Source organism: Ricinus communis, chromosome 3 (assembly GCF_019578655.1).
Source record: "Ricinus communis isolate WT05 ecotype wild-type chromosome 3, ASM1957865v1, whole genome shotgun sequence".
NCBI classification, from domain to species: Eukaryota; Viridiplantae; Streptophyta; class Magnoliopsida; order Malpighiales; family Euphorbiaceae; genus Ricinus; species Ricinus communis.
This window is the reverse complement of record NC_063258.1, coordinates 4,113,695-4,175,172: the sequence shown is the minus strand read 5'-3', so window position 1 is coordinate 4,175,172 and position 61,478 is coordinate 4,113,695. Positions and strand designations below refer to the sequence as shown.

The window sequence follows — 61,478 nt, the reverse complement described above, 5'->3', positions numbered from 1 at the left end:
TTGAGCTAAAAATTATTTTTTTAAAATCAAATTAGACTAAATTGATAAAAGAATTAAGTTTTGGGTCAAAATTAGATAAATTGCCAAGTATAGAAACTAAATTTAATAATTTTAGAACTTACTAACTAAAGAGCCGATCGGCTCTACACAATGTTAATTGGCCCAAAACTCATATTTTCACATGGTTTTCAATGTTTTTCGATTTTAAACATTGAAAATTATTAAATTATGCTTTCTAGAAGGTTTTAATGATAATTAGCTAGCTTCTAATTACTTTTATAATTAAAATAAATTTTTAATGATAATTATCCAATTTTTTTTAAATCTGTATCTATCGATCAAAAAGAATTTTGATAAATCTTTTTAATTATCAATAATTTTTTGAAATTATCGATAATTAAAGGATGATTATCCTGACCTCTAGAGTTTCCTCCACTTCTTTTATAAATAGAAAAGAAAACTCAATGTCAGGGATTTAGCAATTCTTGGAACAACTAGTAAATTTTGAACGTCTTAAGATTTTGAAGAGAAAACACTAACCCACCAAACACTCTGGATTATTACATAATCTTTGAATTAACCTCCTCTTTTACTCTTGAGACTCGAGGATTCGCATAATAAGGTGTCAACCTCATAGTTTTCTAAATCAATCATTTCATCATATATTCTTTCATTATATTATATGATCTTTGTGTTCTTAGTAACATATTTAGAGTTTATGTGATGAATGTTATTTGTTATATGTTTCACATGCTTAGATCTAGGTTTGCCATGATTGAGATCTATCGATATTGTTATTTTCTTTTTTGATGAAACTGTCATTTTAGGATAATTTTCTTATTTGGATTTGCCATGTGATAAAGTTTGTCTATTTTAGCTAATCCATTCTTTTAACTATCAATACGTTTAAGATTTGTTAGTTTCCTTATTATTATTATAAGTATTAATTGATTTGGCATGATAAATTGTTAAACTTTATCTCTATTTCAGTTTGGTTACAATTGCAGTCTATTTGCCTTATTACTATATATTCTCATATGTTAGGGTTTAGTCCTTCTATTTTGATTATTTCTTGCTTTATTTGATTTGATTTTAATATTCTGATAACTATTTTTATGTTCTTTTATGCACAATTACGACTCTGGGTGTTTCTGAAGCTTAAAAATGCTGAAAAATGGAAAACTACTGAAATTTATTACTTGGAATGCCATATAGTTGGCCGGTTAAGCTCTACGGTATTTGTACATACTGTTTGTTGTACATCGATCTCTGGATTACCCACTTTTGCTATTTTTCATCCGTTTTTATTGATTTTTGTCTACTTTAAATCAAGTAGTTGTAGAAAGGATGTATTTGTTATTTCCTTGCTTTTTCCTTTTCTTTTTCTTTATTTTTGTACTCTCTAATGATTAGTGAGCAAGTATATAGTTGATGAGTAATTGCTAATTAAAACGAACCCATATAGACTTAGGCGATTTTAGCATAAAACCCGTAGTCTATTAGGTTAATAAGATGGTAATTAGACCTAATTATAAAATCTAAATAGACCTAGATGGGATTTATCATGTCTAATTAATAAATTGAACTGTTTGGACTTAGGAAACTAAAATAGGCTTTTATATGCAAGAAGTAGCCTATTTAGGATTAAAAGCTAGTAAGCTTAGATTTCATAATAAAACTAGGCTAGAATAAGTGGCTTTGATGCATATAATTGAGTAGCTAATTAGAGTAAATAACATGTAAGGGTCGGGCCAGACTTAAATAAAATTAGGCTAGAACTAGTTGGACCCGTGCCATGCTGCATTGGTTATGGTTAGAAATATTTTATCGCATTTATAGGAAATGGTTATTAAATAATAAAACTAAAGGTAGGAACATAAAATTAAGAAAATTAATTTCCGAATCTATTTCTAGATGCGGTGATACTTTCTTAAGGAATCTAGTTATGCCACGTAGGTAGTAAAAGCGTCTTAGTGATTTACCCAAGTGGTGACTCTTTTTTCACTCTAGTTTCAGTCATTAGTTAGCGTATTTCAAATTAGGTTGAAAAGTCTTACAGTGTTGTAGTCGCTAATGACACTTGGGTGTGCACTTGAGACCATTGCCCACAGAGAATCACTTTATTTTCAACCTCAAGAACTCTAGAATCTAAAAAAAAAAAAATTCAGATTTTGACTTTCAACGTCCCTAATTCAAAAATTCATAACTTTTTATACATATATCGGTTTTGAGTGTTCTTTATGTCAAATTAAAGATCTCATTCCATATTTTAAATACATATCAATTATAAAATCTAATAAATATTAAATATAAATAAAAAATATGCCAAGTTTACCATGTTGATCATGAAATTAGAAATTCCGGAATTCGAATTTTAAACATCTAATTTTGCATACTCATATCTTTTAACATAGAGCTCTAAAAATTATATTCTATATATCGATTTAGAGCTCTCACATCCTATTTTAAGAATATGAAGTTTTTATGGCATAAATCATAGAAATTTCAAGAACAATACTATCTCAAAAGACTGTCCTAAACATGATTCCAAAGTTTTCAAAAATTTGATTTTGCATGCTATAAAAAAATAACTAAACACAACATGTGAATCATCATAAAGCTCTGATATCAATATTGATTATTGCAGAATTAAATAAGAATAATGTGAAGATCACTTACCTCTTGATGATCCCACAAGTGTGTTAATTAAAACTAAGTCACATACAATTCATAATGGATATATATGTTTAATTCACAACCCATATACTCTTAATATATAGCTGTAAATTTTTTAGAAAGATTTTCTCTTTACTATTGATGAAAAAAGGATAGTGTTCTTTATAGAGTTAACTTCCCACATATATCCACTTAACGTGAAATTTTTTTCTTTGATAACTATCTAGCAGTTACATAAAAATATTTGTTCTAAAATAAATATAATTAATGATAATGATAATATTAATTATAATTAGTATGAATAAGTTAAATGGGTTTAGGTCAATCCGTGATGGGTTACCCAACCCAAATTCCAATAAATACTAATCTATAAATCTCAAAGCTAAACAAAACACTAACAAAACATACACCGCTACTGCAACAAACATTACAATCTAGAAAATAAAAGCAATAACATATGCATTAAACACTTCCTTCTTCAACTTTTGTCTCTCCATCATATTAGAAATCTTCAAATGTCTCAATTCGTTCTATAACTTATTAATCTCCTTTGCCAAATTCTCATCTACAAGCTTCTCTCTTTCCAAATTCTTCAACTACCAATTTTCATATTGTAATAAGTTTCTCTCGACTTTAAGCTCATTGATCACATCTTTAGCTTTTTCACCCTCAAAAACACCGTCCCACTCAAAACCTATAGCTTTTAATATGAATCCATAAATCAAAATTACCACTCCATATTACTAATAGAAAATGTTGAACACACTTAGATCATAAAATTAATTTATACTTACCTTATAATTTAGGCAATCATAGAACCTTCTCTCTAGATTATCATTTGTCCATAAAGTCCATCTAGGAGCTTTCATCTTAACCCCTCTAGTTTAAAATGTACAATACTTACCAGGTCCATTATAAATCGATTTCTATACTGCTCCTTTCACCGATTTTGCAATAGATGATGAAATAGATGAAGGCATGAAGTCAATTCAAATTTATTCTATCTGTAATTTACTAATTCTGTTCTCAATTTTAGAGTTTTAGAATTGGAGATTTTTTATGAGAAACAAAGGTTAGTATAAGAAAATGAGGAGTTTTAATTACAAAAGGAGAATAAAAGAGAAAGAGAGAGAGAAAAAAAATAATAGTAGTTACCACTATATATAGATCCCATTAATGCTAAGTCAACTATGCTAAACAGTATTACACATCATTTCATTTTCAGTTTAATGGAGGGTTCCATATTAGTGAAAAGTATGCTTTTTTTAAAAGTTAAATTTTCTAAATTTTAGTTTAGGAGTTTATTTGTATCCGAGTGCTAACATTAGGGTTGAAAATTTACCTTCTCCCAATCTTGGTTTGTTCTTATTTTTCATTTTTTCGGAAAAGTAAAAAGTTACATTTAAACACTGGCTTTTTTATGTGGAAAATTTTGAACTAGTCTATGTGCATGTCTTCATCGATACACCAAGATGATTGACACATTCATTAGTTTTAAATAATAGAGTATATATCAATCATCCAACATCAAGGTGTAAAACACACACAGACACACTGGATGTAGGTAAGAAAATCTCTTTTTTGTCCATCTATGATGATTAAGGGCATGTTTAGTTTGGCTAACTACATAGCTGGTAATTGGTAGTTGATGACTGGTAGTTGAAAAATTAAACTGTTTAATAAGATCTTTTTTGTTGTTTTTATTAGTATGTTAAATGACCATTGAGGGTATAATTTATCTTTAAATGTATTTTATTTTATAATACTATTTCAAAGACACATTAATAAATATAACTTATAATAATTTAAAATATTATAATTATTTTTATTTAATTCAATTTTATTTATTATCAAAAATATTTATAGAAGTTATTCTAAAAGCAGGAATTAACACTTAAATTCCACTGATAAAAGTATTTTTGATTTGAAATGCCACAATTATAAATATCATAATTATAACTATTTAATATAATTTTAAAATAATAATTATCAGTCATGAATTATAAAAAAATAATTATATGATATCAACTTAAAGTAAGTTATTATTAATAAGTTTTAATAAGGATAATGTTATCTAAATAAACTTCCTTGTAATCAATTTCATACTTTTGCTCGTAAACTTCCGCTACCAGCTGAGCTTTATGCTTATCAATTTGCACCATTTTGTTTCAATTTTATCTTGTAAACCTATTTAACACAATGGTATTTGTCCTTTAGGCAGATCAGTCAACTCCCAAGGTGATTTTTCCAATGGATTTGATTTTCTTTTTGTCTATTGGTTGCCTTTATTTTCTATCTTTTACAATCTCATCATGTGATTAGATCATTGCTTACAAACAATACAAAATGAGTATCATCATTATCAAAACTTGAATAATTTAAACTGTAATCCACCATCCTTGTTGGCCTCTTTCTTGTGTTTTCATTCCTCAAACTATAGCCTATTTCTTCTTCTAATTATTGATAAATTTAAGTTGTAGGTTAAAATGATTACTGCTCTTAGATTTCAAAGCGAGATGATGATTTCTCTTAAATTTTCTATTGAAGTTACACTTGAATTTCAAGAACTTCTATTTATAATCTAAGACAACATTATCAAGTATCAAACTAACTTGTCGCTGGTCAAATTTCATTTTGAATGTTTTTAGAAAATTATATCTCTGCTTATTACCATCTTCTTTGTCATGGGATGAAATAATTTGTAAGCTTTTGAAGATTCACTTATCCCAAGAAACACACATTTTTCACTTCTGTCATCGGGATTTTTTTCTTCTTTTATTAGATATATATGCATATGCAATACATCCAAATACTTTGAAATGCTCAACTGAAGGCTTCTTTTCACTTCGTGCCTCTTAAGGTGTCTTATTATTTACTGTAAAGGTTGGAATTCTATTTAGAACAAGAATTGATCATAACACTGCTTCAGGCCATAATTGCTTTGGAATTTCTTCGGTAGCTAGGATGCTCTGAACTATTGAGAATAGTTTTGTTCTTTCTTTCACACACAAAAACTATTTTGTTGCGATGCGTATGAAGTAGTTAGCTAGTTCCTTGTGCCATTTGCTTCATAATATGCATCAAATTCATTGCCACATAATTCTCTTCTTCGATCTGTTTTAAGTATTTTAATCTTTTTATCGATATAATTTTCAACAAAAGGCTTGAAATTTTTAAATTTTTGAAAAAATTCTGATTTTTCCTTCAAAAATACACTGAGGTCTTTCTGTTGAAAGCATCTAAACTAACTCAATATAGTAGTAGTTGTAATAATAATTTGAAAAAAAAAATCCTACTTTTACTGATTAACAACATAAATATTTATTATCTTAAAAATAAATTCTAATTTTAGTGACAAATTAGCGATAAAATAATAATAACTAAAAAATCAGAATATACACCAACAAGAGCTTCACTAAATATATTTAGTCTAATAATGGTTTAAAGATAAATAATAAACAATAAAGAAATTACCCTTTGTTGTGTTTCAAACCCATAAGTGCTCGGATCGTGAATTGTAATATAAAGAGTTATAGTTCCTTCGAGGATTGTTATTGAGTACTAATATTCCTACTTATAACCTGCATTTTTCCTATATCCCATAGGATACTTGATCTAGAAATGAATTAATGGCATTTTTTGACTTTTCATTTTAGGTAGAATTTTGTTCTCTTTTGTAAGCGAAGAAATATATCATCTTAGTTAGCAAATCAAATAAAGGTGACTAAACAAATAAAATATAAACCTAAACAATTAAAACTATGAATAATTAAAGTCTAGAGCTTAGGCTTAGTTTCACTATTCCAATTTAATCATGAATACCAAAATTATTAAATACCACGACTTCAGTTAAGGGTAGTTGTTCTAAAATACCTAAAGACACTCTCGAGCTCAATTAAGCATGTTTAGATTAAGGTTTATCTCATGATTAAGAAGTTAATCAAAATTCATTAAGCTCCTTAACAATTATTTTATACTCGAAGAGCTCGTCTATTCTCGTGGTCAAGTGATCTAAGTTCTACGAATCTTAAACTGGTAAATTTTTCTAACTCTCGTTAGTTAATATATCCATAAACCTGCAATTAAACTGGCCAAGAATGAAAATATAAAATAAGACAATTCATAAAATTAATTGGAAATTAAATTAATAAAAAAATATGTTCAATCACATCATGGAATAGCTACCCCTATCTTAAATTCTAAAACAAGTTTAGCCAACACATAGTTGTGGCAATAAAAATAAAAATAATTAAAGAATGAAAATGAAGAAGATGAAACTCTTGAATCTTGCATGATCTCTCATTTAATCTCTGTTTAGAACTTATTTTATCATCTAGCAAGAATCCTTATAATGATTCTTTATGTCTCTTTATATAGGAAAGGCTTGAATAAAGCCTATATGTTCTTGAATTTAAAAATCCATTCAAAAAGCTAAAATAAATGATTTTTTAGCCCTTATAAAAGGAAAACTGATTCTTGAGAACCCTTGCACGCTCATATCATGTCGAGGTACTGCAGAAGAAAAAACTGCAATAGAAAATCTTCTCTCTTTCAACACGACCATGTTATGCTTGTATCATATAATTTCTTTTACAGCATATAACCTCAACATGGTCTTACTTCTAAAATCTCTTCTTCTAGCAGATGATACGGACACAAGCATGGTAATGTTACAACCATGTTGCTTAAATCCTTGATTCTTTAGAATTTTTAAACAAAAATACCTACAAAAAGAAAAACAGTAATTAGCACTTAAATTAAACTTCTAATTAGACTTGAGTTAAAAATAGTAAAATCTTAATTAAAACTCTAAACTAAAATCTTAAATAACTAATAATATTTATTTAATCAAAATTCATTAAAAGTCAACTCAAGTATACGTAATAATTACATACATCACGCTTTTATCAATAAATGTATATTATTATTAAACATATAATGACAACAGTTTTAACGATGGATGCCATCTACGCTGATTTTCACTAGTAACAAATAATGGTGAATTTTCTCTTTTTTACAACGAAAATTTGGATTGCTTAGTGTAATGATTTCTTAATAAATTGTGTCATATTATTTAATAATATATTATAATCTATTTATGTAAACATGAAAAATAGATTCATTACTTAATAAATATATCTCGACTCTTGACACAAATAATAAAAAGATTTAATTTATCATTTTATGTTATACCTACATATTTAACACCACCACACCAACATACCACCATATATGGACAACATCATAGCTTAAATTGCCAACCCTACATTTAATTAGTTCAAATGGGTTTAACTCATAATTAAGCTTGAAGTAATAGTTTTATTATTATTATTATTATTATTGTTGCCGTCGTCATCGTTGTTATCATATATATATATATATATATATATATGAGAATAATCTCTATATAATTATAAAAAATCTCAATCCCAATTTAGGTCAGTTGTAAATATGAATCAACTTTATATTATAATAAGTTATAAACATGTTCTAAAAATATTTTTTTATATAGTAAATTTATATATAATTTTAAACAATATATGTTATATTATATTTTGTCTTACTATATTACCATTTTATCTCATTAAATTTATTTATATAATATAATAAGATATTAACATTATCTTATCTTTAATTGCTATCATTTTATCCAACATAAGTAAGAATTAAGTCAAGAAAAAATTCTAATACTCAAACTTTTATTAAGTTATGATATCTATATATATATATATATATATATAATTTAGTAATTGTTTTAAAATTATTTTCATAAGGAGAAAGAGGACTGATTGTATAATACAAACTATTTGAATTTTTTCATTTCATATACCAGTTTAGTATAGCAATTAAAAGAACTGTTATAAATAAAAGTTTTTTTTTATTATGTCGAAAGTAGTAATAATATTAATAATAATAATAATAATAATAATATTATTATTATTATTATTATTATAAGTCAAGAAAAAAAATTCTAGTATTCAAACTGTTATATTATATGACATCTTCATATCATAAATTTTATTTGGTCCGAAGTGTATGACTGTAAAGACTTTTTACTCTCTCTTTATATATATATATATATGATTCTTTTAGATAGAAATAGAAAACGAAGTAACTAGAAATATTAAAAAACACCCACTTGTCTACTGCAGTAGTGTACTCCATTGCCTCTCTTTCCTGTAAAGTAGTCACTACCCGAGCCACAGAAGATACTTTTTGCCCAATAGCTACATAAACACATATTACATTTTGTTGTTGATTGAGAATTGTATCTGTGGCTACTTATATATGTATATATTTTTAGTAATTGTTTTAAAATTGTTTTCATAAAGAAAAAGAGGACTTCATGCTTTCATCGTGGGAACATAAGTGAATCTTCCTCATGTGGAGAAAATATTCATCCAATTTCAAGATAGAATGTGGCATTCAGTTGGTAGGGAAATGGTGACTTCTATTGTCAACGAAAACATTAATCTAACAACTTAGAACTAAACAACTGTGACTCAACAACTGCATATATAATAAAATCATTTCATCTAAATTTATTTAAAAAATATGACTTAAATATAATTCACTTCCTGTTTAATTAATTACCCAATCTTATTCCAAAATAAAGAAGAAAAATCCCCAAGAAACTAAAGAAATATGGATATGTTTCATGATGCAAACCTAAAAAAGAAAACACAAGAATCAACAAAGAGTACACACAAATTCATTTAATAGCCAAAAATTACATATAATTAACCTAAAGAACAAATTAATATAGAAAACTTTTTCTTAATGGTAATTGATTTAATAGTTTTCAATTCAAAAATAACTTTTTGAATGCCTATACATATTAGTACTACTAATACTTGGTCTAAGTAAATTTTATCAATATTTTACCCTTTGGTATTGGATGATTGACACATACTTCATCATTTAAAACTAATAAATATGTATCAATCATCTATTAGTTTGGTGTATAGGCGAGGACATACACCAAAACTATCCAAAAAATTTCTATTTTATAATATTTTTAAAAGATTTTTATCTAGGTTTGGTGTATACACCATAATTAATAAGAGAGTGATATGTATGTATGAATGCTTTACGTTTTGATATTAGATGATCGACACATACTAATTCATTTAAAACTAATGAATGTGTATCAATCATCTATCGGTTTGATGTATGAGCATAGGTAAAAAGAACATATATATTTTTATAATTTTATATCATTCATACTAATTATTATTTTTTTCTTTTTGTTAAAATTCCAGGAAATGTTCTATACACAATAATAAAAGTAACAATCTCTCTTATATGATTCTCACCATAAAAGTGATAAATCCAATTATATTAATAGATCGCCAATGAAATATTTAAACCCGAAATCTCCATTATTCTAAGAAATAAGAAAAAGCACCGATTGATGATTGGCAAAAGCAAACACACCTTTAATTTCCTAAATAGAAATTGGTACAGTATTTAACACAAACATCAACCGAAATTGATATAGTTTATTACCACAAAACATCATATAGTAACCCTAAATGTTGCCATCAGCTTGAGACAGCAATGGTAACCTCAGAATTTCATTGATATCAAAATCTAGGAGATAAAAGAACTCGCAAAGGATTCTTCATTGAAATAGTAATACCATATTTCTCAGTAAGATCAACATCTTCCCCATTAACTGGCCTCCACTCAAACTGCCATACCAAATTTGCCACAAGATACTCCAAATGAAGCATAGCCAATCCGTAACCAGGGCATATCCTCCTTCCTGCACCAAACGGCATCATTTTTATCTCTCTAATCCCTGTAACATCAAAATCCTGAGCTTCATTTCTGGAGAATCTTTCAGGCTTGAACTCCATAGGATCATCCCAGATGTTAGGGTCTCTGCCCATGTCAGCTATCAGGAAATTTGCTGCAGTACCTTTAGGTACTGTATAGCCACCCAACTCTATGTCTTCTGTCACTGCATGTGGGGTAGCCAGTGCATATCCTGGTGGGTGGCGCCTTAGACCTTCAAGAATGACTGCTTTTAGATAAGGCATCTTCTGTAAATCTTCTTCTTTGATGCATTCTCCTTCGTCTCCTGTAACAGCTTTTATTTCCTCCAGAATCCTGGCCTGAATGGTTGGATATTTGACCAGGTTCGCCATGATCCACTCTAAAGAAAGCATCGTTGTGTCTGTGCCAGCAGCAATGAATTCATTGCACAATCCGAGCACCTCTGCATCTGTAATTTTCCCTTCTTCTCCAGGAACTTGCAAGTTTAGCAATGTATCCACATAGAAAGTGCAGTCCTGATCTGTTCTTGAAATTTCCTGTTCTAAATCTTTCTTTCTCAGCCAGATTAGGGGTTTTATGCAATCATCGAAGCCTGTAACTATTTCATTTAGCTCTTTCCATAGCTTTTTGAATAAGAATTTTCCCAGTCTGGGCATCATGATGAACACCTTAAACCTGGGGAAACTCTTGAAAAGTTTCATCTGTGCATTTTCTATCTCTACAATCTGGTTCTCCTCGACATTTTCACCAAAACACAGGAGAACCAGCAAGGAAAAGATTGCATGGCGAAAATGTTTTTCCACGTAAACAACCTTGTTAACTTCAGAGTCGTCTCCAAGGCTGCGAATCAAATTACTGAGGACTCGCTTTCGGACACGCGAGAAAGATTTAAGTTGGGCAGGATGAAGAACACCTGAAGTAAGATTACGACGGAGAGCACGCCAGATAGGTCCATAAGGAGATTTACTGATGATCTTCTTAGAATTGCTGGCAATAAGGTTGTTAATGGAAGGAGGACGATCGGCAAAAACTGCACCGTTTTGGATAAGAGCCTGGTGAGCAAGAGAACTGTTGGTAATGAAAAGGGTAGGTTGGGAGCCAAGATGGACAGTGATGAGAGGGCCGTATTTCTTACGTAGGCTAGAAATAATAGGACCCAGTTCATAAAAAGATTTTCTACCCAGAAAGAATCTGGCTAAAAGGGAAATCTTAGAAGGTCCTGGCGGGAGGTTAGTAGCGGGATTTGATGGAGGAAGAAGAAGGTGAAAAAGTGGCTTGAGAAGGAGACACAGACATGAAAAGATGAAGATGAAGATGTAAAGCTCCATTGATATCTTAACTGTGCATGTACATTGTGTTTAATTGTGATTCAAAGAATACTGAAAGCATGCAATATTGATTTATACAAGTTTTTGGTGACAAGGGTTTTGGCCTTTTCTTATTCTTCTTCTGGTTGTTGTGCATGTTGCTTCTTTAATAGCTTTATTTGGTGATTCTTTGGAGATTTACAAGGAACAAGTCAATGCTGATGTTTTAGAATATTGTCGCATGAGCATTCATCCTTGGTTGATATTTTAATTATTATTATTTCATTCTTATTAAAATGTAAGGGTGTTTGGCTAAGTTGTGGTTGGTAGTTGATTAATAATTGTACATGATAAAGTAATTTATAAATATTGTTGTTTATATATTTAATTGTTAATATAAACATTAATTAGTTTCTTTTTAATTAAAGTGTAATATTTATTATTCATTTTTAAGAGTTTTATATACTTAAAAAATTTATATATATATAGAATCTATTATAAGTATATAATTATTTTAAATTTACTTTAATAGCATTATACCTAATTCATAGAGAAATGACAGTTTGAAAGATAACAGTGAGAATATATTGAGTTAAATATGAGAAGATACATATAATATAATTTATTTTAAAATATCTCAAGGTTAATCTTTTCTTACATTTTAAAATATTTTATACTAAAGGAAAATTAATTAACAGTTGTGTTTATCAATAATAATAATAATAATAATAATAAGTATGAGAAATGTATGAGAAAAACCAACAGAACAAACATCCTCGTAAAAGCTAATTTCCTATTCATAACAATTACCCACAAACATTGATACCAACTAATTGATTAGAGTAAAAGTTCATTTCTAGCATCTAACTAAATACTTTCGTAATGAGCTGCAAACTGTATAAAAAATAAAATAAAAGTTTATTTAATATAAAAAAATAACTTAAATTCAAATAATAAAGTAATATATTAATAGTTATAAATTAAAAATAATTAGTTGTTTACTATTACTGCACGATCATTATAATTATTATGAATATAAATAATAATATAAATGAGTTTATAGATAAAATTTAATAAAATTTCTAATATGTAATGATTATTCATAATATTTTAATAATAATAATAAATTAATTATCTTTCTTAGATTTTTTTAATATTTTTATTGGTTTCAAATATTATAAGATTAACTTATCAGTTGATAAAAAATTTAAAATATAATTTAAAATATTTTAACTTAGAATTTCTATTTAAAAAATTAATTTATTAGTTAATATAGTATTAAAAATATAATTAAAATATTATTTTTTAAAATTAGAGCAATTTTTAGTTAAAAACATAATTTATTAATTAATGAATTAATAGAATTACAAATAAGCTTTAATCTTATATTTCAAAAATAAGTATATTATGTGTCTTTAAATATTTAAATCTTTTGATTTCTTTCATTAAAAAAACTATCATCATTTATTAACTAGGAGAAGTTAATATGTAAAAATTTATTAAAATAAAGAAAAATCACCCATTAATAGAAGAAAAAACTAATCTGATAGTTTTTTAGAAAAAATATTATCACTTCTTTTTCATATTATCTTTCTTCATTAGATTATTATCATGTTGGATCAACATGAAAATAGTATAATTTCTCATTAATTATATATATATATATACATATAAAAGGATACATGTCATGTCATGATATTATTGGTTTGCAATCTAAATTCACCATGTGAATCGGGAATAGCCACTTTATAATATATTTTTTTACTTTATATATCAAAACTAATGCCAAGTAATATGGTTTAGCTAAGTGAATTAAAATGGAATAATCAATCAATTGAAAATAGGTTGATTTATGACTAAATTATTTCTTCCAGAAGAAATTGAAAAAGAAAAAAAGAAAAAAACTAATTCATGTGCATCTTGCATGATTAATTTATATACAAAAATAATTATTAATTTTTTAAATCTAATTAAAAACTATCCTCATTATGAATTATATAACCAACATTATACATCTACATGAATCCCACTAAACATAAACTATTTTAAGAGTATTTTTATGTATCAATATCATATGTTAACACTTAATTACTCAGAATATCTTATAGTAACTTATTAATTATATGATTTCAGACATTTGAGATATTATAATGATATTTTTAATAATTTTTATTTTATTTATTTGATTCGGTCCAATTAAATACAAGAAGCAATTTATTTTAAGCAACACATGATTCTCTTAGTACATTAATTAATGTACTCAACAACTGACCTTTAAAATTAATATCATAGTCAGTTCGAATGTTTGCTTGTCTGTCATATAATGTTGCCCTGTTCAGTTCTATTTATTTTACTCTTTTATATATATATATATATATATATATATATATATATATATATATATAGGGGATGTACTGTTAATGAAATGTCAAAAAATTATTATATAGTTAATAAATTCTTGATCACCTTATGTTTTTATTTATTTATTTATTTCTTCATTGTTATTGCTAATATTACTGTTATTATTAATTATTATTTTTCATTTTATTTAAGTTTATGGCACTATGAATAAAATTTTATTTTTGGAGAAAATCAACACTAGTAACAAGTTTAAGAATTTAAATTTAATTTTTTTATTAATGGAGTCTTTTAATCGAGTTAAATTATGAAAAAAATAGACTGAAAAAGATAATAATTAATAAAAATAAACATTACAGAGATTAATTTATTTTTAAAATTGTAGAATTAGAAAATTTTCGAGATATAATAATCCCTATATAAAATACGTTATATCAGAATAAAAATATATATCAAATAAAATAAAAGAGGTTAAATATTAGGTAAATTTAGGCTGTTGCAATTAAAATTGTTTTTCAATATTTTTATATATTTATTGAATAAAAATTATAAATTTAAATTAAATTTATATAAAATATTTTAATAATACATACTAAAATTTATATTTATAAATATTATTTTTGTATAAATTAATTTAAAATTTTATGATTTTTATTTAATAAATATATAAAAATGTTAAAAAATTATTAATTGATAACTCTTCTGACCCTCAATTAAACATGTCCCCAGTGAAGTATTCAAAAGAATTTATACAAATTTCACGATTTCTGTTATTTTTTGTTTTGTTTATTTAGATTATCTTTTGCTTTCTACTTTTCTATGCAAGACAAATGTAAGCAACTTATTGTCAATCCTTTAACTATACAAATCAGATTGCTCTAATTTAGAATAATTTTGTTAATATAATCAAAGAATATGAATATATATTTTTTACTTTTTCATTATATTTAATTTATTAGAAAATATATTTTTATATTTTATGATTAGCAGTTTTACAATTTAATTTATTTATATTTTTACTATTTATAATTAATTTTTTAAAAATTACCAAAATATTTATATTTATATTTTTAATAATAAAATTATCTTATATGTGATTTATTATTAAATTAATTATCAACATACTCTTAAAGTTATTATATTTATTTTTATTAAAATTAAAAAAATTATATTAAATTAATTTAACATAAATTGAATGTAATTAATCATGCATTAAATTACATAATAAATAGTTTTATTATTGAAAATAAATATCATACTAATATTAAATTATATTAATTTAGATATATTAATTTATTAAATTAAATTATAAAATACTTTTTGTTACAAAAGAATACCAAAATATCAAACCACATACTTTTTTTTCTCTATTTTTTTATCTTAAATGTCTTATGACAAATAAAAATCAATAATTTTATATTAAAATATAAAATAAATAAATATTATATATACATTGTCTCAATCTACAGTTGTCAGTCAACTTCTTTTAAATCAAGGAAGTGACTTGCTAAAATAAATAAATAAATAAATTGAGTCCTTGTCTCCTTGGGCTACGCATGTTTTAGTATTTATATATTTTTTATGAGTTACTTACAAAGAATGCTCTAATTGGATATCTTTTAAAAAAAAGGTGCAAATAAGCCCCTGATGTTTGTGCTAAGAAGCAAAATTAGTGTTTGGTCCCACGTATTTGACATGGCTTCTCTGTTTAATTAAGGGATAGAATACAGCTAAAATATTTTTTTGTATTTATTAATGCCAAAAAGATAATTATGGGTTTATCTGCCACTTGGCAAAAACCTTAAGGGCTCATTTGCACTTTTTCCTTTCTCTTCATTTGGATGCTGATTACTTGCCAAAGAATCCATTGATCATACTCCGGCAAGATGCTCTTATCATGATTCTTTAAGTTAAGCTAGAAAGTAAGATCGACAATACGCCAATGTTAATTAGATTTACCGCGTGGTTAAATACTATCTCAAATTCTTTTTAGTAAAATTTTAAATTAATAAACTAAGAATATATAAAAGAATTTTAATCACCGAAATTTTGATATTATTTATATTATAATCATTTCACTTAAATAATTACATAAGCACCAAAATAAATTATATATTTTCATTCCTAGTAACAAATATTTAAGTTCTAACATGACATTTCGCTAATGATCCATTAATATATTTTTCTCCATGAATATGAAATATATATATATATATATATATATATATATTACATAAGATTAACACTTTAGAACCACATATTTATAGGACACACTTTAATCCCTCTATTTTTAGTTCAAATTTTGTCTTCAACCATATTCTATTTTTCATAGGCTATTTCATACTATTTATTTTTTTTTAAAAGATCTAATTACAAATTAAATCTTGAATTTTATACTTTTTAATAATTTTATCTAAAATTTTAAAACAAATACACATTCTTTGAAGAAAAAAGTATAAAAAGTTCCTTATGGTTTAGCGCTTTTGCACTTAAAAGACTTTAATTTTTTTCGTGGCAAAAAAGTAATCTGTGATTTAGTTTCCTTATATTGTTGCTACCTTATAAACTAATATCTTTAGATTTTTATGATTTAATATTAGTATAATACTCATTTTCAATAATAAAATCACTTATAAAGTGATTTAGTATATAACTAACAACATTGAATTTATACTAAATAAAATTAATATATAACTTTTTAATTTTATTAGAAATAAAAAGAAATAATTTTAAAATAAGATTATAATATTCTTAGAAGTATCATGATAGTTGATTTAATAGTATACCACCCATAAAATAATTTTATTGTTTGAAAATAAATATTATATTAATATTAAATCATAGAAATCTAAAGATATTAATTTGTAAGGTAGCAAAAATGTAAGAGAACTAAATTATAAAGTATTTCTTTATCACAAAAAAAACAGCCCTCTAAATATAAAAACGTCTGACCATAAGTTATGTATTTATATTTTTTAATTTTTTAATTTATTTCAAAAATACTTTCCGATCACAATGTTTTATTCCACGTTAAAAAAATATGAGGTCGGATAAAATTGAGAGCATATGTATTTATTTTTAAAGTTTGAAATAATTAGATAAAATTGTTAACAAGTGAAATTAAAAAAATTCAATCTACCAATTGTCCACTCTATACTTATGTACTATTTATATTTTAAATAGTTGGCAATCTAGCAAATATAATTTTATATTATTTAACAATTTTATTCAATTGTTTCAAAATTTCAAAATAAGTATCTATTCTAGAAAAATCAGAAGAAAAAAATTTAAAAATTATAAAATGAAACTAATAAATATACATATCTTTAATTCTAAATTACTATTACTCTAAATCTAAATTACAAAATATTATTCACTATTCAAATATCTATATTTTATTTATTTGTTTTCAAAAATATTTTCTAATGACAATTTTTGAAATTTTACAGTAAAAAAAGTGATGTTAGAAGTCGATTGTGCTTACTAAAAAGAAGATTTATCTTAAATTTAATGATATGATTATTAAAAATCTCATATATGTGTATTCTTTTCATATATTTTACATCTAAATGCAACAAATTTTTTATTTACTCTCTAATTTTTATGTTAGTAAACATAATTAACTTTCCATATTATTTTCTTTATTATAAGATTTTAAGAATTATTACTGAAAAGTATTTTTGAAAAGATTAAAAGCATAAGTACTTATTTTTAAATTTTAAAATAATTAAATAAAATTGTTAAAAAATATAAAATTTAGAAATATAATTAATAATATTATCTTAAAAAAATTCAATCTACCAATTGTCTACTCTGTACTTACTTATGTACTAAATTGAACCAGATTATTCCTTTCCTTTTTAAAAATTTATAATTTATGTTCCGAAATTAATCCTAATGTCATGATTAACTGCATTAATTAGTCTTAACAAATAGTTAAATAAATTGACCAATATCATAAAGTAAAAAATTAATTAATTGAAAAAGGACAGTTTCCGTAAAAAAAGGGACGATGATAACCACAATATGATTAAATGCAAAACCTGAACTGAAAAAGAAGGAACCGTCTTATAATTAATATATTTGCTAGATTGAAAAAAATATTAAATTATTAAATTTATGAAGATCAAAACATGTAAATTAATATGAGACTTAAGTCAGTAAATCTATAATAGTCGAAAAATTGAAATAGTTGTTGACTAATAATATACATACAACAAATGATTTATATAAGAAAGAATTTATATTCTAACTAATTCAATTCGATAAGTAATTAAATATATATATATATATATATAGGCCATCAATAAATGGCCAAGGTCTAAGCAGGGAAGGAAGAGAGAAGTAAAGAACGTGCCACCTGAACATTTAGAATTCTCTTGCAATTGCAACTCCTCTAAGGAATTGCACTCAAAAGAGTGAGGAAATGGTTTGGCCCCGAACTCCGTCCTATGTAGCATAGCGGGCGACACTGTCTCTATTGGACTCCTCTTTCGATCCTGCGATCTTCGTTTTTAAATCCAATCTTGCCCTTTTGTCTTAGGTAACAGTCAGTCAGTCAAGACAGTACTGGTGGGCTTTGAGCTAGCAGAGCAAGGAAAGAGTTTCTTTCATGGACCTAAGATTTGAAACTGGGATTTTATATAGAAAGAAAAAAGGGCGAACGAACAAAGAAAAGGACCTCCCTCTTAGTCAGCTTCAAGGAGGGCCGGAAAACCCTTTTTCTATAGTATGGGGAAGGAAGCTGAAACCACAGGATGGAGGGTGACTCTATTTGTATGCGCATTCACACGACAGGCATGTTCCAAGATCTCCCGCAACAACAACCTAACACATGGTTTATTGATAGTAAGCTGATTCAAAAAATGGATCATAGGTTGGTTGAATATATATATGCTCATATACCAATTTGTTTTGAAATATCTATTCTAATAATTAATAATTACAAAAAACTATTATTAAATTTTATTAATTATTGAATAATAAAATTATTAATTACCAAATGAGTTTCTCAAATATTTATTAATTAATAGATCGATTGTATTGTATCCTTTTACAACCGTACAAACTAAAGTCTTTTGAGTATAGGAACTAAAGAAAATTTGTGGATAAACCTCAAAGAGCAAGCAATTAAACCTTTTGGAGAAGGTATGACCAAAACAATTTTGAGGGTTAACCTCAGGAATGCCATAACAATTTTCCCTGAATGCCAACAATTTTTTGAGGAAAATGAAACTTCAACAAGCCCTTTAAAACTGTGATGCTTAACCCAGTAAACAAAAGCTACAGATCACACTTAAAGAATTCTATTCCAAACGGGAACTTATACAAGATTGGTATCCTCTAATCAAATAAAAAAGAGTAATGCCCTTTTGATACAACAAACAGATATCATTGAAACTAAAAGCAGCATTTGTAAAGCCTGAGAAGTGAAGCTGCTTATCTACACTAAATGTATGCAAAGTCCTCTTTAAAATATTATCAAGAGCTAGTAGTAGCTACTTGGGTTAGATATTTACATGTACAACAGGCACAGAATTAGGGCATTCATCTATCTTACAGGTGAGGGAAATCAGTAAAGCTGAAAGTCACTCGAATGCTATCGACATGAATGTGTCATCATCCAAAAGTGAATCAATATCAATCAGGTTTTCACCATAAGCCATTTCATTCGGACTGCTCAGTATCATCTCATTTTCCTGCCAATTGAAAGAACAGGATAGGGATTGTCATTCCATTAGAGTTTCACTCTTTTGTAATGGTTAAAATCAATTGAAATCTAGCACATTCATCAGACATGAATTAGATGCATCAAATCTCAAGATAATCAATAACTGAAGATGCACCATATGCATGCTTGAGTACGAAAATCAAAGTGAGAAAAGTAGGGACTAAGGCAAATCCTATAGGCATTTGAAAACGAGGACCTGAAAATCCACATATTCACTGATAGCTTTAGCTGCGCAAACAGACAGCAGTGTGGTAGGAGAAAATTCGGGTGCAAAACTAGCACAGGATTTAACCTGCAAATTTGTTGATATTTGACACACAATTTCAAGCATATGCAAAGGACATGCTCTGCCTGGTTTGTCAGAGGGGTCTTAACCTAAGGGCTGGTAAGTTGTAAGGTTAGAGTGGCTGCTAGATGGAGAATGCGAGGCACAAAGCACTGAAGGTTAAATTGAGATGGTGCCTAAGCATTCATGACCTATGTAATGTTACTTTGAGAGTAGTTTTTATCAAGTAGTGACTTAAACCCAAAGTTGAAAAGTTTAATAAAATAAAAAAGTAAAAAACATATCTCACATAGACAAATAGGTATATTACATAAGCAGATAGGTATACCTTAGTTTCCCGAAACTTTTCAAAATAATTGAGCAGCCTCCTGTATTGAGCTTGTCCTTCTGAACAATGATACATGGACTTCACCCTTGTAAGTGCCTTTTGCTGTCTCACCTCATTTTGTTTCCTTCCTTCCTTTAGAAAGTCATAGTCATCCTCTTTCGGATTCTCACATTGCACATTGGATTCTTTTGGAATTGGTAGTGCCTCCCGGCGGAATCCTCGCAGACCACTTCCTTTGCGTCTCCAACGCAAAATAACCTTCTCCAGAATCCCAACTGACCAGATGATTGTCCTATATTGTTTTCTTACCTGGTGCCCCCGTATGTGAGCCTACACATCATAAACATCAAAAGTTAGTATGGACACTTTAAGGAAAGGAAGCACCTAAAAACTATAAGGCTGAATGATGGATTTATTCTAATTAAGTAGATGCAGCATAGACTAACTTATTTGACTCATAAATATGGCCACATAAAACCATATGGCCAATCGACTCCAAGATGAGCGCAGCCTATATTGATAAACCATCTTCTTGAAGGAGAAAGATAAATGCATCCAGGGTCTGTTATTTTGCTATGAATAGAAGGGATGAAATTCAAAATCTTCAGACTTTTAAAATGGTGTGTTCAAATAAATTAAGGCTGGATTTAAAATCGATTAAATTTCGAAAACTAATTCAGCAAAATGCTGTTATTCATTAGCTCATCAATCGTTTTTACTTAGAAGTCCAAATTGTTATATAACTTGTTTGAAACTTTAAACATAAAAAGCTTAGCAAATTTTAGATATGAGATGCAGATATTAAACTCTTAAATAATAAAGAACAATCAATTTTAAAATCTTAAGATGATAAAAACTTAAGATTATAGTATCAACACTTGAAATTCCCAAGAATTTAAATTATCAACAAAAGAAGAGATTGTAAATGTTTCCAAGGCCCAACAAAAGTCTAAAATGAAGACGAGAATCAAATACCCAGATCAAAACATAATTACAACTAAAAAAATAAAATAACTTTTCAAGCAGAAAAAATAAATAAAGAGAGAGAATAAAGAAAACCAACAAACAATCCTGAAGCACAATAAAAGCAAAAGCAGAAACAGACCTGTATCTTAACAATTCTTTGCCGGATTATCAAGAATTCTTTTCTCTTCTTCCAACCACGGTACTTCTTTTGAATTTGTATTGCTGCAGCATTGACTACTCCATCAGAATGTAAAGGCTTAGGTGTCTTGGCAGCTATAAGTGCAAGAGCTCGCTCATCCAACATGCCAATTTCATCATCACTGTACTCAGTTAATTGTTTCCTTTGGAATGACTGCATTCTGAATACTTGATATATACGATTAGCAGCTTGCGTAGCATTTCGGATAGCAGTAAGTGAATCTTTCAGTGATAAGACATTTGGCACATCACCATCCTTCACAGGAGTAGCCATCCGTTCCGAAATTGTTTGCACAGCTGTCATTCCTGAACCTTCTGGTGCACCACCTTCCACTGAATCATTCAGTGTAAGCAAATGTAGGTAGCTAGTCAAAGATGACTCTGCAAGGAAACCAGAAATTCCTTTGTGTCCATTGCCTGATGCAAGATCTGCAGGAGTGCTACCCAAAGGAAATTCTGGAGAAGGATCTGTCAATACCCGAGTATCTGCACCCAATGAGACAAGGGCAGCAACTGTCTGCTCTCTGCAAATACAAGTATTCAAGCAAATACTGTTAGTTTTTCTGAACATACTACAAATAACATGGTGTCCAAGCAACTTATTTGACAAAAACTAAGAATTGGAAGCAAAGTTTTTTGGAATGTTTTGGGACTGACTAATAAGTATTTGCAGCAAATGTGTTAGCATATGCATAAAGGAAAGACAGGAGGCTTCAACCAACAGAGATTATAAAGATAACTAGAAAGTGAGCTTCCGACTTTGTCACTGTTGATTTCATTCAGAGGCGTCTTGCCTGCATCTGTATTTTTGTGGGAACAGGGAAGCCACAGTTATGTAGTCTCCTTTATGTTACAAATTAATCAGACAATTCATTCTACAGAGTGCAGAACTGCAATCTTAATATCTGAAACACAAAATACATGACTCGCAGAATGAGGATATAAGACCCTAAGGGAAAGGACAAATAGCAGAGTTTGCTTCTCAAATGCACTGAGAACGGAAGCCCAGGTCTACAAAGGTTGGAAAAGTTAAAGTTAAGTTCTTGCCTGCCGTAGAATGCAGCCCAATGAAGAGCAGTCCATCCATTCACATCACGGAAATTGATACTGACTCCAGCCGTCATGGTTGGTTTTATGGCCCAGTCATAACCAAGTGCAGCTGCTAAATGTAGCATACCTTGTCCATCATCATCCAACATGCTTGGCCCTTTACCACACTCGGCTACCGTATGAAGAAGCCATGAATACAACTTCTCTTGCATTCCCTTCTGAAGAAACTTATTTCTAATTTCATCTTGGGACAATTGTCTCTCTGAGGTTGTTTCTGCCACTTGGCAACCTTCATCTTCCTCCTTCAATAAAATGAGTTTCTCGACCAAGTTATGTTTCTCTCTAGCACCATCAAAGAGACAACTAGGACTGGAAGACCTGAGAGACAGTAACCTCTCAAGTCGCAAATGAAGATACATGTCATGAGCATCACCGCCATAAACATCCAAGACATCTACATCTTCAGCAGAACCTGACTGATAATCAAATTCCCGCACTTCACTACAAGCCAACCTGTTGGAACATGTAACATAAAAAGGAACACTTGCAACACTGTGGGGAGGAGCATAGCAACAAAGAATCCCATCTGCCAAAACCTCAGCAGGTACCTCCAGTTCCCCAAACATGCAAGACCAGTTATATTTCGTCACCTCATGCTGACTCTTCAAAAATGTTCCGCTGATATGAACCTGAATTGCAATAAAAGAAAAACAGCATAAAGAAGTTATTAATTTCCCAAAGGCTATTAGTGATTTCAAAAACCAGCTTGTCTATTTTAAGAAAAAAGAATCTTGAGTAAGATAATCCATGACACTGGCTAAAGGCCACTCATAGATCACAATGAAAATATTGCAGTAATAAATATTAAGAAAATATATCATAATGTTACCGTTTTACCATTAAAAGAAAAATAAGGATTCTCAACTAAGAAAACCACAATTGATTGATTGAAGCCTTAACCTAGTAAAACACTACAATAGCTGAATTTCACATAAGAGACAAATATTAGATACCTCTGTCTTTGAGTCTGCATAACCCCACTTAGGTGAAAAATCAATTATGCTGAAAAGCTGATCTTGTGAAAGCGAGGGGCTTAATGAAGATTCATCTACCACAGTTCCACATTCCACGGTACTCCATGGAATACCAGATGAAGACTTCATATGCAAATCGTCCACTTCTCCAAGTTCTCTAGTAACCCAACGAGAAAAGCTGTCAACCTTTTTCAACCCTTCCTCTCCATCTAATAATGGTTGTTTCAAAATAAAAGCATATTTGCCATTTTCTTCGACAGACATGTCATTCTCAGATTTTGTGTGCATCAGAAGTTGTTGGTCTGCATGTGTAAGCAGCATGTGATGGTTGTTATGGACAAGCTCCTCATTCTGATGAATGGGACCAGAGAAAAATTCCTCTAATGTAGTTGGAAAATCCACATTATGAGTTCTTTGATCAAGTAACCTGGTATCTAAATCATATGCCAACTCTGGATCTATTAAACTGCTTTCAAAAGGGATCTGGAGAGAACATAAAACGTCGCACACACATAATCATACACTGGCAATACCATATTTACATATTATTTGAAAACATAAATATATAGGATAGAGCAGAGAGCTAGTCAAGTTTAACAAGATTCCAAATGAAAATGAAATGCTCAATGTAAATGCTAACCAGATATCTACTTAGCAAGAAATTTCTAAACTTCTTTTGGTTTTTTTTTTTCCTTCTTTTTTTACTCTTCTCTTTATAACATTGCATCTAAACCTATGACAGCCATAGTAGGTTAAAAGATCCACATTCAAAAAAAAAAAAAATAACAAACATTTATTCATCAAACAAACCTTGCTTGGAGAACCATCACTTCATTGAAGCAATAAGGCCTTCCAAATGCAACCTATTGAGCCTAACACTGCACTTGAGACAAGTGCCAAAGGCTTAAACTTCCAGGCACTCGACACATTTAATTCTCCTAACAGGTAGCTCTTACCAATTATTCCCTCTATTATTGATGGATATTGTGAACAACCAAGTAACTAAGTGTAGTTGCAGAGGCATCAGTTGACGTCTTGGATCTAAACTATGAAATTTTATTAGCTCTATTCTGTTATTGCTCACATCAATCTTTCTTCAAAGTGACATGCAGAACTGCATGAAGATCCATGCATCATTAGCATGTCATAGCTAACAGATGTATGTTAATTGAGTTCAACTCATTTCTGTATAAAATACATATAGTTGTTCTTTCAATAAACCTCAATGATTGAACTCCTTTGTGTATGCCTAAACTTCAATTCAAATCTAGTTGTTGTAGACTGTATGAAATACTTTTTCCACCACTCTGATTAGTCATCTATTGACACATTTTCGAACACATCACCAGTTGAGTTCAACTCATTTGTGCACGCAAAAACCATCCTATCCAAATAATGTATATTTGGACCTCAATATGAAATCCTATTTTCTTGCAAGCATGTGCGTTGTCTTTCGCGATCTCAACAAAGTAGGTCCCAAAAAGGATTTCCCTTCGCCACATATTTACATCTTGATTGACAATACATATGAAATCCTTTTTCATCAATCTGATTAGTTTTAGAACTATATTTTCAGAAAGCTCCATTGACACGTCTTCTATCTATGACCATTGAGTTGAACTCATTTGCGTAAGCAATACGTCTATACCTATATCCCAATCTAGTTGCTCTACCTCTCTTTTAACCACCCACCCTGTGAAATGCTATAACTTTTCCAGTTATTAACCAAATTAACGTCAGGTTATTTACTAAAAATGGTGCAAAAATACAGCAAGTGAAGCAGTAAAATACCTGCCAATGTGACTCCATTTGCAGAGATCCAAAATCATCTTTGGGAGCATTGCCACCAGCAAAAAACTCACTGAGAGTCATGCTCCTTCCAATACCAGTAGCATCAGATTGAGTAGAAGTTGTTGATAAATGAGAAGGTGCATTCTTGTCTCCTCTTGTACATTGTTCCAAGACCTCCTCCCAGGATTTCAAGCTTTGAGCCTCGGTAATGCTGGAGCCATTATTTCCAGGTCTATCTCCATGGACATATGAAATTGGACCTGGTAATAAATTGAGATGTAAGCTTCATGGTTATTTGTTAAAAAAGTGTACCATCAAGTTTAAAACTTTTTATCACGTGGAGACTTTGAAGAGCAGTAGATAACTTAAAACATAAACTGAACAAACATGCTAGATATAGATCTTATATCCAACATAGAAAAGAAAACAAAAAGAAGAAAAGAAATTGCAGTAGAAGAATACAATGTTACCTGAACCAGGATGCAGAAAATGAGAACTCAATGCACCGGCATTCATTTTGCCGATCACAGGACTACTCTGCATTAGTGGTGACTCAAGATATGAATGGTGTCCAGAATTGACTTGCTGACTATCAGCTGCATTAGTTGCATAGAAGTTGTGACTAAGAGTCATATCGTAGACGAAGAGTCAACAAATGTATTTACTAAATATTCATTAACACATCATCCCAAATTCTTCCCGAATGGTGAATGGGGTGAGCAAAAAGTGATTAATAAGAGCCTAAGATATAAGCAAAAAGGGGTGCCACCCAAGGACACTAGGAATGAAATCCAAACATAAATCCCCACATCCAAAAATGTTAGTTATGGAATTACCACTATTAACACCTATCAGGAGGTGTCAACTATTTCCCTCAGGCTAACTAATCCATATAATGACCAGAAAAATAGCATTCTACACCTTACGCTTCATGCTATACTAAGTCCTCTAAACCTTGAGCTCCAGGTTGACGTTAACAAATAACAATAAAAAAGAGACCAACATTGACAAATATTGGGCAGAAAATACCTGAATCAGCGTCTTCACAAAATGATGTAAGGGTGCTAGTTGGGCTTGTAGAATCTGTATTTCCTGAAGGCTCTTTGTTACTACTTGCAATTAGGCTGTTTGAAGGACTGTTATTTGTCCTGTTACCCTGATGCAAAAATGTTGACAATTGCTTTTATTTATTAGTAGACCAGGAATAGGCCAGCCTTGACTCAGTAGCATTCCCTAAAGGAAATTTTAACAGAACAATCTGCAAGCCATTTCTTTCTTTTCCTTCGAGTATATCTAGAAATATTTCAGAGTTGGATGCTGCAACCCAAAGCTATATAACTAGAACATTAATTAAGAATAAAGAACAAGAAAGACTATACTACCTTGACTTCTAAGTAGTGGACAAAAACTATATGCATCAGGTCCCTGCAGCAGTCAACAAACTAATAAGAATCCAAGAGAAAGAGGGCAAAATAAAAAGCAAAAGATCTATAAGGGTTTTGACGAAAAAAATTCATGAACTCTAATTCAAGAACACATATTATGAATTTACGATAAGTAATTGAAAGCATTTAATGCACAGAATTTCAAGTATTGACATTGAGAGAACATAAGATATAGTTATATTATAACTATGAAAAACAAACATAATATTTGTAAAACAAATGGCCACAGAAAGAATGCAATATATATGATGGCCTAGTCCCACTTAATATAAGACCTTTTGTGTACAAAAGTTACATAGAAGAAGGGGAAATGAAGAGTTTAAGGCACTAAAACCAAAAAACGAAACAGGGAAAGGAAAAGGTCAACAACACCTTAACAGCTTAAAACAACTGCCAATGTTACTCAATCTGCCACTTAATTCTATTACAATTTATGAAGTTGAAAGCTGAAATCTGAAAAAAATAACGATGAAACAACTCATTTTGCATTTGTGGCAGTGCATATTTAGTGTCTTCCATTAACAACTCCTTCATGTAATCCCAGAGGCTTCTTGTCCTTTGCATTGACTATGCTTAGTGGATTTATATATGATTAAGAAAGTTTCCTTTCCTATCTACCAAAGTTCAACTAGGCAGTTTTGTCAGCGGAGTTGAGGACTTGAGACACAGCAGGAGTAAACATGCCCATAAATTCATATCCTAGCTTTGGATTATAACTCTGAATAATGGCAAAAGATTTCCTAATATTATGAACCAAGGCTTTTGTAGGAAGAAGAGTCCATTTATTTTATTAATTTACTTGTTAAATCTGGAACTACCAAACCAGCAATGCGCCTGCCTATACCAAACACAAAAGGCAGCACTAGAATTATGTGTGTCAATTAAAATCATTGTCGAAAAAAGATCGTCCATTTGGCACAAGCATTGAAATACTTATAGATACATCTATGGGAATTCTTTCTAACTTTGGTTCTCCTATGGGTATTTTTATGTGAAGAGCTGTAGCACTGTCGCTCAAATGCTATATCAAAGGATGAAATGGACTGTTGAAACAGTTTTGACATCTTCATTTTAATGGATAATTTCTTCCCTGTGTCAGTTTTCCCTCTTTAGGCTCTTTTTCCTTTTTGCAACTACAAAATTGTACAAAGTTCAGTACCTAAAGCCCTCTGTTTCCTTTTTCTTCACGTTCCTTTTCTCCTAGGTGTTTTTCTTCCACATTTCAGTGCACTGGAGTAGTATTTTACTTTTACAATCTTTTTCTTTTGTCAACATTCTCTATTCAGTAATTATTTCTTTTCTTAAAATTTGGCGTAGCAATTAAATTGCTATAAAGCGTTTTATGAATATAACATACAAGGTCCCCCTTCCTACCAAATATCCAAAATCTCAGCTAGACAACAGAGTAAAATTACAGAAGGCAGCTATTTGTTAATTTCCTGTGAGCAATCTTGTGCGTGACATCAGCAATTGGTCTTTATTTAGCAAAGATGCAAAAAAAAGACACTAAAATCATTTGACAATGTTGTCTAAATAAAACTGGATTTTGACAATGACCAAGAAACCCTTTTCCAACTTTTATCTACTCAATCATGGTAAAACAAGCCTATGCAATTATACATACAAATGAACTACTCAGCTCTCAATTTCTTGGCAAATTAATTAAAGATATGATCCAAGATTGGAGAAAATAGAAGGATATAAAGCAGATCTTTGGCACTTAATTAATCGAGTCTTATGTATTATAGAACATAAGCTTGTTATAAACTCTAAAGATTATATGATAACATTGACAGCCTCCCAAGGAATCAAAGGCAATAAGCTGCTGATTTCTAATAAATCCAGTTAAAAACACCAAATCAGAAATCAGTTCATACTTACTGTTCAAGCATCCAATAACTGCGCCTTTGAAAGCTCTCATTCTCTTCACCATGGGCATAATAACAGTGTAATACATCAACACTTCCAACCTATAATTGCTTGAAGAATGTTGCATTTCAGAATTGTACAAACAAACTTTTCATAAACAAACCTCAAATCAAGAAATAGAACTCATACATACAAAATTATTACACAACTAAGCAGCGTAAAAGAAGTGCTGCAGAAAGATTGTTCAGTCCTCTTCATCATGCATGCACAATTGAAATACAAGCAAAGGCGATTGGCAAACCTACCTTCAGCTTCTCATGAGCTTCCCTTACTGTCTTTCCATCCTTTTTTTTCCTCCAATTATGTCCATCTTTTCTAAAGTACCTCAAAACCTTCCGATCAAAAAGAAAAAGAGAACCACCTGCCAGAAAATGTGTTAAAGCCATTACGACACTAAATTTAAAATTTCAATTATTTCAACCTAAAATATTGAATGCAAATGACAATGAGTATTTAAAGATAAAGTATTATTTATTTGGTTTATGCGCATGCACAAGCATGCATGTGATAGTACTACAAAAGACTAGCAAATGAATGAAAAACAAAAAAAAAAAGAAAAAGAAAAAGAGTATGAAAATAGCAGTAGCAACAAATGCCTAAAAAATAAAAAAGGAAAATCACCTTCTTTATCTGTCACTATTGACAATATTTGCTTTAACCCAATGTCTATAGTCCTTTTAAATTTGTTACAAAGAGAAAGCAAAAGCTAGCACAAGATGATCTAGTGGCCTTGCATCTTTCTGAATATGTAGCACAATCGTTTACAGTGAAGAAAGAGAATCCATCTAACTAATCCTAATTAACTTGAGATTAAGGCTTAGTTGAGTTGAGTACCAAAAAAAAAGGTACAAATCTGTTCAAAGAACAAATAATAAATTTTAGAAAAAAATGCAGCAAAGGAGACCAAATCACGTAAGAACTATGAACAGCCACATGAACAGTACAAATTATTTTTCTGCAATTACCGTAACTTCAATCAGTCTGCAAGCACATTGGAAAAAAAAAAAAGAAAAAGAGCACAATCTGTGAATCTGAAAACTGTGATAAATCTTACAAAGTCATCTTCTCCAAGATACAATAATAATTTAGTGAGCACAGTAAATGCAACAGAGGCAGCCAAAATCCAGACAATGCGATACTATTGGATGGCATAGCAACCATAGCTAAATTCTATAGCATACAATTAAGATGTAAAATAGTCATGACCCAGTGTATTAAATAACAGATTCTGAATTGTATCAGTATCACATTAAGTGCAACACCATTGGACTGTACTGACACAAAACTATCAAATGGGTAAATTTAGAAATATATTGGCTAAAGACTCTCTAGTACAGACTCCCTATAAATTTAGGAATAATAAAAAGAAGGAATAGAGTTAAAGAATATATAGATAGAGTTTGAAAAATAAAAGGAAGCTAAATTGTTCCCAAATCCCTTCATGTATAAATAACAAATTGGGAGGTCAAAATCCCATTAAGAAACGGGCGATAAATAACGTATCATCATTATTGAAAACCATGGGATCAACCCAGCACAAGTTCCCTATAGAAATACTTAAGAAAGATAATTCACATAATCTAGAGAACCCCAGCATGTCCAGAAATCAATTTATGTTGATACAACAAGACCTCGCAATCACTCATGCCACTTCTTGTGCAGTTCTTCTTTTTCTTTTTCTTCGGCAAAACGAATTGATACGAGACTCAACAAGATGAAATGCAGAAATGCCACCACATAACATACAAGAGATGGATCATAATAGAAACAGCAAAAAGTGGCAATGATAAATTAACAAATTTGTGAATCTTGACTAAAAAAATTTCCATCGTGTAACAGAGCAAGATTTCAGTAATAATCATATAGAGACATCCAACTCCTTCTCTCTCAAATAAAACTGTCAAGAAGCTAGAGAAACTTAAAAAAATCCTAGAGTTCGATATATTTCATATGGGTTTCAGGCTTTCAGAAATTGTACTTGGTGGTCTGCTTGGAGGTTCCGAAGAAATATGGAACTTTTGATAATTACGAAGAATTTCACAAATCTCAGCAGGCCGCAACCATCGATGTTGTGCCTCTAAAAACAATTGCTGGATATCTGCGCGTTGGAAGAAAAAGAAAAAGAGGATCATCAATCAATGCAATGTATGTATGAATATAAGTAGCAAAATGTAAGAGAAGTTGAAAAGGAAATTCAAGTGAAATGCTGAAACAAATGCAAACCATAATGATTAAGCCAGCAGTAACTTCAATTTATGCCCTGTGCATTAACTAGGCAATAATTTTTCTGGCAGTATAGTAATAGTAAAAAGTTAGAAACTAAAAGATATATGTTCTACTTGCCAGTTGCTAATAATATTAAGACACAAATCATGATCTCCTTGTTATTTTTTGGAAGACCCCTCCTTAGGCTCATGTAGTTACAAGAAAGCAGGAGATACAAAGCCCACACACCTCAACAATAACACTAACAAATCTAATGCCTGAGCTAGAACCTACCTCAACAACAAGCAGAATTACAAATTGTCCATTGGAAGGCCAATACAACTAGATCATGCCAAACCCCAAAAACACAACATATTCAACTATTTCCAATAATGAATCATTTCGGATTCAAGAAACTGCAAAATAACAATCATCCAATGGCAACAGCAAACCATGCTCTGACTTGCAGGATCCATATAGACTAAATTTAGGAACCTAAGAGACACAACTAGAAGCTAGAAAATTACTTGTCACACATTCTCATTCCCATAACTTAAAGAAAAAAGTTCCAAATAAAAAAATTCTTCTTTTTTTTTTTTTTTCATTTTTAACCCGTTTTAATTCTTAATCGTATCTCTATAACATCTAATCTTCCATTAACCCATCCTATATGCTCTAGTTCTATCCCGGAGATAAGACAACTTATCCAAAAATCTAAATAAATAAACAAACAGAATCAGCTGGGAAATTAAAGCTAATGCCTCCATATTTCGCATACAGATAATTACAAAATGCTATTTTCAGTTACCACTTTAGGTCAAGTCAGGAATCAAAACGACAAACAGTTTCGAGAGAAATTCCAAACAAGCCATGAATCAAATAAAAAAACCTAATTGCGAAACTTCACAGCAAAAGACCTAGAAGAAATAAAAATTAGATCCAAAATCCACACGAAAAAAGGAACAATTTAAGAAAGTGACTTCAAAAACAACAAAAAGAAAAAGAAACTGACCTAATCGAGGACCCAGTCCGTACGATCCACGATCAGCCATGAGAAAGCAAATCAAAGATTAATTGATCTATGGATTCAAACACAAGGAAGACTTATATTTTGAGTAAGAGAAGAAGAGTCAGCTTCCTTATTTGAACGATGCTGGGCAGTCAGCGAGAGAGAACGAAAGATATTTTTTTTTTTTTTTTTGGGTTTTAAGATTTGGGTTTTTATTAATTTTTAATTTACATATAAATATAATATAACAGTTGATTTTATTATTATGACATTTTTTTGGTGTTCGAGTTTCTATGTCAAGGTGTGAACTAAGAAACTGTTAAGGAAAGTCTGTCTGATTTTGAAGGGTAAATGGGTTAGTGACATGTGGCACTCAGACAGAAAGAGATGAAATAAAGTTTGAGAGTACGCGGTCTTTTCCACTTTCCTTTCTCTTTCTTCAAAAATCAGAGCCGATACACTCTACACAGTGTTGATTATGATTTTTTCCTTCGACGTCATTTTTTTGTGACCTTTTACGTCCATATACCAATTCTAGAAGGTTATTGACGATAATCATAGATATTTAATGATATTTATTCAAATTTTAAAAAATTAATATTAGATATTTATCAATTTATTTTTAGAAAAATCTAAGATTATTAGTTTCTTTAGGATTTTCTTTGAAAAATGCTTAAAGTTACTTTTTATTATTTTATTTTTATGATTAATATGATTAGATTAAGGTTTCCTATTGATCTGCATGTTATTGATTTATTGAGTTGTGGAATCTGATAAAAAAACATTAGGGTTTTGAAATTTGATAATATGCCAGCATTAGGATTTTAGAATCTGATTAATTACATGCATAGGATTTTTCTCATTATGATTTTGTAAGCAAATTAATTAATTAGGTTTATATGATTAATCTATCATTTTTGTTTACTATGTATTCAATTTTTAGGGTTTTGTATTAGTTTTTAGGTTTTATGGCTTAATCAATTGTTATTTGCTATTTTTATTTCTTTTTTATTTTATTTCTTTTATATTCTAATCATTTTTCTATCTTTTGTGCATATTAAAATCGGATCTGGGATATGAGGAATACACAGAAAATAAAAAAAGCTAGCCTAGATGCCCTACAGCCGATCGGCTCTACACCTTTTTGCCCTACTTTTTTGTGTTTTGCGAGTTCTTAATGTATTTTTACAAAATCCAATTTTGAACACAATACGCATGTGAAATATGATAAAATAAAGATAAATAAATATCAAAACAAGTTAGTTGCACAGTATGGGCCCTCAGGGTGCTACCTTTGGTGAAAGAAGGTAAAATGATGGGCGTTAAGATAAAATAATCCTTTTAGGCTCTTTAGGCACCAAAAGGACTTCAAATATTGTTAAAAAAGATGATAGATGATGAAACTACAAAATAAGAAACATGAGTATGATAATGGGTCTTGGATGGTTTTAGGAGAGATGGCTTACGTGGGTTAAAATGATGATCTTGATATTTAGGTTAGGAGAAAACCAGGATTAATGGAAAAATGAGAGGAGTTTCATTCCTATTGAGTCCTTTTTTAGTGTGGTCCTTTGGTGGAAAAGGACTTAGGGTGTGTGAAAGATGAATAGGGGTTGAAGATGGGTAAGAATGAGAAGAGAGAGAGGTTGCTGGAGAGGTTTTGTGATTCTTTTTCTCTTTTCTTCTGTTTTTAAGTGAAAATAAAAAAAATGGTCGCTAAAGTTTATGGGTAGAGAATAATATGAATAAATAAAAATATTTTTAGGGTTCTGGGAAGTCGTATTATTGCATTTTAATTGGTTAAAGATTTTAATGGTAAATGATAAATTTTGAGATTTTTAGAGTGTGTATAGGATGAGTGTATATCTCCCTAGGAGGGAATATGCCTCATAGGTTTCCATTTTCTATGAAGATTGCCCACTAGAGCATTAGTCCACATGGACTAATCAAAAGCCTGCATGGGCTTAGCTTTACCCCACGTGGGCTTACCTCAAGGCTTAGCCTACATGGATCTTGCTAAGCCCACATAGACTTAGTTTAGGCCACGTGGTCTAGGCCTTAGTCCACGTGGTATGATGAGGCTTTTCAAGGGTTCTAGTATTATATTTGTCTTGATTTAAGGCTTATAGAGCTTTAAAGTCCCGATTAGAGTTTTAGGCTTTAATTAGAGTCTCTAAGGTTCCGATTAGGGTTTTGGGAGGCTTTACGGTCTCGATTAGGGTTTAAGGTTTCAGTTAAGGTTTCACAATCTCAATTTTAGGGTTTCATCAATCCATTTCAAGACTTCGGGCGTCCTTTGGTGTCTTTTAGAGCCTTTTCTTTCTTTCCTTAAAGTACACTCAACCAGACTTATCGTAGTCTCGTCATTGGGTGTATGTAACGAATGAGCAAAAGTTAAGTAATAATAGTTTGCCCCCTGCTTTGGAAGACAAATTTCCTTGGAAATTAGTTTTACAATGCGAATTAATTTTTAAAAAAATGAGTTTGAATCAAAGTAAAAATGATTAAATATCACATGACTGGCTTGATTTTCTCTTCTAGAGTTTGACTTATTTGAGGAAGACACCATCTTGCCTCTGTGTATAATTTTAAAGAATTCTGCTTTATTATGGGAGACCCCATCTTGCTATTTTCCATTTTCTAAATTTGTGAAGCAGAAGGCACCATCTTGTTCCTTAAATATTCCTCAAGAGACACCATCTTGCAAGTTTTGTTGAAGTCATAGGAGACACTTTCTCGTTACTCTTGTTGAGGCAAGAAGTACCACTTCACTGTTGTTAAATGAGCTCCTATAGGGAAGATACCATCTTGCTCCCAAGATAGAAAAACGCCACCTTACTATTTACTTTGATTACATGTGACACCATCTCGCAGATTTTATTAGAACTGTAGGAGACACCATCTTACTTCTGCATTGATAAATGAGTCTCTATGGAGAAGACACCATCTTGCTCCCAAAATAGAAGGCACCATCTTATTATTTGCTTTGATTACGGGACACACCATCTCGCCAATTTTGTTGAAACTATAGGAGACACCATCTCGCTACTTTGATTAAGTTGGTAGAATAGGAGGCACCACCTCACTATCTGCACTTATTATAGGAGACACCATCTCGCTGTTGTTTAAGGACTTTGATTTTATGTACTGATTTTGTTTGTAGCGCTGGCATTTTTGCCCCCTTGCTTTGGAGAATGAGCTTTGTGAATTTGAACAAAGCAATTACCTGCAAAGAAATAATGTCTCAAGACGAGCGTCTTAGGTTTGGGTTAGTGGGACTAATAAATTTTATGCATGTAGGCTGCATTGTCTGTAAATTAGAAGTTGTAAAGGCAAATTTGCCTCAATTCTTTGTGTTTTGGGGTTAAAAAAGAGCCCTAAATTTATTGTATTTTGGGCTTACCCACGTGGAAATGTCATGCATTTAGCCTAAGCCATGGGCTTAGACTGATTTTTGGCCTATAAAAAGGCCAAGTGATGTCAGATGACATCACTTGCCTTATTTTTTCTGCTTTTAGAAATTTGAGTGATTTGTGAGTGAGAAAAAATGCTAGTAGGCATCTAAGACTAACCGTTTTAGGACTCTGTCAAAATTTGTATACCTTTACACTTTCGAATGGCTGATTAGAGGGCATGTGTTCTTAAAGTCCCTGTGCGACTTCCTAGGCGGTCGTGACAATCGATCGTCTAGACTACTATGTTGTGATGGGGGAGGAGTACGATATTCCCCTACTTGTGTTTGGCTACACATCAGGTGTTCTGAAATCATCCTAAGGTTGGTGGTTTTGATTTTTTTACTATTTATTTATTATTATTATTATTATTTTATCTTTTTATCTTTTTATCTTTTTATTTTTTTTAAATTTTTTTATGCTTATTTTTTTTTGCATGCTAAAAAAAATGTGAATAACATTAGATTACATGATGCTTAGGACTTAAAAGAACATAAAATAACTACAATATTAAGGATATATATAGGACAAAATAAATGAAATGAAAAGAATAAGACTTAGCTTAGTGTGTTTGACTTACAGCTATTCACTGCCCAGCATGGCTTGGCGAGTAACTTATCCTTTCCCTATATATGGTAGGACGAGTTACCATCGAAGGTGAGGGCCCATGTTGCCAATTTTGGCTTTTCCTAGTTGGCCCCTGTGCTGCATCCGCTACGCATTCAGAACGACGCAATGACGATGATTGCGCTAATAGAGAAGTGATCGGATACGATGCATACCTTCCAGTTACACTTTGGAGAGATGGTTGTGACCTCACTATACTAAACCGCTTTTACAGGATTACTTTTAATGGCGACCCTTCTATATTTGACTATTAATTCCCCTAGAACACGAGTGGACTATCTGAGATGCTAGGCTTCATGCTTACCATCAAGTTCTAGATGAAGGTGGTTCTAATGTCATTGCACACTCATTGGATTGGGACAGTGGGCACCAACGAGCAGCCGCTGAGTGATGCAGGGGTGCACCAGTATGGGCGCTCCTTTCTTACATATTTGTTGGGGAGCACCATTCTATCTTATACTGAGCAGTGTGTCCATTTTGGGATTCTTCACTTACTAGTGGACTTGAACATTGTATCGAGCCTAGCTTAGGGCTAAGTTGGGATAGTGCAGTTGTACTAGGGATTGAACTAGGGTTGCTGAGCTGGCGAATCCTATGTGGCTGCGTGGAGTAAGCACATAGAAGCTTCATGCTTTGTTTTAATGGCTTCCTTCCACCAAAATTCAATTAAACACAATATGCACGTAAAATATGATAAAATAAAGATACATGAATATCAAAACAGGTTAGTTCTAGAGTTTGGGCCTTCGAGGTGCTATCTTTGGTAAAGAGAAAGAAGAAAAGGCATTAAGAGGAAAGATGAACTTATAAAATAAGAAACGTGAATATGATAATAGATCTTGGATGGTTTTAAGAGAGATGACTTATGTGGATTAGAATGATGATCTTAATATTTAGGTTAGGAGAAGATCAAGATTAATAGAAGAATGAAAGGAGTCTCATTTCTATTGAGTCATTTTTCGATGTGGTCTTTAGTGGGAAAGGACTTAGGGAGTGTGTAAGATGAATGGAAGTTGAAGATGGGTAAGAAAGATCTTTTCCAGGGTATTTTAATGTCTTCTTGAAAATGAGAAGAGGGAGAGGTTGCTGGAGAGGTTTTGTGAGTCTTTTTCTCTTTTCTTCTTTTTTGAGTGAAAATAAAAAAATTAGTAGCTAAGGTTTATGGGTGAAGAATAATATGAATAAATATGAAAATGTTTAGGGTTTTAGAAAGTTGTGTTGTCGCATTTGAATTCCTTGAAGATTTTTAATGGTAAAGGATAGATTTTGGGATTTTTAGAGAGTGTATGGGATGAGTGTATGTGTCCCTAGAAGGGAATATGCCTCATAGGTTTCCATTTTCTAGAAAGATTTGCCTTTGGAGCATTAGTCCATGTGGGCTAAGCGAAAGCCCACATGGGCTTAGCTCAAGGCTTACCTCACGTGGACCTCGCTAAGCATATATGGACTTAGCTTAGTCCACATGGTCTAGGCCTTAGTCCACGTGGTATGATGAGGCTTTTCAAGGGTTTTAGTATTCTATTTATCTCGGTTTAAGGCTTTCAAAATTTTACGGTCTCGGTTAGGGTTTTAGGCTTTAATTGGCGTCTTTAGGGTTTCGATTAGGATTTCGGGAGGCTTTAGAATCTTAGTTAGAGTTTAAGGTTTCAATCAGGATTTTTAGGATCTTACAGTCTCAATTTTATGGTTTCATAAAACCAATCTAGTGTCACGATCCGATATGTGGGCCCATGACTGGCACTAGAGAATAGGTAGGCTTAAGGTCACCTAATCCCGTAGTAAGCCTTACTAACTGATAATTCAATAAAATGCTTATAAAAATATAATATTAATCATGACTGATATGCCATACGTAAATCTAACTGGTCTATGATAACATTTCACGTCTATTATGGACAAGAAAAATCATAACAAATCAAAATATTCTACTGCAGAAGGTCTAAAGTATAAAATAACTAAAAATAGAAAAGTATAGATTATTTACAATAAGCCCGATGATGAAGAAGTCGGGCTGTCAAAATGCAGGATGGCAAAGAGCACTAACTATCACTTGAAAAATAAAATTGAAACTATTAGTCTCGAGAGTGAGTTAAAATCAAATAATCATGTAACTATTGCAGTCTTCTTAATAAAATAATATTTATTAACTCAGTATATCATGCCATTGTATATCAACTACGAGTCAATACCATAATTTAGAAATAAAATACATTTAAAGACTTATGGGACAAGTGGCTGAGCAGAACCCTAACCCAAAACGCTAATAGTCTTTCGACTCTCTTATTCGAATAGGTCTGGCGCTCAAAGAGTGAAGCTCAACCAGGATCCTTATATCCAGCCTGGACACTTGATCCCCAACTAAGTTGGCGCCTAGAGAGCATTGCTCGACCATGGACCTTTCTCCGGCAGTCAAGCTTTCATAGCTCAGAGAGTTATACTCAACCATGGCAAAATCCAAAAATAACATTGTTACCTGTCTCTAATTATTATCGATGTGCACGCGGTCCAGATGTAACATATTAGGTGGTATGTTCTACTATAGCCTCATCCCATTGTCATAATCATAATATAAATATAATAATCATAAGCTGACATAATTGTTTTATATCATACTGAAAATAAAGATTTGAAAACCTCGATAAAGTGAGCATGCAAAATATAATTTTATCGAGATAATAATAGTATTAAAATAATATTATTTAAAATATCATAAATAACGAGATAAATCAACTAATAATAATATTAATATTATTCGTAATGATTATCAATTAGATAAAATTATTTATAATAACGATAATGATAATCATACATAAACACTAATCATTAATTACCGCATTAAATCTAAACATGCCAATATATAACGATTATATGACTTTAACTCACAGTTTTTTCGTGCTCTCAGTCCGCTTTTATGCCTCGAATGGAGCTAGTGAAATGGACGGGTTATCTATTCATGAAAACACTCAGTTAATAGACATTCTTAACTTTTTCCTAGGCCTAGACCCCTAGATTAGGCTGCCTAAAATTATCTTAGACTCGAGAATTCTGTCGAAAATTTGGTAGAATCTTTCCTAAATTACGGACGTTTACCCCCCGTAAAACAGGTCTAGAACCTGCCAAAAACACTTCAAATATTTTATGATTAATTAACGGGAGTTGGACCACCAAAACTGAATTATTTTTTCCAACTCCGCAAGAAACACAATCACAATTAATTAAATCCAATTAATTTTTAAATTATCCATCACTCATAATTAATAGCACAACATTTTTCTAAAATTATAATATAATTTTTATGGTCTAAATAAAATTATATCGAATCAAAATTGCAATACTTTATGAGTCTAGAAAACACAGAGGTCTAGAAGTCAGTCCTATTAATGGAGTCGGAATTCGAATCCGGAAGCGCCTACGTGAAGCTCGATTGTAGGGAGTCCAAAAACACGAGAGCTTCAGCTGGAAACTAACCGGAAGGCATCGAATTGGAACTTGAAAGGGGCTGCTCCGGTGAAGCTCCTTCGAAGCTATCGATGGAGGAAATCAGGGTGGGGGGGGAAGACTTGCTCCGGGGGTTTTCGGGGTTGAGAAGTCTGAATCCGGCGTCAGATTGCCAAAAGGATGCCGACAGGAGGCCGAATCAATCAACGATAGATACCAATCCCACTGACCACCAAAAAACGGTAGATACCAATCCCATTGACCACCAAAATCTATCATGCATATTCGAAGCATATCCTCTAAAGTCTGAATAGTCCTCTCTGACTGTCCGTCAGTCTGGGGGTGAAAAGCTGTACTGAAGTCCAATATGGTTCTAAGCTCTTCTTATAGCTTTTTCTAAAACCTGGAATTTGAACTGCGGTCCTCTTTCAGACACTATGAAAATTTGGAACGTCGTGAAGACCGAAAATTCTCTCCAAATACACTCGTGCATACTTAGCCACATAATAAGTAGTCTTCATCGGAAGAAAGTGTGTTAACTTAGTCAATCGGTCCACAATTACCTAAATAGAATTATAACCAGCAGAAGTCTTGGATAAACCCGATATAAAATTTATAGTAATCCTTTTCCATTTACACTATGGTATGGGAAGCGGTTACAATAACCCTGACGGTTTCTGATGGTCCAACTTAACCTGCTACCACGTCAGACGCTTGGAGACAAACTCTGCCACATCCCTCTTCATTCCATTCCACTAATAATTTCCTTTCAAATCATGATACATCTTGGTGCAACCCGGATGCATGCTGTAAGCTGTGCAATGAGCCTCTTCTAAAATCTCCTTTTTGAGATTATCCACATCGGGAACATACAGTCTAGTGCCCATCCTGAGAGTACCATCATCATCTATAATAAAATTATTAGCTCGACCCTACAACACTTCTTCCAAGATTTTTCGTAATTGTGGTTCCTAATTCTGAGCTAACCTGATTCAGTCAACAAGTACAGACCTAAACCTGAAATGTGCTAACAATGCTCTCGATTCCAATACCTCTATTTGTAATCCTTGGTCGTACAATTCATGCAACTCTCTAGTCAGGGGTCTCTTCTCTACACTGATATGAGTAAGACTACCTATTGACTTCCTGCTCAAAGCGTCTGCCACGACATTCGCTTTACCTGGATGGTAGAGAATATTACAATCATAATCTTTTAGAAGCACTAACCATCTTCTCTGTCTCAGATTCAATTACACGTCAGTCTACTAGAACCTGACATCCTTCTGAGTCAGCTTAGTCAAAGGTGCTGCTATCCTCGAAAAATCCTGCACCAGTTGACAGTAGTAGCCTGCCAATCCCAAAAAGTTACGCACCTCAATCACTGTGGTCGGTCTCTGCCAGTCAGTCACCGCCTCCACTTTTTTGAGGTCCACCTGAATACTCTCTTTAGACATAATTTGTCCTAGAAAAGCAATGCTTTCTAACCAAAACTTGCATTTGGAGAACTTAGCGTACGACTGATGCTCCCTTAACGTCTGAAGTACCATCCTCAGATGCCATGCATGCTCCTCTTTGCTTCTAGAGTACACCAAGATATCATCAATGAATACAATGACAAAACGATCCAAAAACTGCTTGAACACCCAATTCATCATATCCATAAAAGCTGTAGGAGCATTAGTGATACCAGAAACTCATAATGCCCATAACGCATCCTGAACGTCGTCTTCGGCACGTCTTCCTCATGGATCCTCAACTAGTGATACCTCGATCACAAATCAATCTTGGAGAAGCATGCGGCTCCTTGAAGCCGATCGAATAGATCATCGATGCGAGGAAGCAGATACTGGTTATAAATTGTCACTTTGTTCAGTTATCGGTAATCAATACAGAGGTGCAAAGTACCGTCCTTCTACTTCATGAACAGAACAGGAGCACCCCATCGAGACATACCGAGTCTAATAAAACCCTTATTTAGGAGGTCCTATAATTACTCCCTTAGTTCTCTTAACTGGGCTGGTGCCATTCGGTAGGGCGACAAGGAAATAGGTGTTGTACTCGATACTATATCGATGCAAAATTCTATCTCTCTATTGGGCGGCAATCCTTGTAGTTCATCTGGAAATACATCAGGAAACTCGTAAACCACCTGAACATCTTCAACGCTACCTTTTCCTACTGAAGTATCCCTGACCAAAGTTAGATATCCCTGACATCCACGGCGAAGCATCCACCTAGTTGTAATAGCTGACATGAGATTCGATGGAGTAGGTATCTACTTGCCTATAAAATAGAACTCTAAGTCTTCGGGAATTCAAAAAGTTACTTGTTTCTCCCGGCAGTCCAACATGGCAAAATGCATAGCCAACCAATCCATTCCCAAAATCACGTCAAAATCCATTACATCTAATAAAATTAAGTCAGTAATCAAATATCGACCCTCAACTGATACCGGACACGACGGAAACACAATATTGGTCTCTAAGGCATCACTTAACGGTGTAGTGACCGACATTGGAACTTGAAGTCTAATGGGCTGGACATCCAATCTTAAAGCAAAATTAGGCGATACAAAAGAATGGGTAGCCCCAGGGTCTAATAAAACTCTAGCTTCAAAATAGCAGACAGGAATAATACCTGACACCACAGCATTTGAGGCTCGCGCATCTTGATGAATGAGGGTGAACACTCTCGCTTACCCACGACCTAACTGCTGAGAGCTTAAAGCTTGACTTTGAACTCTGCTCCTAGATCGGCCTCCCATAGATCTACCTCTAAAACCATAACCCTACTGGCCGAAAAACTAAGATCCACCTTGAAAATATCCCGGAGCTGCAGGAATAGCTGGTCGGGTCGCACTGGCAGATGAGCCTTGAGGAAAAACTGGCTGGCTGAAGTAGCAAGGGCATGCTCGAGCCATATGACCCATCTCGCTACACCTGAAACAGGCTTCACTAGAAGCTAGGAACAGTCCTTGATATGACATGCCGCACATCTGACAAGTGCTAGCTCCAGAACTAGAGCTGTTATAGCTTGAACTCTGCCTAGTACCATTGAAACCCTATCCTGGACTGAATCCTCTACTATCCTTCTGATTGTGTCTACTCTTCCAGTGGGTACGGTAGCCTCTCTGCCCGGCCTATTGATTGGAACCTCTGGAGTAGCCTCCACTGCCGCAGTATGGCACAACTAGCTGCGCACTGGACTGACCCTCCTGGTCTTCTTTTTCCTGCCATCATTAGTTCGCTGGCTAAATCCTCGCAGGGTCATCTCCATTTGTCTGGTCTTGCCAGTCACTTCTAGGAAGCTACTCCTCCTAGATTGAACCAAGGAGACAAACTCTAGACCAAGTCCTGAAATATACTTGTTGTTCTTCTGCTCCTCAGTCCCTACAGCATGGGGCGCATACCTACTCAGCTGTACAAACTGCCTAGTGTATTTGGTCACTCACAAGTCTCCCTTAATCAACCTTTTAAATCTCTCCCTGTACTCCTGCCTCACGCTAAAAAGGATGAAATACTCTTCAAACCTGTCTCTGAACTGTCTCCATGATAATCCATCCAAAAAGGGGGCGGATATAGTCTCTGAACCATTGAGATGCTATCCCATTCAAAGAAAATTCGGCCATCTCGATTGTCCTCCTGTCAGAACAGTGTAAGTTGGACGCCCTTTTCTTGACCTCGTCTAGAAAGTCCAAAGGGTCCCTAGTTGTCCCATCAAATTGCATGGGTCTCAAGTTAGTGTACTTCGACATGGGCACCTCGTCCGGATTCCTGATACCGAACCCACTACCGCGACTTCCTGAACCTTGGGCAGCCTGCTGCTGCTGGAAGACCAACAACTGCTCTAAGACTCTCTGCATCCCAGTCATACCGGTTACAAATGCCTCAACTGGGACTCCAGCAGCACCGTGTGCCTCTTGAGTCTCGCTCTGATCTGGTGGGACTGCTGCTCGAGTCCTACCTCACCTCTTAGTACCACGGGCTGAGGCCGGATGGGCTGTCTGAGCAGAAAACTCATCTTAGCCTTACTAACCAATAATTTAATAAAAATGCTTATAAAAATATAATATTAATCATGAAGGCACCGAATCGGGGTCGGAAAGGGGCTACTCCGGTGAAGCTCCTCCAAAGCTGCTGGTGGAGGAAATCGGCGGGGGAGACTTGCTCCGGGGGTTTTCGGGAGTGAGGAGTTCGAATTCGGCGTCGGATTACTGAAAGGACACTGGTAGGAGACCGAATCGACGACGACAGCCTCTTTCCTCTTTCATTGGTGTCGCGCTTAAGGGAGGGAGAAAGGGAAAGCGGCGCGATAGCGAGAGGAAGGAAGAAAAGGAGGCACGACGATGGCAGCACGCAGGCGGTGAGGGGGAGAGGGAAGTCGGCAGGGAGAAGGGAGAAGGGAGAAGGGGGAGGGAAAGGTGGAAGGGGAAAGAAGGAAAAGAAGGAGAGGGGGGGAGGGGAAGGAAAGAGAAAGGAAATTCTTTAAAAAAAAATCTAAGTATTACATCTAGGGCCTTCGGGCATCCTTTGATGTCTTTTAGTGTCTTTTCCTTCTTTTCTCAAAGCTCATTCCACCGAACTTATCTTAGTCTCGTCATCGAGCTTATGTAATGGATGAGCAAAAGTTAATTAATTATACTCTTTTCCTTTAATGCATTAACTTTTGCCTAAGCCGCCCTTTCAAATTTTTAACTTAGCAAGCTTTCATCTTAATCTTGCCTAAGTCGCCTTTTAGGTTTTCAACTTAAAATCGAGAATAACCATAAAAATTGAATTTTGAGCCAACTGGCTATATGCAAAGCTGATTGGCTCTAAATGTTGTTGGATAGCAAAGATTTATAATTTAGCCCCTGAACTTGGCTATTTGACTGATTTTGACTGTAAAACCTAATTTTTTTTATCAATTTGTCCAATTTGATTTAGAAACACAATATTTAGCTCAATTAATTACAATGCTAACTAGAATTTTGACCTTTTCTAACTCCGTGAGACTCGAGAGAAACAACAAATTTTATTATTAGATTTTCTATAATTCTTTCAATATCTAAATTCGAAAAACGGGTGCTTACATATACTCTTAACCATTCTACAATCTTAGGACCTTCAAATTCACATAAATAACTAAAATTTAACAATCTAAACTCAAAAAAATATTAATCATCTTAGCTTAAAAAGATATATAAATGAATAAAAAATGATCTTCGCTACATATAAAAAGATCTAAAAGAAAAACCATCTTTAAAAATAATTATGACTCATTAGAAGAAAAAGAAAAACAGAAAACATATTAATATGGAGTAGCTGTAATAGAAAAAAAAAATGAAAAATGGACAAAGTAAAAGCTAAAAAAAGATGGAATTATAAATAAGCCAAAAATTGACTTTCATTTTCGTTTTTGTCTTTTCATCACCTCTTTGTCTTTTTCCATATGTTGTTCACACTACTATTTCCATTTTCTTCTTGAAGAATTAATTGCATTAGTTGCATGATACATTTTTAAATAAGAATTAAATTCTTTTTTAGCACTAATTTCAAAATAAAATAAAATAAACCATTATGATAAAATAATTTAAATTGTTATTTTATACACGTGCTATTGGTTACTATATTTTTTTGATTTTGAGTCTAATTTATACTTCTTTCCTTTTACTTGATTTTGGACCTTTTAATTTCTTTTTTTTATTATTCCGATAACTTTTTTTTATTTGTATTTTAATTTTGTTAACTGGACAATTATTAAAATAAATCAAAGAACTCCTAGATTAATTTAAATTATTTCAAATTAACCTATTTCTTAAAATCATTAGGTATTAAAAAGTTGGTAAATATAAAATAAATCAAAATTAAATAGATCTATGATAATTTCTTTTAGAATAAGATAGATTAAAAGTGTACATTTAATTTTTATTTTATTAATCTAAATTAGATTAAATGTGCATATTTTTTCAATATTTTATAATTATTTATTTTATTTATGTAAATTAAATGATAGAATTTCTTTATATATATGTATATTAGTTTGTTTATTATTAATTAGCATGTTTCATCTAATTTTATATTCATCACTTACAATTATTTACCCACGTGTTATACAACTATTTTAATTATTTTGATTATAAATAATAGTATAAATTAAATTTATATATATAACTAAATAGAATTTTTAATATTTATAATATTCTTAAAAATAATAATAATTTAAATATCTCTTAATATATTTTTTAATTTTTTTATATTTTAAGAATTTATTAGTATAATAATATAAAAATTATCAATAAAATTAATAGAAATACTAAAAAATTATACATATACTTGAATGTGAATAATAAATATACGTGTCAAAAATGAAAGTTATGTATCAAAATATAATAACACATGTCAAATTTTTTTATTAAACTAGATATATATTAATATTTTTTATTCATTTACATATACTAAAATATTCCTTTATTAAATGTATAATGTTCATTAAATGTAATATCCCATAATAATCAATTTTTAAATATTCATTATTTCTGAACTTATATCAATTATAGTAAATGTTCAATTTTATTTTGTTTCATGTATTATTCATCAGTGTTAATTTTAATGTTCATTATCTGGTATTGTAATATTCCTTGTCTGAATATATAATGTTCATCAATATCTTCAAATGAAATATTGGTTCGTTATGAAAGTTTTATTGTTGTTGTCATATATATTGAAATATTTTTATAATTGATATAAGCATTCATAATTATAGACGTAATATTAGTTTATTAATAGATGATCGTCATTAATTCATTCAAATGGACATATATAACGTAGGCATAACGTAAATCGTCCTTTCAATTAGTAAAAAAAAGATCAAGCTAAGGTTAATACCTATAAATATTTATATTGTGCTACATATTTTTTCAATAAAATTAAGTTAACAAACAATAAATATCTAATGTTTAAACAATAAATATTCAACACAAGTTTAATGAACATTTATTATAAATTTAATGAATATAATTATTCTTAAGAAAGTGCAGAACCTGATATGCGTTAGCATCTGACGCACATCATGCCAGCGTCTAATGCATGTGTGTACTTAGACTGGACCATATAACTACATGATCTGGAGACCATGTTATAAGCATGTGAAGGTGAATAATAGTTGGAGAGAAGCCCATAAAAAAGAAAGAAAAATAAAAGCTTACTTTATTTTTGAAAAATGCTATATGTATATTTAAAAAGAAAATAAAACCACTATATAATTAAAATATTATAAATCCGTAAATTATGTAATGTCCTCTAAAAAATAAAAATAAAAGAGTGCGCTAAAATAAAATAAAAAATAAAAAATTTTACAAGGCATTATGTTTTCTAAAAATGATATTACGGTTCTTTTCAAAAATAATTTGTTTATATTTGTTTTTAGAATTTTGTTCGAGAAAGATACCAATAATATACGTAAAAGAAAGATACCAATAATATATGTAAAAGATATCGAAAGGATATTTTTTATTTGTATTATTGTGAATTCAATTTTAATTTTATATCTTTTTTACTGTTTTAAAATTTTGTCAAAAAAATATTCTATAAGTATACCTAAAAGATACCCAAATTTATTTATTTTTAATTTGTATCATTGTAAATTTTATTTGCATGACTTCATTTAAAAGAATATACTAAAAGTATATATAAATGATATTGGAAATTAATTATTTTACCTTGTATTATTATGAATTTTCTTTTCAAAATTTCGTCCGAAAAAAGATATTAAAAGTATATTTATAACTAAAAGAATATTATATTAACTTGTATTACTGTGAAATTAATCAAATGAGCAAGATTTATTATTTATTATTTTATATCTTTATACTTGGTATTCGTGAATTGAATGATTTTATATATTTTCTATAGCAACTAATATATATATCGATGATAATGAATATATGTGTTTCAAAAAATATACTATAATATACTAAAAATATTGGTCGAATGTATATGTGGCACCTTGAATTTTTTGAGAATAGTTACTTGGCCACTTAAACCTTTGTTTGGTCTTTATAGCCATATGAACTAGTTCTTTTGGAACAAAATAAATCATATTTTGTCGACTGATATATGCATATCTAACCGCACAAATAAAGGCAAATGGAAGTAAATTAGTATGATTTTAATATTAAGACTAATACATACATGGCCCCTTAAACTTTTTGCAAATAGTCATTTGGCCACTTGGAACTTTTGTTTGGTCTTTATAGCCACTTGACTAGTTCTTTTAGACCACATAAATCTCATTTTACTATTATTGGGAACGCATGTAAGATAAATGTTCTGATATAGAATTGAATTTGTACAATGTTAAAAGAATATTGAAAAATCAGCTAGAAATGCAAAACAATGCTTTTTAGAATCCTAGATCCTCAAATTTAAACTTGGATTCTCATGTTCAAAAAACTTACACCATTTTATAATAATTATAAAACTTTATTATTATTTTGAATATATCCACTCTCCAATTTATAGTATTTCTTTAAGAAATTTCATCAAATATGATTTGTGCATCATATAATTGCCTATATTTGAATATATGTCAACCAAAGTTGATGACATAAAGAGATATGGGAATTTAAGATTCCAAAAGAACTAATTCATGTGGCAATATGGACCAATCAAAAGTACAAGTAGCCAAGTGACTATTCTCAAAAGGTTATAAGGATCACATATGCATTCAGTCAAATTATTTTAACACATTTACAAGTCAAATTCATGTCAGAGCGCTTATTTTACATGCGTTCCCAGTAACAACAAAATAGGATTTACGTGGTAAAAAAAAACTAGTTCAGGTGGCTCTAATGACCAAATAAAATTTCAAGTGGCAAAATAACTATTCTTATAAAGTTCAAGGGGCCATGTATGCATTCGGCCAAAAACATGCCAAGTGCATTTTAAAATACATAAATATTTAATTAAAAGAACTAAAAAGGTCATTTAACAATAATAATAATATACTAAAAAGATACTAATAAAATATCAAATAGATACTATAATACAGTTAAAAAATATATAAATAAAAATTTCAAAAAAAATTGTAAAAATAATTTAAAAAACAAAAATTCCTCAACTTTTTCATAATTTTGCAAAAAAAACCGGTAGAAAATAGGAAATTACAAAGAATACTATGTCTTTTGAAATAATGTCATTTTTACTGTGGGTGCTTTTTTCTTTCAAATGTACACTAGCCTCTTTTTGAATAATACTATAAACTCTATTATCTTTTTTTTCCCTCTTCTTCTTTATTATCATTTTCTTTCTCTTATTCTACTCAATACTATTTTGTTTTAGTTGCTCTTTTTTTTTTCTTTCTTATTGGTAATAGGCTGATACGTAGGCTGCTTTTTTATTTTTTCTACTTCATTTTAAATTTCTTCCAAATAGAATGGCTAAAATTAATGGTGAAATCTTATCGAGGTAAAGAAAACAAAAATACTGAGTTGAAACTAAGAAAATTCAGGCTTCATCATCAAAATTTTGTTGTATTTGTTGTGGCCAATGCATGCACAAGCTTAGGGATTATATTGACGCTGTTGTATTTCAAAATAAATATCAAATGAATAATGGAGTTGGTATTTTATAATTAGAGAGATTAAAAGAGAGAAAGACGAAATAATAGAAATAATGATATATATTTTAAGAAAATAACCTTTTTTTTTGCTTTTTTATAGTTAGCTATAACCTTTCTTTACTATATTTTAAGAAAATAACGAGTGATGTGAACCTCTTATTTAAAGGTGTTTGACATAATAATTTTATTTGAATAAATCTTTGTTGCATTTATTAATTTGAAAAAAAAAATTGTGACTTTTGATTTATTAATTTGTAGTTAAAAAATGGATTGTTGCAACTGATATTTTGAACATGCATCTAAGGTGTTTGATGAATTTTCTGAATGAATTTTGTTTTGCTCCTAGTGATAGTTTTAATGATTGTTTTCAGCATCCATTTTCTAAATCTAGCTGTTGAGAGAATTAGAAAAAATTCTATGATGAAAGTTACTGCCTTCTAGGGTCTCGAGAGACGAAGGACGGGTGAATCCGAGGTTAAGGTTGAGGTTAATATAGTCGAAAATTACCTTTCTAAAATTAATTTAGAATTAATTGTCAAGAAAAATAATTTTTTTCGGTTAAAATAATGGATTTTATAAGATTAGAGACTTAATTATAAATTTTTATCAAACCAGTAGAGCTAATTGGCTCTATGTAGAGCTAACCGGTTCTCCATAGTGCATATTAGGATTTTTTCACTTTGATGTCATTTTTTCTTAATGATTTTACATCAAGATACAAATTCTAGAAGGTTTTTAATGATAATCATAGATTTTTTAAATGATAATTATTCAAATTTTAAAGGATTAAAATTGGATATTTATCATCCTTTTTAAAAAATAATAAAGATTATCCCTTCTCTATGGTTTCTTTTGAAACCCTTCCTTTATAAATAGAAAGAGGTGTCTAGGGTTAGGGTTAACAAGAAACAACAAAGAGAAAAGGAGGAAGAAATCAAGATACAATAAGAGAGAATATAACACCCGAATTTTTATATATTTAATAAATGAGTTATTTTCCATATCCAATTAGTTTGATTTTTAAGGAGTAATTAAGTAAACTATTTGAGAAATGATTATATTTTGGTTATTCAAATTTTTTTTCCAAATGCATATTTATATAAGTAAAATTATATATTGGAAAATTTTAGAAGAAATTATAAAGGATTTTTTTATAAAAGAATTTTGGGAAAATTGGTATTATAATTTATTAGTAGTATTAAATTTTAAGTTGGAAATTGATTATTTAATTTAATTGTGTGTAGGATTTAATTGGAGGATTATTTTGGAATAAGGATTAAAAGTATAATTTTATTTTTGTGAGGGTTTAATGGAAATTTGTGAGTTTGGTATTTTCGTAAATAAATATGTCGGTCAGGGGTATTTTTGTAATTGTGTATTTTCAATAATTCGGATTTGGCCCAAATTAAATAGTTAAGGGCTTAATTGAAAGGCTAAAAAGAAGTTTGGGGGTCAAATTGGAATTCTGCGGGATGAAATTGTAAATAATTAAGAAAGTTGAGGGACCAAATTGCAATAAAGAAAAGTTCAGGGGTCAAATGTCGATATTGAAGGGAAAGAAATCGGGGAAGAAGAAGGGAGGAAGAGAGATGTCGGGGGAGAGAGAGGCCAGCGAAGGAAGGAGGCTGGGGCCGTCTGTCCGGGCGCGGTCGGCCAGCGGCGACGGCAGTAGCCTCGCGAGGAGGAAGATGGCCAAAGCTTCCTTGCCGCCGCAGCGCTTCCACGGTCGCCGATCTTGGTGCCGATCGACTCCTACCGGCCTCGTTTTGGCGGCGGCGGTGTCGACAGTGGTGGCCGGAAACGGAAGATCCGGTGGAGAGAGCAAATGGTGGCAGCCGGCGTTTTTGGATTTTTCCGGCGAGATCCGGCGGAGGATGGACGATCGGAGGACGTATCCCGACTCTCCTCAGCTCAAGCTTTGCATTGTACCGGTTTAAGTAGCGATCGGGCTTCGTTTGCGAATCGACGGTCGAGATCGTCCGCAAATCTCTCCCGGATGATCGGGTGTCGGATCGAAAAATCGGGCGGGGATCGCCTTCGCCGTTGTGAGTCCGATGGTGTGTTCGGATCATCGATCGGACTCCGGCGGCTGGAGGCGAGTCGACCGAGCGATCGAGCGTTTCGGTAATTTTTTTTGGCCCGTTAATTTTAGAAACTCTTCGTTTAATTGTGTCTATTGGATTATATTGAGTATTTGATGATTTTGTGAGTCAAAAATATTTTTCCGCTGGCCCGCCATAGTCGTATTTTGTCTTTGTGTGGCGGAGTCGGGAAATAGTGAAGTTTGGGGACCCGACTCCTATTGTTTGAATCGTTAAGTATTTGAAGTGTTCTTCTGGCAGGTCCTGGACCCGTTTTTACGGGGGGTAATGTTCGTGTTGTAGGGGAGGTTCACGGATTTTCTAGAATTTTCCGAGTCGAGATTCTTAGAGGAGTCTAGACCTAGGATTAATGATGGATTGTCTCGGTATTGATAAATTATTTTCCGTGATTAGATGATCTCTGTTCGCTCGCCCAACCGAGGCACCGGAGGCAGAGCTAGGAGGTCGCCCAATCCTGAGTTAAAGTCATTTAATCTTCCATTGCTAGTCTGATTTTAATATGCTATTTAGAATTTGTGCTTAATATGATTATTAGTATCGCAAAATAAATGATTTCACTTGATTATTAATATTTGAAATAATATAAATATTATTATTAGTATGTTATAATAAGATAAACGTTATTATTTTTCCCCTCACAAATTGCACGTTATTTTACCTTAAATCTTTAATCTTTATTTCGATATGTGTTGGTTGAGTTCATCAGATAATGATATTTATTATATGTGATGATTGTGTCTTGGAAAACGTGGCTTGTAGAACATGCCGCCTGATGGGTTACATCAGGACCGCGTGCGCACCGGTAATGATCATGGACATGTAATAAGATTTTCATGGGTTTGCCCTGGTCGAGCATGGCTCTCTGGGCTGATTTGTGTAAATTGCCGGAGGTAAGGTCCCTGGTCGAGCATTGCTCTCGGGGCGCCGGCTTATTTGGATACTTAAGTGACTAGACTGGAGGTAAGGTCCCTGGTCGAGCATTGCTCTCGGGGCGCCAGTCTTATTGGATTAAGAGAGCCGAATGGCTACTAGATTTCTTATTTGGATATTTAAGTGACCAGACTGGAGGTAAGGTCCCTGGTCGAGCATTGCTCTCGGGGCGCCAGTCTTATTGGATTAAGAGAGCCGAATGGCTACTAGATTTCTTATTTGGATATTTAAGTGACTGACCGGAGGTAAGGTCCCTGGTCGAGCATTGCTCTCGGGGCGCCAGTCTTATTGGATTAAGAGAGCCGAATGGCTACTAGATTTTGGGGTTTAGGGTTCTACCGAGCCACTCGTCCCGTAAAAGTAAAAATATATTTTTATTTATTCATTTATTTATTTATTATGGTATTTGATTATAATGTGATTTGTATTTACGTGCATGGTTGATATTTTGATTCGAATGATTAATATTTTATGTGAAGGAAATAGTAGGGTATGATTATAGTATGGTTTGATATCGATTTGAATAATCTATGTTTTCCGAGAAGAAGCAATAGTCCCTAGATTATTTGATTTTAACTCACTCTAGACCCATACTCCATTTATGTTTTTTCGGATTCGTGATCGTTAGTTCTCCCGCGACTCTTATTCAGTAACCCGACTCCTTCATCATCGGGTGATGTATTTGATTTGGTATGTAAATTGGTAAATCTTAGATTCTCCGCAGTAGTAATAGTAAATGTATCAGTTGTAAATTTTTTGAGCTTCGGGTCTCGCCTAGTTTTTCTGGCAGACCGAAGTATTTATGTAGAATGTAGCTATTAAGATAATTTGTGGTTTTAATAATATTAATTTGAGATGAGATTTGTTTAAGTCAGTGAGTGTCAGGCTTACTACGGGTTTCGGTGGCCTTACGCCTACCCATTCCCTAGTGCCGGTCACGGGCCCACGGGTGGGGTCGTGACAGAGAACATGAGCTAATATTAATTTGAGCGAAGGAAAAAACTATTGTTCAGTACTAGGAAGAAGATATAGGTCACTCAAAAGGAATCTTTTTTTGGAAACCTATTCTAGTCGACAGAAGCTTTTTCAATATCACATCCAGCACTCGATTTCTAATATTTGATTTAACTACATCTCCATCACCTGAGACTCGTAAAACTATTAATTACAGTGACAACATGAGGGTTCCTCCAACATGCATCCATCATCATCCTAAACTGGTTTTATTATTATTTTATTTTTATACTTTTGTTATCCCTTGGAACTAAGAAGGAGGGGGGGAGGACTGAATTAGTGACCACAAATTACGGAAGTAAATAGTTTTAGGTAAAAACACAAGAGATTAAGAAAAATATAAAGAGAGTAAAGGTTAGAAAAGATGACACAAGGTTTATAGTAGTTCAGGAACAATCCTTCCTACATCCACTCCTCAAGATCACACTTGAATATTTCACTCTAATCACTAAGATTACAACCTTTGGATCTTACAAGTTCACCCAACGACTTGGTGTTTTCAAGGCTCGCACTAAACCTCTTCCCTTAGTGAATCAATCTCTCACTAAGTCCCTTAATCCTTGAGTATTAATGGTTACTCAACAACTAATTCCTTATATTTTTAATACATAGGCTCACACAACAACCCTTTTGAGTTTTAATTGAATAAAGAGTTTCAGCTTAATACACTTTACAAAGGAAGAAATTGAGTGTAAAAAATTAAGAAATAAATTTACAAGAGTTTTGGTGTATCTAATTCACACACATAGCTGTGGAGTCTTTAAGAAGGGTATTTTTATACATACCAACACCTTGAAGATATTATAATAAGGTTAAAATTTCTTTAATTGCAAGATTGATGACTTGGCAAAGATTGCCTAAAGTCATAAAAAGTGCAGCTGCGCTTTCTGAAAAGAGACGTTAAGGTTCCAACGACTCCAACCATGTGGCACTAATGGGATGGCTGATATCTCAATGGTTACTGACATCGCATTAATTATAAAAATTTCCAACGCACTATAATAGCGCCCTTGTGCTTGCCTTGTCCGTTCCCAAAAGCACCCTTACGCCTCTCATCGCGCTATCATATGCTAATTTTTATTTTAAGCTCTAATATGAAATGCCTCGCGCTTCTTGAAGTTTTGACACTTTGATTGCCAAGTATCATGATGTAACTGGTGTGATGTCAAGTGGACTTTTCAACGTCTTATAAACATTTGGTCATGTGAGAAGTGCCCTCATGCCTTGGAAGCGCCCTCGCGCTTTTGGGGTCTTTTTATAAGACTTGCTTCAAGGCTTAATAATGTTTAGTCTAAGAAGCAACAAGCCCTTTACTAGCAAGAAATCCTTCTTAAAATCAAGAACAAGTAAGGACAATAAGGAGAAAGTCTCTTACTACAAATGTAGGAAGCAAGGGCATATCAAATCGGATTATCCTAAGTACTTGAAGAGGAAGAAAGGGGACAAAGAAAATAAAAAGGGTTTAAAGGCTACTTGGAGTGATGCATCTTCATCCTTCAACAATGAAAGTGAAAGAAAAGAGGAGGCTAATCTTTACTTCATGGCAAATATGGAAGACTCCCATGAGGTATGTTCACTTCTCATTCATGTAATTCTTCTTCTTTTTGTTCATCTTCTCATTCTTTTGGTGATGACTTGTTGGATGATGAGGATGAGCTCTTACAAGATATGCTTTCAAAACTAAATTTTTATAAAAATAAATATTCTAGTTTGGAGGAAGACCTTTAGATTTCAAAGAAGGAAATTGTCTCCTTAAAATTTCTAATGATGACTTAAGGAAATCATTGGATGGTCTTTCAAAAGAAAAATTCTTTAAAAAGAATAATTCTTTGAAAAATAAATTTGAAAAGTTTCAAAATTTATTTGTTCTGCAGAGATTTAACTACTCTAACTTTGAACTTTTATTCATAATTTGATGTTCCTACCATATAATAATGGGTTTTCCTTGGCAAAGGGGAACCAAGCTTTTTCAATATTCTTTGATTTCCAAAAGGCATTATTAGTTATACAAATAATGAAACAAATAAAGAAAAGCCAGCTATCAGAGTCGAACCAATGACCATCACATTACAAGTGCGATGCTCTAACCTCTCAGCTAAGCGGGCTCACATAACAGAAATTGTACATGTATAGGAATTTAATAAACTAGTAGAATCTTGGCTATTAACTTTTTATTCTTTTCATTATTAGTTATTCATACTTAATATGAATATAGCAAAAAGAAAAGATATAGCAAAAAGAAAAAGAATCGACTATTCGAGTATTCAAAATTGCACGAGAAAAAATGAGAGTAAGATAAGTATATATTATAAATGTGGTATATATACATATATATTGAATTGCGAATAGAAAAATAATAGAATCCTTTCTAATTAGACTAAAGAAGGATTTTTTATGGAGATGAAAGAAGATAAACAAGAAAAAGAAGAAAAAGAAAGTTTTTTATAGGAATCAGTATCTAATAACTTCAATAGTTCCAACAAAATATAAATGAAAGGCGAGTAATAATAAGATTTTAATCTCAAAACAAAAAAGGTGATATGGCGAAATTAGTAAATGCTACGGACTTAATTGGATGAGCCTTCGTATGGAAACCTATTAAGTGATAACTTTCAAATTTAGAGAAACCTTGAAATTAAAAATGGGCAATCCTGAGCCAAATCCTATTTGCAATTAATATTAAAATTAAATAAATTAATAAAATTAATAATATAATAATATAATAATTATATTTATTATAATTATATTAATTAATAATAATCTTATAATAATCTATACTACTACATAATTGTATTATTATAATATTATAATAACAATTATAATAATAATAATTATTATTATTATAATAATCGTCCTGCAACATCGAGCATAGTTGTTCACAAATATGATCCAGATATTGTGTATTAAGAATAAAAGATAAAGATGTGGATATAGTCAAATGGTAAAATTTCTTTTTGCCAAGGAGAAAATACGGATTCAATTCTCGATATGTGCACATGCCCAAGGTAAGGTAATATTTTTACATAGGATAAAGGATTCAGGATAGTTGACCATGATACTATAGTGATTTTATCTCCTATCTTCTTTCTTTTCTTTTCCCTTGCTCCAAAAAAAAAACCTAGTCAGTAATTAATTAATTACTAGTAAACAGGAACAACCCTAATTCTTAAAGAAAATGTTGCAGAGACGGGATTTGAACCTATGACTTCAAGGTTATGAGCCTCGCGAGCTACCACGCTGCTCCACCCACATAATGAAGTAAAAAACTGAAAACTAATCTAATTGACAAATAAAGATTGAATGTCCTCTACCATATTTGTACAAATAGAATAGCGCATTTATACATAAATTGTAAAGGGACCCCTCTACAATCGATGATTATAAAAATAACTAGAAAAATGAGAGGAATTTTTAATCTTTACCAACTTGATCTTGTTGCCCTGGTAACAAACATTCATGAACCATTTCACGAAGTATGTGTTCAGATAGTCCAAAGTCTCGATAGTTAGCTCTCGGTCTTCCAATCAAAAAACTACATCGATGAAGATGTATCGATGCATTATTTTACGGTGGGGATTGTAACTTTCTATGAATCTCCCATTTATCATTCAACAACGTAATTTTGCTTATTTCTTTTATTGAGAATCAACGAATCAAATGATATTTTTGTTCCAATTTTTGCCTCTTCTTCTCTCGTTGAATCAAACATTTTCTTACCATAATATTTCACTTCTTAGTAGTGTCGCTCATACAAGTCTGGTCCTAGATGTAGAAATAGAAAAGTTCGCCTTATCCATAGAAAAATGATTTTTGTGTGGATATAGCACAAAAAGAATTAACCAAATTTACCTGATGTAGAGGCAATTAAGAAAGGCGCATAAGATATAACCTATAGAAAAGTGGGCTGATCCAACCAGACTTGCTTGCATAATGAAAAGAGCTATTGGTATATGTTTATAACATATAGCCAAAGGTGTATGTTTATGGGCCCATGCTAAAGTTTCAATCAATTCCTGCCGATATCCATGCCAAGAAATTAAAAACATAAATTCAATAACCCAAACAAGATGTCCAAATAAGAACATCCATGCCTAGATCCGTAAGCTATTTATACTAAAAGGGTTATATCCATTGATAAGTTGCAAAGAGTTTAACCGTAGATAATCTCTTAACCATCCCATCGAATAAATGGAAGATTCATTAAATTGAAACATTACCCTACCATAAGGTGATGTGCTTCCAATGCTAATAAAAAGTAACCCATCAAATGGTATTTAACATCTACAAAACTGCGAAATAAAATGCGTACCAAGCTGAAATATCACAAGTATCACTGTGTCCTAGAGCATCATAAGGAAAACTATAACTAAAATCCTTTTTATCTAGCATTAACTTTGAACTACGTGCATGTAAAGCACCTTTTACTAAGATCAATATGGTTGTTTATAATCCTCAAGTAATAACATGATGAACCAAGAAGTCTTCGGGCCCTATTGTTAAGAATAATGAATTACTATTTTCATTAATAGCATTTAACCAGCCGGGCAACCATATGCTTCGACTTGCATTGAAGGCTGGACTATCTATTCAAGATAAAAGTACATCGAACCCATATGAAGTTTTTTATCATGAGCAAATTGTTCCATTAGGCAAATATAGGTTTGATCAAGTTTGTTTCTCTAAAGTACCAAAAGCAAGCATGACGACTTTATGAACGGAAAGTCCCAAAGTATGAATCCTAAAAGGAGGCTGGCCCAACTTAAATGGGATATGATAGCTTCTTTATGGTCTAAGATTCTTACCAATACATTATTCTCATTTTTCCGAATTGTAATATCTAACAAAAAGTTTAGCTCCGTGAGCAAAAGCTCCTATCATGATGAATCCTGCAATGTATTAGTGATGAGTATGTAATGCAGCTTTAGTAGTGAAGTCTTGCCTATGAACATATAAGCAGGTAATGAGTACATGTGCTGAGCTACTAAGGAAATAATAACCTTAAAGAAGCTAGAGCAAGGCCTAATTGAAAATGAAGTGAATTATCGATTGTGTCATAAAGACCCTTATGTCCACACCCCAATCACCTTCCTAGAGGAATATGTGCTTCAAAAAGATCTTTTATACTCTGCCCGGTCCCGAAGTTAGTTCTATACATATGACTGATATCATTGATATTACACATGTTTGCATGCTTGATTTTAAGTTATTTTTAGGGCAAATTATATATTTTTGTATTAGAATCACCATGTTTTAGTTTTCTTTGTGTCTTTAGTGTTTTCTAGGTACATCATTAAAGTTCGAGAGAAATCGGACCAAAATTGGAAGAAATGGATGAATCGGACGTGTCAGACTGTTCAACACGCCTGTGCTGAGTAGCACATTAGGGTTAGAGGACGTGCTGAAATTCATTACCCATGGCGAGAAGAAAAAATTTACAACACAGTTCGCGAGAGTAACACAACCTAGGAGCATACCCGTGCTGACCAGCATGGCCCAAATCCAAGCCATGCTGAAAGAAGTCCAGATGTAATTTTAGCCCAACACGGCATAGTTTAGGCTTTGCTGGTCAACACGGCCCAAATTCAAGCCGTGTTGGATCTTGAAACCTGATTTAAAAGAAAAAAGAAAGAAAGAAAAATAGATTCTAGAGAAGAGAACTTTGAGGTATTCAAGATAGACTTTGAGAGCAACCTTCGAGACGATCAAGAAGAGGAAAACGGAGACGAATTCCACTTCAACATCATCCAGATCGTTGTTCTTGAGAATTGGATTGAAGATTCAAAGGAAAGAAGAAGGAGATCTTGAGCTGCAAAGATTAGATTCAGAGTTATTCAAGAGGGGATATCATTTTCACCATTTCAAAAAAGAATGTACATGTTCTTTTCAATTCTTGTTACTTTGTATTTGATTCTTGTATTAATTTAATCATGAACATGTATAACTAATCTTATTAAACCCATTTGAGGGTGATCTTTAGTTATGCTAGGCTTGTTTTATACTTAATTGATTGAATTGTTAATTTAAGATTGTAGTTTTCATTCAAGTATAATAAAATCTATTGTCTCTTCTTCATTGTTAAATCAATTTGAGAACTCCTTTGTAATTGAGAAATTCAATAGAGTTTGGACAACTGCTTGTGTGATTAAGTAATTTGCATCTTAGAGATAAGTATAATAACTTACTAGAATTAGAACTAGACATTCTTATTAACAGTAATTTAGAGATTAATGCTATTCTAAAATCAATTGTTAGGAAGAGATTCCAACTTTAGATCTTTAGGATTAGAAATTGGTTAACTCGAGAGTGAGACTAATTTATTTAAGAAATTATCCACAGATCGCAATTTTTAATCAATTATTTTTAAACGGGCTAGCTAAAGGGATCCCCAATTGGGTTAACTCATCTAATTATCTTTTTTAAACTTTCATTCTCTTTGTTAAAATTTAATTTTCATTTGCATTCTCAATCATTTTTAGTTAATGATCTTCACCATCTTTTGATCGGTTAGATAATAGGAATAGCGTAATAGCAATAGCTTCTCAGTTCCCGTGTGATACGATATTGATACTTGCTATAGCTAGATTAAATTTGATAGGTGCACTTGCCTGTAGATTGTTAGTCGCGTTTAGCGAGCATTAATGACCGGCAACAAGAAAAATAAATGCAATAGCTAAATGATGGTGTGCAATATCGGTCAGCCATAGACTTTGTGTTTATGGACGGAACCCCTCGAGAAGGGTTAGAATGGCAGTTCTTGCTCCTTGCGAGCTACCAAATAAATAATTACTAGAATCAAAATTTTGAGTATAAAGATTCCATTGACTTGTAAAAAGTGGGCTCAATCCCTCGGGATATGGTATACATCTAAGAAATTATTCCATCGAATGTATTCTCCTCTAGCACTAGGAATAGTGACATGGACTAAATTTCCTGTCTAAGCTAAAGAGCTTACTCCGAATAGTCTTGACAAATGATGATTAAGGCGAGATTTAGCATTTTTGAACCACAAAACGCTCGGTTTCCATTTTGGTTATAGGTGCAAGCAACTCACTAGTAAGGCTAGGGCAGAAAGAAATAATAGAAAAAGAGCTTTAACATTAAGATTTTCATTAGTACATAAACCGATTGTATACCACCATTGATAAACACTAGAATAAGCGATATTCACTAGACCAGGCACTCCGCTACAGTAAAAGCTTCCATGACCGGTTGACCAAAATATCCCAAATTGCATGAGCAATAGGCCTTACGTGTAAAGGGTCTTATAACCATGCTTCAAGATTTCCTTGCCAAGCTCCATGAAAAGATTTTCGAAAGTCCATAAAAATTATTGCTCATTGTCTGAAGCGAGAAGCAAAAGTATTTTGATAAAGATGTTCCTCCATAATATCATCGTGACTCTCAAAGGCATGCGTGGTAGCAATACCAAACCAAATACGATGAGTAGTTGGGTTCTGAGCTAAGCCTTGGCTAAAACGTGGAAATCTTAATGCTATAATGCCTTCCAAATCCTCCTATCCGTTATCCTATTGCAATAATTCTTACTAAGAAGACCGCCTATGCTGTGGCAATTCCAACCATAAGGTAATGGGTTACTCCTACAGCACGTCCTTGTATAATGCTCAAGGCTCGAGGTTGAGTAGCAGGAGCAACTTTTAATTTATTATGAGCCCACACGATTGATTCAATAAGTTCTTGCCAATAAATATGACCACTTAATAGAAACATTAAACTAAAAGCCCATACAAAAGGAGTGCCTAGGAAAAAAAGGCCATATGCAGATGATGAAGAGCCATAAGACTGAATTACTTAGGATGCCTGTGCCCATAATAAATCATGGAGCCACCCATTAACAGTAATGGAACTATGTGCAAAGTTTTTTTTCCTATGAGTTACCACCCTTTGATCACTTATACTACCCCAAACATTTGATTGCATTTTCCAACTGAAATGGAATATTACTATCGAAATTGTACATCTAAAATAGCCCTAAGAAGACATGATCCCAAGCGGATACTTGACATGTTCCCCCTCTTCTAGGTCCATCACAAGGGAAAAGAAAACTAAGATTTGCTTTATCTGGTATCAAATGAGAGTTATGGGCAAATAAAACTTCTTTCAAAAGTATCAATACTGTCACATGAATCATAGCATGGGTGTTTTATATCCATTGAGCAAAGATGGGTTGTAATTGTATAGCAGTATCTGAAAACATATATT

At 31.9% G+C, this 61,478-nt stretch overlaps 2 protein-coding genes across 2 annotated transcripts; both read right to left on the bottom strand.

Moving 5' to 3' along the window:
- Window positions 1-10,145: 10,145 nt before the first annotated feature.
- On the bottom strand, window positions 10,146-11,899 carry LOC8286638 (cytochrome P450 89A2). The gene has a single exon (XM_002531445.4). It carries the CDS (start codon window positions 11,784-11,786, stop codon window positions 10,263-10,265), a length of 1,524 nt encoding a protein of 507 aa, XP_002531491.3. The 5' UTR covers window positions 11,787-11,899; the 3' UTR covers window positions 10,146-10,262.
- A 7,497-nt stretch (window positions 11,900-19,396) lies between these two features.
- LOC8283928 (calmodulin-binding transcription activator 2) lies at window positions 19,397-32,414 on the bottom strand. The gene is made up of 13 exons (XM_015719307.3): window positions 32,099-32,414; window positions 30,860-30,979; window positions 29,127-29,242; window positions 28,834-28,922; window positions 26,890-26,932; window positions 26,537-26,663; window positions 25,978-26,103; window positions 25,508-25,767; window positions 23,696-24,199; window positions 22,680-23,371; window positions 21,574-22,156; window positions 20,469-20,798; window positions 19,397-19,822 (listed from the first exon to the last, which is right to left on the bottom strand). Exons 1-13 carry the CDS (start codon window positions 32,136-32,138, stop codon window positions 19,712-19,714), a joined length of 3,141 nt encoding a protein of 1,046 aa, XP_015574793.1. The 5' UTR covers window positions 32,139-32,414; the 3' UTR covers window positions 19,397-19,711.
- Window positions 32,415-61,478: the final 29,064 nt, after the last annotated feature.

Coding starts and splice junctions, on each gene's coding strand:
- LOC8283928 (XM_015719307.3), bottom strand. CDS start 32,138: ATGGCTGATCGTGGATCGTACGGACTGGGTCCTCGATTAG. Junction 28,923..29,126: donor AAGCTCATGAGAAGCTGAAG/GTAGGTTTGCCA, acceptor AAGCAATTATAG/GTTGGAAGTGTTGATGTATT. Junction 25,768..25,977: donor TTTTCTGCATCCTGGTTCAG/GTAACATTGTAT, acceptor ATTTATTACCAG/GTCCAATTTCATATGTCCAT.
- LOC8286638 (XM_002531445.4), bottom strand. CDS start 11,786: ATGGAGCTTTACATCTTCATCTTCATCTTTTCATGTCTGTGTCTCCTT.